Genomic DNA, 72089 nt, shown 5'->3' with positions numbered 1-72089 from the left:
AAGGGAAACTTCCATTTTTGCCCCTTTATCAGTCTTGAAGAAGAAATTGAAACATATCTAAAACTTTTCAAAAGAAAATTCATCCTGGGTTCAGAATGATAATACAGTAAGCAGGGTACCAACCTGGTTCTTAACCCTGAGTCCACAAGAAGTGATATCTGAACACAGAGACTGGAGTAAGTCCAGAGCACCGCTGAGTCAGACCAAAAATAGGAAAGAAGGAAGGCACCAAGGCAGGAAGGAAGGCAGGAAAGAAGGCAGGAAGGAAGGCAGGAAGAAAGGCAGGCAGGCAGGCAGGAAGGAAGGAAGGAAGGAAGGAAGGAAGGAAGGAAGGAAGGAAGGAAGGAAAGAAGGAAGGATGGAAGGAAGGAAGAAAGGAAGGAAGGAGAGAAGGAAGGAAAGAGAGAAGGAAGGAAAGAAAGAGCGGAAAGAGAACATTCATCCTTCTAATTATAAGCAATGTATATTCATTCTACTGAAGAGTTGGTAAAGGATAAAACTTATAAAAACAAGGGAGGTTTTATAAATCATAGGCTTTAGCACACAACTTTATTAATGTAAAACCATACCCACCCATCCCCACCTCCACCTCCAACAATTTGTCTTTTTGTTGTTGTTGTTGTTGTTCCATAGGGGGAGGGGCAACGACAGAGTCAAAATTCCCCCTCAGATGACCAACGCGTAGCTCCTCCACCCTGCACTATTATTCCTAGCCTCGTTGTTCTTTACTTCAATAGCCCTGACCTGGGACTGAGTGTGCTGTTCAATCAGTATGAAAGATTGACGATTCTAAAATTAATGAACTAGAAATGGCAGAGTTGAAAAAATATAAGAGAATGAATTCTTAAATGAAGACAAGGAACTATCAGCTTAAAACACAGTTGAATTTAAGAATATTTGGGGATTTATTATAGCATGAAGAACTAGGAGACAAGGAGAAGCAGAAAGGAAATAGGGGGAAAACCAACTTTCTGATTTTTTTTGACCATGACTTCAGATTTTTTTTGACCATGACAAAGATTTTTGGCACCATTCAGAGTGAAATGTTGGAGCTTTTGAGAAGTTTTGAGTTGAGAAGTAACATGAGCCCAGATGTTAAGAGGATCACTGGCTGCCAGAGTAAGGAAATACTGCCTGGGGACAAAAATAGAGCCTGGCTTTGGGAGGAAGAATCTTTCAGGGGAAAGAAATTTTGCCTTTGATCCTGGTGGTGGCAACAGAGGCAGGAAGGAGAGATTCTAGATACAGTTTGCAGTTGAAGAGAAGGAAAGGAGCTCCCAGTTTGGGGGCTGCACAAGCAAGAGAGAAGTGATGGTGCAATGGCCTGGTTTACAACATGTGTGCAAGTGTGTGCATACATCATATACATGAGAAATACATATACAGTGATAGTCAGGTGATTGAAATGCATTTATTTATTTATTTATTTATTTTGGGTGGTTTTGGCCACACCGACTGATGCTCAGGGTTCCTCTTGGCTCTGCACTCATAAATTCCTCCTGACAGTGCTCGGGGGACCCTATGGGATGTTGAGGATTGAACCCAGATCAGCTGCATGTAAGGCGAACGCCCTCCATGCCGTACTATTGCTCCAGCCCCAATGGATTTATTTTATGTGGTCTTTATGCGAGCCTAAAATTTTGACTCTCAACTCCCCAAAATATTGGGATCCCTAAGTGTCCTATTAAAGATATCTCTTTTTCTGTTAATACCATTAACAGTAGGAAAATACCTGAGGTTGGGTAGGGGAGGGTAAATACGGATTGCCAGGGAAACCAACAAGACTAAAGGACAAACAGATTGGATCAATTACCAATCAGGTGATCAATAAGGTGGTCAATCGTGTCTGCATAATGAAGCCTGAGCAGTCCAGCTGTGGTCCAAACCCTTCCTTCTCCCCGCATCCACCCAAATAAAAAACAATTCCAAAAGGAAATATATTGGGGGAGCTTCTGGATTGGTGAAAAATTGATGATTTATGGAGAAATGATTCACTCAGAGAGGGCAGAGCCTTCTCTTCACCAGGCTGTTTTTCCATCCAACTGCTTCTCAGGTGGTAACACTGTAGCACTGTCTTCCCGTTGTTCATTGATTTGCTCAAGTGGGCACCAGTAACGTCTCCATTGTGAGACTTATTGTTACTGTTTTTGGCATATCAAATACATCACAGGGAGCTTGCCAGCCTCTGCTGTGCGGGTGGGATACTCTCGGTAGCTTGCCGGGCTCTCCGAGAGGGATGGAGGAATTGAACCTGGGTCGACCGCGTGCGAGGCAAATGCCCTATTCGCTGTGCTTCGCTCCAGCACTCTGAGCTGGTATCCTCTGTAATCAACCCGTAACCTAGTGGGGAAAGGGTTTCCTGAGTTCTGTGGGCTGTTCTAGCAAAATGAATTAAACATGGAAACCTCTGATCTCTAGGCACTTGCTTAGAAGCGCAGGTGAAAAACCTGGGATAAAGTCAGTCATTTGAGGTCTAAGGAGTGGCATTGTGGGGACCAGGTATCTGTGTCCTGTTTTTCAGAGGAAAGGTGACCACCTGGGGCTTCTGCCCAGTGCTGCAGTGGAAGGCTGTCTTTTGAGATTGAGCCTAACCTCCAGGGAGATAGTATCAGAATCGAGCAGCGTTGTCTAGGAACTGCCTGTGAGTGTAGAATGCATGCCTACCTACACATACTCATGTTAGAATTGGGTCCGGAAACCCTACACAAATTGACCGCGGTTACCAAAAATGCAATGCTACTACAGAACAAAGAGTTGCATTTGCTATGATATCATTTGGAATCTAATAGCAGCTGCCTTCCTATAATCATCTCGTTTACTGAAAGCTGCTTTTTCACAGCTCAGTATTTAAGTTTGAGTGAACTCCAGTAGATAGCCTACTGCTTCCCGTAGTACTTGTTTCACTCTTCTCACGGTGCAGAAGAAAACGGCTTTCTCCAGCCTCAGACATGTAATCCTTTCAGGCAATTTCAAAAATTGAAATAGTAGATGTTTTAGTTGTTCGTGTTCAAATAATACTAGGAACAGCTAACATTTAACACTTATTATTCACTATGGCACATGCTAAATTGTTTCACATACATTGGCCTTGCAGCACTCCTCTGAGACGAGTATTAGTTTTCCATTTTAGACACGAGGAGGTTTATGAAATGTTGAAATATTTTGCCTGGGTTGCTAAGTAGCAGAGTCCGGACTCAAATCTGAGCCAGCCTATCTGCAGGACTTTCAAACCTGGACACAGTTTCTCCATTTGACTGCTGAGTAGAGGGGGTTCAAGGAAGCAACGTGGGGTCCCAGTGCCTAAACTTTCTGGTCCCTCAGAATTATTGAAGTTCTGGATGTTTTTCTGATTTAGTCCAGTCTGGCTGCTAAAACAAACAGTGGACTGGAAAATATAAAAGCAACAAATATTGGGGGGAGGGAGCAGAGAGATAGTACAGGGGTTAAGGCACTGGTCTTACATCCTGCTGAGCCAGGCTTGAATCCCCAACACACATGTGGTTCCTAAGAACTGCAAGGGCCACACCCAGAGCATGAGCCAGGAATTGCCATTGAATGCCTCAGGGTGTGGCCAACGATTCTTTTTTCACCCCCATCTGCAAAAAAGAAAAAAAAAGCAAGAAATATTTATTTCTTATAGATCTGGAAGGGCTGGAGCAATAGCATAGCTGGTAGGACGTTTGCCTTGCACGCGGCCGACCTGGGTTTGATTGCTCCACCCTTCTTGGAGAGCCCAGCAAGCTACCAAGAGTATTCTGTCCACACAGCAAAGCCTGGCAAGCTCCCCGTGGTGTATTCAATATGCCAAAAACAGTAACAGCAAGTCTCATAATGGAGAAGTTACTGGTGCCCACTTGAGCAAATTGGTGAACAACGGGAGGACGGGACGACAGTGCTACAATGCTACAGTAATATAGATCTGGAGATGGGACATCCCATGCCTGGTGTCTGGCAAGAGCCCAGTTTGATTTATAGTCATGCTCTCACCGTGATGTCACAGGGTGGAAAGGTATGTAATTTCTGTGATTATTTTTTTTAAATAAATGCACTGATTCCATTGGTAAATTTTTATGGATTTTTGGGCCACACCTGGCAATGCTCAGGCTTACTCTTGGCTCTGCGCTCAGGAGTTACTACTGGTGGTGCTCAGGGGACCCTAAGGGATGCCGGAGATTGAACCTGGGTAGGCCACATGCAAGGAAAGGGCCCTACCCACTATACTATTGCTCCGGTCCCCATCCTAACAGCATCACATTAGGCGTTAGGTGTCAACAATTAAATCCTGAAGGAAAACAAATGTTTCATCTGCACTAGCTTTTTCTGCAAGCATATGTTATGAATTTAGGTATGGTTTTGCTTTAATGCAGTTTAATTGCTCTCATTTAAAAACGTAGTTTCTCCATCTTCAAGTTGAGAGAAGGGATCGAAGTTGGTGGCTTCCAGCCTTTAGGGCATAACCCATCACTCACAGGAATTCACTGGAGTCAAAACTCTGACTGAGGTAGAAAGAAGCAGAGGCACGCCCAGAGGAGAGCTTCACAGTCTGGCCCTGAAGACACTCAGAATGTTTTTCTTCATTCTGTTGGACCCAGGACTTTCAAACAGTGTCCCTGGAAGATCATGTGATGGAAATACCCAAGCTTTTGCACCCCTTCTCAGTGTTTCAGCAGCTACCCATGTTCAAGCAGACCAGTCCCACTTAGATTTGTTTTATACAGTTGAGATCCACTGTAGAGTTTCTTTGAAGAAAAGAACATTGTAACTGTTGCTCTATAAATGACCTGGAAGCTACTGCTCTAGTAAGAACCTCCTGTACTTCAACAAGCATCTGATTCACCTGCAGGAGTTACAGTCAGTCCACTGGGACCGGAGACTCTGCATTTTCTCTGGTGATGGCAGTGCTGCTGAGGGTGTCCAGACCACTTTCAGTAGCAAGGACTAGATCATCTCTAAAGTTCCTAAACTTTTGGGGGAGGACATGGGGAGGAGTGGGGCCTGGGTTGGGTCACACCCAGTGATGTTCAGGAGTTTCTCCTAGCTCTGTGGTTGCTCCTGGAAGGACTTGGGGCACCAGATCAGATGCTAGGAATCAAACCAATGCTAGGTCGGCCACGAGCAAGGCAAACACCCTACCCGCTGTACTACTGCTCCGGCCCCTAGTTAACTAAACATTTTTCCTACTCACCAAAATGAGTGCTTGTGACTTTCCCAATGAGCTTGTGTTTAGTAAAATGATAGGTTCTATATCTCGTCTTCTGAGCTTCTCGTCTCTTTGCCTGTCTTCCCATCTGTTCCTTTCGGTGCCTCTTCTCCCTTTGGAACTAAATAATACTTAACTTTCTAGACATATATTTAAAAATCTTTCTATGTACAGTGAATAATGTGTATCGGCCTGTTTATCTCAGTAAGATCTAACTATAGAGGGCCTGGGAAGTTTGCTGTAGGTGAATTACTTAACGATAGGTAGAGTGGCTTGCTCTCCTAAATTAATACTTAATGAGCTTCTACAGATTAAGGCATAACTGTGTTGTACTGTCCTACTGTTGGTGTAAGAAAATTAATACTATACTTGAGACAGTTTATTATATTTCCTTCAGTGGATCCTGCCAACAGTTCCTTTCTTAAAATATATCCTTAATTGCTTTCCCCCAACATTATTCTTTTTCTGCCAAAAAGGGCAGGTGATGTCCACTCTCAGAGTTTCCATTAATGAAGCTGACACTTCTTAGCCTTCATAGCATTATATCTCCATATTCAACTGTCTACAGCAGGAAGTAAGTGGCAAACTTTTGCTGTAAAGGTCTAGAAATAGACCTTAATATGTGCAACTTTGAAGTTCTTTGGTTCTATGCCACAACTACTTAGCTCTGTCTTGTAATGCCAATGCAGCCATAAGCAATATGTGAATTAGTCTGTATGAGTGTGTTCTATTAAAACTTTATTTATAAATCCCAAGCTCAATAGACTTAGGGCTTGTTTTACATAGCAAGGCCAAGGTATGATTGCTGGCACTGCATGGTCCCCCAGGCACCATCTGAAGGGACCCCTGTGCCCTGAGCCAGGAGCAGCTCCTACATACCTTGTTGTGGCCTGGCCTGACTCTTGCCCTCAAAATGCTAAAAGAGTCCGCATTTGCTTCTTCCTCCCTCCCTTCATCTCCCCTACCAGGTTGCATTGACCTCTGATCTAGTCAAACTGGATTCTATCTTCTGGGAATTTGGAATTGGGGTCCTGAGATGGAATTAAGCAACAAACGTGGGGTGTAAGCGAGAAGTTGAGCAAACTAGATGAAGGATGAGGTGGAGAGTCAGGGTCACAGTTTGGGACAGCAGCTGTAGGCAACAGGCAAGCAGGTCCATGAGCAGAGAAGTTGGACTGCAGAAAGAGTGAAGCAGGCAAAGGAAAGAAAGCAGATAAGACACCAGAAGAAATCAGCAAAAGGAGGGAAGTTCTTGCAATGTTCCTGTGCTTCGCACTGTTATGTCTCACATAATCCCTGACTATTTTTGTATTTGTTCTCCTTTACTGTAGCCAGCTGGCAAGAGTTCCTGTTTTTTTGCAACCAGATAACACCTACCTCAAGTGACCTTTTATACTCAAGACATTCCAAGTGACGCAGTTCTCTGGCTGAAGCAAGCCTGCTTTCACACAACCAGTGGGGTTTTGCTCTGTGAGGTTCCGTGCCCCACCCCCACACTGCCACTTCTGTTCTGTGTTCTTTTCTTTCTCTGGATTTTCCTCAGACATTATCTCCTCTGGCAGAGTTTGAATTCGGTCCTCATCAATCCTTCATGTAAAAGTTGACCACTGGCCTTAAACTGGTGCTTTCTGATTTGCTTGTCTGTCATTTTAATTGTAGCTTTCCTCTTTGTGCTAAGGACAGGCCTTGCTACACAGTAGGAACTTAGAATATTTATTTGATACGTGAGTAAAGGACACAAAGTTCAATATCACTATAAAAATAGGCATAAATTCCCACTGGTCTGATAGCTCAGGAGCTTTGGATATACCGTTCAGCCTCTGGAGACAAAACAAAAATATGAACTGATGAGTGTGTTCATATGTAAAGGATGACAGAAATGAATTCAGTGTGCCTTTCAGATCCTAATATTATGATTTAGTTCAAATCACATTTTGCTAATACTTTGTAAAGTAAGTAAGTAAAGGCCCTCCCGTTGATCATCGATTTGCTCGAGCGGGTCCAGTAACGTCTCCATTGGAGACTTTGTTGTTACTGTGTCTGGCATATCGAATACTCTCGGTAGCTTGCCGGGCTCTCCAAGAGGGGCGGAGGAATCGAACTCGGGTCGGCCATGTGGGCTGCGTGCAAGGCAGATGCCCTACCCGCTGTACTATATATTCTTTTAACAATTATTACGGTTACAATGGTTTAAGGAGTGTGTTTGTATTTTAGATGCACAGTGTTAACCATACCACACCACCACTAAAGTATCAATACTCCTCTATTTCTATTCATACAAACACATTTTTTTGGCTTATTGGGTCACCCCCGGCGATGCTCAGAGGTTACTTCTGACTCTGCATTCAGAATTACTCCTGGTGGTGCTTGGAGAACCATATGGGATGCTGGATATCGAAGCCACATGTAAGGTAAACGTCTTACCCTCTGTACTATCACTCTGGACCCACAAACACATCCTTTTGTTAGATTTTGGTTGGAGTTTGGTGCTCCATCTGCCAGGGCTTGGGGATTCCTTGCATGCAGTTCATAGATGATGCAGTACTGGCCCAGGGCTCGCACATGCAAAACAAGCATGTTAGTCTTTCGTGCTAGCTTCCTGGGCCCACCAACCTATTCGTCCAATGAACGTTTTGCGTACCTATTTATTAGTAAATGAATATGATAACATCTGCCAGAATTTAATTGTAATTCCTCCTTATAGTTCTGCAATGTTCACTTTCTGCAATGTTTACTTTGAGGTTGCATTAATAGAGAAACGCACATTTAGATTTGCTTTTAATCTTTCTGGTAAACTAAATCTTTATCACAGAAACTATTTCCTTTACCTAAGCTTTTTGTCTCAGAATAAATATTAAATAGTTATTTCAGGTTTTTTTTGGTAAAATTGGTTTAAGTTTTCTCTAGGCTTTCAAACATTTTGAATTTCTGATGTTCTAGTTCTGGTATGTCTTTTGTAAACAGATTAAGTTGGGTTTTAATTTTCTTTGTCCAATCTGACCTATATACTAGTTGGTTATGTTGCCTGATAACCCCAGGTTTTAATACTTGTTAATATTTATGTCTTTATGTAATTCCTTCCCTTTGACTCCGGGATGACCCTAAATTTGTTTTATCTGATAGAATATGGCAGAAATGACATTATATGCTAGCCTTAAGTCTTGTCCTCTTGGGACCCCTAAACTTGTGTTTAAAGCCTGTAATCCTTGAGAAGCTATGTAGAGAAGCCGTTTGGAGAGGAAGAAATCCTGAGACTACTTGTACAAAAATCAAACCCAGGTCCTATGATAAGACCTTGATGTTAAGATGTTCCAGTTCACCGCCAGCTACTCAAGCCATTCTAGCTGAGGTTAATACAAAAGTTAAGAAGCTATTTGGAGAATCAAGAATGCGACTCAGAAGTAGAATATTTACCTTACATATGTGGGTCCTGGGTCTTATTCCTGACATTGCCAGAGTGTGTATATGTCTGTGTGTGTGTGAAATTTCCTAATTGGTGGTACTCAGGAGACCTAGATTAATTATTTTTAATTACTCTGTTTCCCTTTTTTACCACATTAGATGAGAAACTGAATAGCAAAATGGTTAATTTTATATCAAGCTATACACATGCCCAGATTCAAACATTATTCTAGGTGTTTCTATAAGGATGATTTTGTTTTGTTTTGTTCGAAGGGTCACACCCAGTGGTACTCCTGGTGGTGCTCAGGGGACCTTATGTGGTGCTGGGGATCTAGTACCACACTGTCCTGTCTCTCTGTGTTGAGTGGGTTTGTGGTTTTTGTTTGTATTGTTTTATGAGGTCAACATTTGAATTTGTCAACTTTGAGTAAAGCAAATTACCCTTCATAATGTGTGTGGGCCTGGTCCATCATGTACACACAAATCCATCCTGTGCATTGTTCTCTGGATAATAAACATGACCTTTAACTACTAGTGATTATTATGGAGATTACAAGATGCTTTCTTGACTAAACAGTCTACTAGTAGTTCAACTTTTTCTATTCTTTTCTTCGACGATGCTCAAATTTAGAGATTTTACCATTAACCCTCTTGATTTATATGCCATTTTCATGTTTTAAAATATAAAAGGCATTACTATTACTGTCACATGTAGTCAATATTAATATTCATTTAATTTATCTACATATGTATTATATTAATTTGTATTTATTTCTTCATGTACTTTAGTTGGGATCATTTTTCTTCTACATAAAGAAGGTGAATTTTCTGGTGACAAATATTCCATTTTGAGCAAAATTTCCTAATTTTACCTCTAGTCTTAAAATGTTTGCTCAGCCCTTTAAAGTTTTATTCCTTCGCTTTTTATGTTTTCAGATAGTTCTGTTAAAAGTCAGTTGTAAATTTGTTCGTTCTTGTGCCAGATAGTACAATGGGTAAGGCTCTTCTTGCCCCTGAATACTATGAAGAGTGATACCTGAGCACAGAGTCTAAGTAAGCTCTCAGCACAGGTGTGGCCACAAAATAAACACATGAAGGAGGAGAAGGAGGAGGAGGAGAAGGAGGAGGAGGAAGAGGAGGAGGAGGAGGAGGGGAAGGGGAAGAAGAAATAATTTTTTTCAAAAGTCAAAGTTGTTATTGTTCTCCTCCTCCTCCTCCTCCTCCTCCTTCTTCTCCTCCTTTTGTCCCATAATGTCTCTATATGCCAATTGTGGGAGTTTCCTTTTAGTTAGTTAGTAATTATTTTGTTGGGCTCCACCCAGCTGTGCTCAGGGTTATAGCTGGCTCTAAACTCAAGGATTATTCCTGGTGGTGCCCCACGGACCATACGCAAAGCTAGGGGTTCTACCTGGTCAGTTGTATACCAGGCCAGAGCCTTATTGGCTGTATTATCATCTCTACAGTCCTGGATTTTTCTTCCTCCCCTTTTTTTTCTTTCCATTTTTGTTTTTGGCCACACCTAGCATACTTGGAATTATTCCTGGCTCAGTGTTCAGGGGTCACTCCTGAAGGTGTTCGGGGGATCATATAGCTCTGGGGATCAAACCCAGGCCTCCAGCATGCAAGGCACACACTCCACCCTGGATCTATCTCCCTGGCCTAATTGTGTGTGTGTGTGTGTGTGTGTGTGTGTATTTTAAGGGAAAAGGTTTCTTGGTAGGGAGGTTAGTTAGCTCAAATGATATTATTTCTGCCTAATTTTATCTTTTGGTTCTTTCTGGGATTACATTTTTGTGCATAGCAAACTTCATTACTTCCCTGATCTCTATGTTTTCTAGCGTTTTCTTCTTTGTGTGTTTCATTTTGTATATTTTATTCTGATTTATATTCTAGTACACTAATTCTATTTTTTATCTATATTTCATATGCTGTTAGACCTACTATTGCATTCTTTTTTTTTTCTTTTTGGATCACACCTGGAGATGCGCAGGGGTTACTCCTGGCTCTGCACTCAGGAGTTACTCCTGGCAGTGTTCAGGGGACCATATGGAATGCTGGGAATCAAACCCAGGTCAGCCGTGTGCAAGGCAAACGCCCTACCCACTGTGCTATCTGTCCAGCCCCTACCATTGCATTCTTATTTTCTGTTGTTGAACTTTTATTTTGAGGTAAAATTGCTTTACTTAGGAACTATGGGCTGGAGCGATAGCACAGCGGGTAGGGCGTTCGCCTTACAAGCGGCCAACATGGCCAACCCGAGTTCGATTCCTCCGCCCCTCTCGGAGAGCCCGGCAAGCTCCCCGTGATGTATTCGATATGCCAGACACAGTAACAACAAAGTCTCCAATGGAGACGTTACTGGGCCCGCTAGAGCAAATCGACGATCAACGGGAGGGCCTTTACCTTTACCTTTTTACTTAGGAACTATGAGGAGAGAGAAAGAGGGAGGGAGAGGGGGAGAGAGAGAGAGAGAGAGAGAGAGAGAGAGAGAGAGAGAGAGAATAACATGTTCAAGAGAGAACATGAGTTTCTCTATAGGGGAGATATGAGAGTAAAAGAGAGGAATTACACATCCTAAGTTGATATGCAGCCAAGCCTAGAATAGAAATGCATAGAAATGCATAGAAATGCATAGAAATAACTTTTTCTAATTTTTAAAAATCTGATAATTTCTCAAGACTCTAATTTATCTGCCTAAATTTTTACTTAAAAATTTTTTTCAGATAAAAATATAAAGGCCTGGGGCTGGAGAGTTAGTACAGGAATTAAGGCATTTGCCTTGCAAGTGGCTGACCCCAATTTGCTCCATGGCATTGCATAGGGTCCCCTGAGCACTGCCAGGAGGGACCCCTGAAGCACAGAGCCAGGAGTAAGACCTGAGCACGGCCAAGTGTGGACCAATCCCTTCCCCTTCAACAATTATAAAGTATAAAGATCTTGAGGCTGGGAGATCGAACAGCAGTTAGGGCATATGCCTAGCACACACCTAACCTGGGTTTGATAACCAGCACTACATAGTCCCCTGAACATCTCAGGGTGAAGCCCTGGAGGTCTCCATGCACCAATGGGGTGGCCCAGGTTATCCCAGCACTTCGCGCTTGCAGCATCTCATCCTCAGTGCCTTGTGTTTAGCTATCAGGCTGGTTGGCTGAGAACTGGGATGAAGCCCCTGGGTCTGAGCTCTACTTGGAAGGCTCAAAATTATAGTGTGTGTGTGTGTGTGTGTGTGTGTGTGTGTGTCTAACACTTTTTCTTATACACCTCCTCCATCCTCTTTTGTCTCCCCACTTTCTCTTATCAGGTAACATTAATTCTACTGTCAATGTTTACTATTTAATATTTTTTGTTCCGTCCATCCATCAGTTTTATTTCTTTAGTATATATGGATGAAATAATCCAGTGCATGTTATTTCTTTTTGACTTATTTCACTTCACATAATCCCCTTGAGTGCCTTCCCTTTAGTTGTAGATGGAAGAATTGATTTTGTTTTGGGACCATATCCAAGCAGTGCACAGGGGGCTATGCCTGACTTGGTGCTCAAATGTTGCTCCTGCTGGTGCTCAGGGGACCACACGATACTAGGGATTGAAGTCATGCCTTCGACATGTAAAGCATGTTTTCAGCTTGTTAAGCTATCACTCTGGCCCCCAAACTGATAACTTTTTTTTTTTTTTTTTGCTTTTTGGGTCACACCCGGCGATGCACAGGGGTTACTCCTGGCTCTGCACTCAGAAATCACTCCTGGTGGTGCTCAGGGGACCATATGGGATGCTGGGAATCGAACCTGGGTCGGCTGCGTGCAAGGCAAATGCCCTACCGGCTGTGCTATCTCTCCAGCCCCACTGATAACTTTTTAATAGCTGAGTTGTTTCCTATTTTATTTGTCCATATCGGTAGTCTTTATTTTTTTCATTATGGTCACTTTTGTTTTTCCCATCTTCTCATTGTAAATCGATTTTTTTCGATTTACAATGAGAAGATGGGAAAAACAAAGCACAGCGGGTAGGGCGTTCGCCTTACAAGCGGCCAACATAGCCGACCCGAGTTCGATTCCTCCGCCCCTCTCGGAGAGCCCGGCAAGCTACCGAGAGTATTCGATATGCCAGACACAGTAACAACAAAGTCTCCAATGGAGACGTTATTGGGCCCGCTCGAGCAAATCGACGATCAACGGGAGGGCCTTTACCTTTACCTTACCTTTACCTCATTGTAAATAATTCTGCAATAAATTTTGGAACAGATAGAACTTTTGTGTTAATATTTTGTATTTTTCAGACAGCTACACCAAAGTAGGATTGCTAGATCGTATGGGAGGTCTATTTTCAGCTACATGAAGAAGCTTCAGACGTACTCATTGACTGCACCAATTACATTACTATATCTGCACAAAATTTCTGTTTTTTTTTATGTATAGTAAGTGTGGCTATTTTTAACTGTCTGAGAGTTTCGCTGTCTGACTCCTTTTAGGGTTTATTTTATTCTCTATTGTTTCTGTTATAATCTTCCCATTCCTTGGGTGACTGGTTATTTGTATGTATGTACTGGACAGGTTTTGAAAATTTTAGAAATTATTTCATGCTTAGAACATATTATTTTATATATGCTGTTATACGATCTGATAAAGAAAACCCTTTAGTTGCTTATGTTAAGTGTTTTGGAGAAGTAGGTAAAGAAATCATCCTGAGCTCACCCAAGCTCAGAGTTGAGATGACTTGAAACTGAGATGGGGAAGTCATCTAGAACAAAGCAACTTGGGTTTCTAGTCCAAAGCAAGGAGACTAACACAGTGACCCTCCGTACCCCTCTTCTCACCCTAAATTAAAACCGATGATCATTTATGGACTGGACAAATAGACCTCTGAGACTTCATGATTCCTCAGATAATAGGTTGGTAAATGCTATCTTGTAATCTCTTTGGCCTTCTGATATTTTTAATATTTTGTTGATTTTCTAGTTTGGCAATAAAAAGACTGATTTAAATTACTTTTGATACCAAGATTTATAGAAATATAGATACTGTACAAATAGGTCATTGATTTTAGTAAGTACCTTGAAGAATATCTAAGAGAAAAATTAGATTTTTATACACAATTCTAGCTTTAATTCTAAATTCCTAAATACACCACTATGTAGGAATATTGTATCCTAGTTCTGATAGTATGTACTTTGAGGAAAATTACTTACTTTTGTTGGCATTATTAAATATCAACTCTTTTCAAAAGCTGTCCTAAGAAACTAGATTGTAAAGCTGAAAAAGACTGAAAGGGGCTTGAAATCTGTATTTCTTCTTAGTTAACTGATTATTTTTGGAATCAATTCAAGATCAAAAAGACATTTGTTAAGTATATGTAGTCCAATAATAAATACATTTAAAATATAAAAATGTATATTGGAGTTCCTGTTATTTTTCTGCCCAAACTGGAGGGCATTTTAAGTAACAGATATGCTAGTGCACTTGTCTTCCGGTGAAGTTTATTGTTGAAAATTTATTTATTTATTTATTTAAGGATTTGAAAAGGGCTAAAAGAAAACTAGAATGTAGAGTGCCTGCCAGCTAAAACAAGGCCCTGTGGTCATCTCTATCACTTCCTGTCTGGTTCCTGCTAGCAACGCAGGTGTAGGCCTGCTGGTGCCCCGCCTCAACACAACTGGGCGTGGCCCCGGGAATCCCAGTGTTCCCGGAGTACAGCTGGATGTGGCTTTAACGACCCTGAGCACTGATTGGTTGAGCATTGCAGGAAGTGACCCTTATTTTTTTTTTTTAACAACTTTTTAATGTTTTAGAGAAAGAGGTTGCTTTCTCGTTTTTTCTTTTTGGGAGAGACGCATCAGTTTCACATGGGATCTTAAATACCAGGTTTCTCTTTCTCCTCAATTAAGCTCCAGTTTCATATCCTTTTTACTCTTAGAAACTGGGAAAAGCCATTTTTCCTCCCCAAGCTGCTATTTTTTATTTAATTTTGTTGATGTTTGGGGGCTACATTTGGCAGTGCTAAGGGATTAAACCAGGATTGGCTACATGCAAGGCAAATGCCTTAACCATCTCTCTCATCCAATAATCTTTTTTTAAAATTTTTGAGTCACACCCAGCGATGCACAGGGGTTACTCCTGGCTCTGCATTCAGGAATTACTCCTGGCGGTGCTCACGGGACCATAAGGGATGCTGGGAATCGAACCCAGGACAGCCACGTGCAAGGCAAATGCCCTACCTGCTGTGCTATTGCTCCAGCCCCTCAATAATCATTTTATCAGAGCTTTTAAAACTAATATTCAAAGTTCACTAACTTAGCCTTTAAGAATTCTATGTAAGAATAGAAGGATTCAAGAATGCTATATAAATATACCAGGATACAAGTTTGACACATTTCCTAGCCACAGTATGAGCCATACCCACAGAGATTACTGAAACATGCCCAATCTGTGGTGAAGCAGTCAACGGAGAAGACATAAGGAAGATAGCCCGACAGAACTCAGTGGATGCAGTGGAGACATTTGCATTTTCATGTAGAAGTTACATAACTTAGGATTTTTTTTCTTGTGCATGATAGACTGTGCTCATAGTGGACATGTCTCTAAAGAATACATCACTCCAGACTTCAAATTCTGTGATTCTCCTCAAGTTGAGCAGGACCATTTGAATATGAGTTTAAAATACGTTAGAAAAAATAGAAACAAAAGTTTGATATATCAAGAAAGTAGCACTGTAGCACTGTCCTCCCGTTGTTCATCAATTTGCTTGAGTGGGCACCAGTAATGTATCCATTGTGAGACTTGTTGTTACTGTTTTTGACATATCAAATATGCCATGGGGAGCTTGCCAGGCTCTGCCGTGCGGGCAGGATACTCTCGGTAGCTTGCTGGGCTCTTTGAGAGGGACGGAGGAATCAAACCCGGGTTGGCCTCGTCCAAGGCAAATGAGGGCACCCGCTGTGCTATTAAGAAAGTACCAACTGTAAAGGGATGAAGGTTTATTTTAGCAGCCCCCATGACAATGGCCAGTAGACATAACAAGATGGGTCTGAGAAGGTTGTGGAACTCCAGAGACTACTTTCTATCAACCTTTTTCTCCTTTCCCATCCTCTCTTTTCACTACACTCCTCCAGGACCTTTCTTCAAATTGTTCAGACAAGGGACAATATTGGTGGCTTTGAAGGGAGAAAATGAAGCAACTTTTGCTTCAGCTTAAACCAGTGTACGTGGTGCCTTATGCAAAATGTAGCTGAGGGTCTCCACTATGGTGCAATGAAAAACAGATGAAACTCAGAAGATTTTGGACAAATGATACAAATGCAACATTTTTATCAGTGGAAGGAGAAAATGTGAACACTTCAATGTTTTCACATATTCTGATGCTTATAATTCTGTATCTCTGTGATCTCTGAAGCTTGACTAGTTTGTGAGTAGGTAGCCTGTTTCAAACTTAGTTCACATTACACTCCGAGCTGTCATATACCCAGTGACATATATCATTATACTATACTGTCACATCCACATCATAGACTGTCATATGCATAGATAGAAAACTATCATAAAATTCAGTTAACACCCTTTGTTCAGGAGGCAACTGAACTTCAATTAGTACCTACTATGCATGCATCAGTCATTTTTAAGGACTCTTTCATGTATTATTTCTTCTTTTTAATCTTTTTTAAATTACCCTGATTCAAAACATCTTTTTATCTAGTTCTTACTCTGGAGAACCTGGCAGGCTACCGAAAGTATCCTGCCCGCATGGCAGAGTCTGGCAAACTCCCCGTTGCGTATTCAATACCAATAACAATGATGGGTCTCGTTCTCCTGAACCTGAAAGAGCCTCGAATGTGGCACTTTCTAAAATCTCAGGGTTAAGACGAAGGAGCCGTTACAGGTGCCTGCTTGAGGAAATCGATGAACAACAGAATGACAGTGACTGTGACAGGGAATTTTTTTAATCACCCTGATTCAGTAAGTTGTTCACGACTGGGTTTTAGTCATGCAATATTCCAACACCCATCCCTTCACCAGCATACACTTCTCACTACCAATGTCATTTTAGTTCATTCCACACACATTTGAAGCAGATGAAAACACATTTGAAAACGACTCGAGTGTTTGTAGGTGCGGATACAGATATTAAGACACTTATTTATCAGGATCAAATTAAGAGAAAAAGGAAGATTTACAGCTGCCACTTACATCTGACTTTATTTTTTCCCCTCTGAAACCTGTTTCCTTCTGTGTAACGTGGTAATTCGTTAAGAGTCAGCATAGTCAGATTTTCAGACTTGGTAATAAGACGAACCACAAGAGACATCTCAAACAGAGCATTCTTATGTTTTAAAGTCCAGCTCCCTAAAACTCAGATTGAACTGGCCACCTTCAAGGCCACACTCCCTTAGCATCTGCGTCGTGCCAATGCATGTCCAAGATTTCAGGCAGCCCCTGGTACTCAAGGGCCCAGGAAACGCTCTGCTTACTACAGTTTGGTGTTGGATGCCCAAATCCTTCCCCCCTGCCCCGGAGCCTAGGGGTTTCCGGGGCACAATTTCAGTCCAGCGAGTGGAACTCAGCATCGCTCTAGCTTTCCCCCCGGCCAGACAATGGTGGGAAACGCTCCGGGGACGCCCACAAAACCCAGGGCTGGCCGGGTCGGGCCCAGACGGCCGGGGGCGGCGCCCCGCCCCTGCGGCGCCTGGGCCACTCAGCGGCCGCGCCGCGCCTCGCCGCGCTCCCATTGGTCCCTCTCGGCCGGGCGAGGCCTTTCCATTTTCCCGCCTTCCCCGGCCGTCGGGAGCCGAGTCCCGCCGCGGCCCACGTCGGCTCCGCCCGCCTTCCGCGAGCGCCCCACCCTTCCGGACGCCGCGCTCCCCCCGCCCCCGCGGCCCGGCCAGGGGTGGGCGGGCCCAGGGCGGGCCGGGCGCGGGCTGACTCGCCGGAGCCGCGGGGGGCGGGGCCGCGGGGCGGGGCCACGCGCCCGGGCGCCGCGTTGCCATGGCAGCGGGGGGCGGCGGGGGGGAGGAGGAAGCGGGGGGGGGGGGGATGAGGCGCTGCCGCGGCCGCCGGCGCAGCTGCCGCCGCCTGCTCGTTGCCGCGTCGGCCCGGAGGCGGCTGCCGGGCGCCGCGGGGAACAGCTGCGGCGCGGCTCTGCCATATTGCGTCTTCCCGGGGCCGGCCTCGCCTCGGCGCCGCGGCGGCCGAGCTGACGGTGAGTGCGGGCCGGGGCGGCGGCGCGTGCGGCCCGGGACCGAGGTGGCGGGGAGGGTTCGGCGCGGCCGCGGCGCGGGAGGCGGCGGCGCGCGGCGGCGGGGCCGAGCCGGGGAGCGCGGCCGGGACGGCGGGGGCGCGGGTGGGCGCGGGGCGGGCCCCGGATGTGGGGGCCGCGCCCGGCCGCCGCGTCCGCCCCGCGGCCGAGGCGCTTCCTGTTCCCCGACGGGGCGCGGCGCCGCTCGTCCTCGCCGCGCGGCTCGGGGGCTCCGGTCCCGGGTCCCGGCGGCGCCGGCGTCCTCCGCAGCTGGGTGACAGCCACGTGGCCGCCCTCGGCCGCCCGCGAACTTGGCCCGACCGGCCGGGGTCCCCGCACCGCCAGCGGCCGAGGCTGACAGCGGCGCCCGCCGCTCCGGGGGACGGTTCGCGCGACCCCAGCCCCTGGGCGCGGTCAGTGCGGTCAGCCTGAGCCGCACGAGCCGCGCGCGGACCGGACCGGACCGCAGCGCACCGGACCGCGCCCGTCGTGGGTTCCCGAACCCGGGCGCGGTGCGAGCTGCGGGGAAAGCGCCTGTGAATCTCCAAGCCTCGAGACAAAATCTGGTTCTGCCTTTTTTTCCTGGAGGATTTCTTGGGGGTCGTTTTGTAAAAGTCATTTACACTGAAAAGTCATCCTGATCTTTTTCATACACATTGGCGTCTGGTCAGATAGATCTTCGCGGAAATCGCCCGCTCGGGCACGCGGCGACTCCTTTGTGTGAACTCCCTTCAAGTTTCCTGGGGGAGAAGTTCACCCGGTGTCAGCCCGAGCAGCTTTCACCACAATTTTTACGAAAAATTGTTGACGAAGATTTTACGGAGTTGATTGCTTCGGATATTTAAAAGTAAAACCAGAGTGGAAGATAGAATACACATGAACTTTTGGGGGAGTCTGGAAATGCTTAGAAGTACAGTTCCAGTACAAACTCCTTGAGTTTTTTTCTGTAGCTTTTTTTTTTTTAAATTGAGTTTTACTTGAAGAGTGCTAAAAACCACAAGAAACGTTTAGGACGTGTAGAGAATTGTGTAGAGACGTTGTGGGGCACAGTTTATTAGAAGTTGAATTACACCACAGTGATGGTACTCCAATCTGTGATGACAGTGAGTAAAGATTGGCGAGGCTTCAGATCAGGAAAGGGAAAGCAGCCGATCTGAGTTTGCTGACCATTGAGATGCTTGGTTAAGAAAACTCGAGGAGTTGATGAAATACAAGTAAAGCCGGAAGCAGTGAAAATGTGGAAGGATGAAGTTAATTAGATTATCATCAGATGGAACTTTAAAAGTGCGAGTCAAGCAAATTGTAAGGCAGATTATTGTTTAGCCAGTCATTGTGTGTGTTGCTTTTCTTTTTTTTTTTTTATTACTTTTTATTTAGTTTTGCTTTTGTGGGCTGAAGCGATAGCACAGTGGGTAGGGCGTTTGCCTCGCGCACAGCCAGCGCGATTCCTCAGCCCCTCTCGGAGAGCCCGGCAAGCTCCCCGTGACGTATTCAAATTGCCAAAAACAGTAACAGCAAGTCTCACAATTTGTTGTGAGATGTTACTAGTGCCCGCTGGAGCAAATCGATGAACAATGGGAGGACAGTGCTACAGTTTGCTTTTGTGGTTATTGTGATTGAACCCAGGGCCTCGGAGGTGCAAATGCAATGGGCCACAGAGTTTGATCCCCAACCTGTGTGTTGCTTTTGGATTGCTGTCACGTTAGCAGTTGGGTTCTGCATCAATGCAAAAAGCCCTCCAAAAATAAAGCTTTGAGAACATAATCTTTTGTTGGGGGAAAAAAAAGGACTTGAAAAATAAAAGCGTTACAGCATGAGAGAGTGTAATTAAGAGTTAAATTGAATGATGCAGACAGGTGCTGTAAGAGTAAGAGATTTTAATAGATATGCTTCTTGAAAAAGGCTCTTTCTAAGATCTAACCTCCTGACAATTTGATTAGATTACTTTTCCTGAAGATCTCACTCTAATGATACCAAATTTCATCTCAGAACTTTTCAAACACACTTCTCCCATCTTCCTGGGATCTAACCCAGAGCAAGCAACGGCCCCAGCTAACCCTCCCATCTTACCCTCTACTAGCCTACAAGAACTGTGTTTAATCCCAGCTTGATAGTGGTAGAGCAGTTTTATTTTCTTATTTATACGTTTTTATTTCTCGCTTTTAACATTTTCCTGTTAGATATTCACTTGGACTCATATCCTTAAACCTACCAAAGATCTGCTTAAACTTGAGACTTAGCTTGAAATCTTGGTTGTCCTGGGAACTCAAGAATCATAGACCTTGTCTGACCCTTCAAATTGCATGTAATAATTGCATATGCTCTTTTCTAACAGTATATAATAATTTTGAACAGTGGCATTCTGTACTAACTTATTTTCATATACTGCTTTTTGAGCAACTATTCAGGCTCTGTTGTAGGAGTTGAGCATACCACATTGAATAAGACAAATTCCCATATTCTTTGTTTCTCTCAGGTTTTATAATCCTAGAGATGATAAGTCTTTGATCACACAGAGAAATGTTATAGTCTCAGACGTACACTGTATGCACAGAGAATATGTGATTATTTTCTAAATAAAAGGCAGTACTTAATGGTAGAAGCTAGAGACTTGGCTGGAAAGGTTTTTTGTTTGCCTTTTTTTTTTTTAAACATGAAAAGGGAACAAAAGAGAATAACTGGATTATAGACCTGAAAACATCACTACTGAATTTAAATTCCTTTAAACTTCATCAAAAATAAAAATTACGTTTGAGGCTGACAAACACATTAACATCCTTACTCAAAGACTTATTTCACTCCTGTGTACTTAGACTAATTATTAACTCTAAGAATGGAGAGAAATAGGAGAATGATCTGTTGAAAAGAATTAACTGAGGAGATTTGGTTGTAGAGTATCGAGAAGATTCATTAGTTGAGTGTAAAGTGAATAGGAACTATCACAGTGAATATGACCATGAATGATTGGAAAGTAGAATTGTGGGGTAATTCACAACTAACGTATAATTTTTAAAATTTCGGCTATACTAAATATAAATATACATAATTGATAGTAGCAGTATTATAGATTGATAGTAGCAGTATTATAGATTAAGAATGATGCCTTAGGAAGCAGGAATTCAAGGGGCACTTGCTGTGATCTGTGTGACTTTATAATTAAAACTATAGACTCATGCAATGTCCTTTTTATTTCTTTTTATTTTGGGACCACACCCAGCGGTGGGTGCTCAGGGCTTATTCCTGGCTCTGCACTCAGGGATTACTCTTGGCAGGCTGGAGGTACATTATAGGGTACTGGGGATTGTAAGCACATTGGCCTCACGGGAGTCAAGTGCCTATCACTATACTATCTCTCTGGCCCCCTACTGGCCCCCTGCAGTGTCTTAATAACTTTGCAACTATGTTGGTACTCATTCTTTGTCTTACCAAGAGAAATCAAAAGAATGTTTATCTTCATTAACTTCTAAAGTATTTGGATTCATGTATTCTGTATTTTCCTTACCCAATTTTTATTAAACTATATTTTCACTAATATTTCTAGAAAAATTCTAGAGTTCTGACTATACCTCTAGGTTTACCTATAAGTTTACCTATAGTTAAAACTTCTTGTTACAATTTATCGCATCTCAGGAAACAAAATTGCCTCCATCCTATCATTGAACTCTGTACTTTATTATTCACAACTCACCCTGAGCCGATAATGTCCTATTCAAGAATTCCAGTTTCTCAGACTTATTCTCTTTGATAACTATGACAATTTAAGGAATACTGGTCAGAAATTTTTACAGATTTCCTCCATTGAAATTACTCTCATATTTTCCTCATGATTAGAGGGTTAATGGTTTCTGAAGACAGCTGAAGCCAAGTGCCGTTCTCTTATTATTCCAAGGGTGCGTGGTAACAGTATAATGAATTTGGTGAAGTTAACCTTGATTAAGTGCTTGACATGTTTGCTTGGTTGATCCTCTCCCATTCCTACTCCACACACCCTTTTCTACTATTGTTTTGTTTTGTTTTTGGCTACACCCAGCAGTGCTCAGGGCTTACCCTGGCTCTGCTCTCCCAGGTCACTCCTAGCTGCCTTGGGGGACCATATGGATGTGGTACTGGGGATCAAACCCAGGTGAGCCGCGTCCAGGGCGAGAGCCTTGCCTACTGTATGCTCTCTGAACTCTGTTCATAGAGAACTCTTTGTAAGCAAATACTGAGCACAGTCTACACTCAAGAACGAGAACCTAATTTTCATTCAAGTATACTTACCTCTGTTCACCCAATTTTCTTTTCCACAAAGAAAAACAATTAAATCTTGGACATACATTATTATTTTTTTTATTTTGCTTTTTCCCTCTCCGAGAGCCCGGCAAGCTACCGAGAGGATCTCGCCCGCACGGCAGAGCCTGGCAAGCTACCCGTGACATATTCGATATGCCAGACACAGTAACAACAAAGTCTCCAATGGAGACGTTACTGGGCCCGCTCGAACAAATCCATGAACAACGGGAGGACATTTACCTTACCTTATTTTGCTTTTTGGGTCACACCTGGCAATGCACAGGGGTTACTCCTGGCTCTGCACTCAGGAGTTACTCCTGGTGGTGCTCAGGGGACCATGTGGGATGGTGGAATTGAACCCGGGTCCGCTGCATGCAAGGCAAATACCCTACCTGCTGTACTATCACTCCAGCCCCAAGGGCATACATTATTGAGTTTTCTTTTTGTTTGTTTTGTTTTGGGGCCACAACAGTGTGCACATCTCATTCCTGTCTCTGCTTCAGGGATCACTGCAACCTGAGGTCTGGGAACTGTGTGTGGTGAGGGGAATCAAACCCAGGTCTGTCATGTTGAGTGCAGAGCAAGCACCTTACCTGCTGTACTGTCTCTCCCACTAAGTGCTAGGAATATAGTGGTGAGAAAGACGTCATTTCTACTCTTCTAGAAACTGCTGATGTAAACGTAAAATAGAATTTATCTCCTCACCTACTAAGGTCTGTAAGTTCTAAAAGGCAAATAAATCTCTTAACCATTTAGAAGATAATTTAAAATATTAAATATCTTAAAAATAAACTTGTTTTGCTAACAGCATAGATCATGAAAAATTATTTTGGTATTTATACTATACGTATGTAATATATATGCTTGGAAACAATAGACACACATGTTAAATTCCCAGGAAACTTTAGTTGCTGTTAGTTATTTTCCTATCATAACATTTATTTCAGACTATAAGAATTTTTACTTTTTTTAAATTGTGTTTGTGTAGGTTTTTGCTATTTTTGCCATGTAAAAACTTTAACTTTTGAGAAATAATTTTGAAACTTGTAAAGAACAGACCCTGAGCTCTTTCCTTTTTAAGAAGCTGTGAATATGGGAAAGAAAATGAAGTTGAGGAACACAGAGCATTAATGAATGTCCTGAACATTATGATAAACCTTTTTTTGAGGGAAGTTTGTTTCTGTATTTTGGTTTGGGGGCTGTGACTGACTCTGCTCTTTGGCTCTTTGCTCATGGATCACACCGGGTGGTGCTTGGGGGACATGTGCTGGGTTGGCCACACGTCAGGTGATCTTCCATCTGTCTGCCCAAGGGAAGTTAGAAATGAAAGTAAGGGTGATACCATCTAATACTGGGAATACTCCTAGGGAATTTTATTAAGTATCAGTCTTTCCGGAGAACAGATTTTATTAATGGAGTGAGGAGTCTTGTTGAGTGAGGATTTCCTAAGTGTTTTTTAGGTTATCTAGATTAACTTTATATAAATGTTATATAACTTTATGTAAACCACAGCTCCAGTGATCTCATTAGATTTTTTTCTAAAATATGTTTGAAAAGGGATATTGGCTTGATGATATGCTTGCTCCTTTTTATGTTCCCAGAAAGAATAAGTGATGAATATAAGATTGAGAAAAGAAATTAATATTTATAAAAGTCTATTCTATTGCAGAAATGCTACTCATTGTTACAGTGAGTTCAGTAAATGGGTTACTCAAAGAGGTCTAATCATTTGTGAAGAATTGCAGAAATAAATTGGTGGTTGATGAGTCTGCTTGACTCAAAACTATATTCATTTGTTTAAATATTTGCGTATTGAATGTTAGGGTGCACTGGAGCATAAAAATGAATGTTTTGCTTACAAAGCTTTGTTTTGATGCACGATTTCTTAAACGATGGTAGAAATGCTGTAGTATAATGTGGTCAGCATTTCTTTGTTAAAAAGTACAGTTGATGGGACCAGAGAGCTAGTATACTGATTAAGAAGCTTGTCTTGCATGCATCTGACCTGGGTTCAATCCCTAGCACCTCAAATGGTACCCTGAGCACAGCCAGGTACGACCCCTCCCTTCCATAAAGTACAACCCAAACCCCCCAAATAAAAATTTCCCTATTTTTTATGTGATAAAGGTGTTGTTACTGTTTTGTTTCAGTTTTACATATGCATATCGTGTATCTCTTATTATTTTAACCACTTGTAACTAATTCTGCCCTTCAGTATTATTCTCTCCCCAGTTTTATACCGCAAAATATTTGGCTGCTTTTGGGACCACGCTACTCCTGACATAGTACTTTTCTTCTCTCTTGTAGCAGAGTTGGGTAGAGGTTGCTCCTGGTGGTCCTCAGGGACCGTGTGCTGCTTGGGACCTAATCTGAAGTTTCTCTGTGCAGGCATGTGCTCTTGCTCATTGAGCCTCCTCTCTGAAGCTCAAGATGCATTTCTTCTTGTCGAATAATATATAGTCTGGAGGCAGTGATGGAAAGATCAGCAAATGGTTATGAATAGTCATAAGCAGCAAATAAATTCCGTAGTAGGACTCTATGTATGGTGCTAAAGAATTAACGTAATAGAAAAAATAATTCGAACAAGGCTTTGAGAGGTAACTTCTGACTGTTCTTGAAAACATCTAAAAACATTAAAGAGTAAAAAAGTATATTCAGGAACCTTGGAGTGATGTGAAATTCTTTTGGAATTTTAAGATCACCATACCAAGAATTTAAAATTTTACTTGGCTTCAGGGTTTTTTAGAACCTCATGCTGGAGGTAAGTATATGTTATATCTTATTCAGTGTAGGATCAATATGAAGAATTTAAAATTTGACTAACATGTATGCAACATAAAATAGTGACAGAACAGTAGCAGACCAGAAAAGGTTAAACAGTATTGAGATGACTGTCAGTGTTACTTTTTGTCTCTTTCTTGCTCATCCTTTGCTTTTCATGTTGCTACTGCTGCTGCTGCTGCTGCTGCTGCTGCTGCTGCTGCTGCTGCTGCTATAATGACCTTCATTTTTGTGACAACTGAATGACACACTTGGTTTTGGTGCTGCCTTGGTGATGGTGCTGGTAGAATGGTTGAGGTGCTTTGCAGTTACAATGCTTGCTTCTATCTATGCTCACAGGTGTCAACCTCCTTTACCAGGGGTGCTGCTCTTCCATATTCTGGTGTGGTGCAAACTTGGGATCTCTGGTGCTCACACACATTCTCATCAGGAGTCCACTATGAACCTCAGTCCACTGTGAAACTCAGTGCATCTTTTGACTGTGGTACTCAAGACACTTGTGTGGGGGTGGGGTGGGGGAATGGGGGGACAGAATTAGGGGGCCTTACTCCTGGCTCTGCTTATGGATCAGACTTGATGGGCTTGGAGGACCATATCCTGTGCCGGGGACCAAACCCTGGGTAGACACATAAAATGCAAATGCCCTACAAGCTAGACTCACACTCCAGCCCCATCACACTCTTAATTGTAATGCTGGGGGCCCAGAGTTTTGAGAAGACTAAGAAAAGAAGTTGTTTACTTTTCCTCTTATTGGGAAGACAAATGTCACTTTTGAGGACACTTAGGGGCCAGCTATTAGAATATTTGTGAGAACTATTTCTGTAATAGTTCTGTAGATGCTAGCTTTTACAAACGTTATGTAGAGTTGTGTATTTAAGTAATCGTACATTTTATTGTACATTGAGTCAATATTTAAATAATTGTACATTTTGTTTGAAAATTTAGAATTCTGTTGTGTCAGAAAATTAAATACCATGGAAGCACTGCTTTCCTGTAATTCTTGGTGGTACTTGACTGAAACTACAAGTAGCTGTGCTCTTTCTGGCAAACTCCTTTATTCTCTGTTATCTTACACCAGCCTCACTACTCATTTGTTATACACTGGACTTGTAAGAGATTTGAATGGTTGGCCTTGTTTTATACATTGTGAAAGATTTAAAAAGAGGGGTTTTGGTCATTGAAAGATAATTCTGCTAGTATTGGTAGGTATGGATCGAAGGCCCATGAGAACAGTCTGGTTAGAGTTGAGTGCAGTAGTGCATATGAGATTCCCTTTCCTTCCAAGCCCACGGTGCTTTGTTCCTTTCTTGAAGCATCTAGCTTTCTGCTACAGTTGTATGTGTTACTTACTGTGAATTGCTCATACATAATGTATGCTGGAAACATTGGAGGGGCGTGGAGGGCGGGCTGGGAGAGGGATTGAACCCAGGCCTCACATGCAAAGCAAGTACTTGACCACAGAGCTCCATACCTAGCTTGGAAAAGTCTGTAAAAGTCTGGGCCACACAGTGGTGTGCAAAGTTTACTTCTGGCTCTGCTCAAGGTTCACTCGAGGGGCAGGGGACCATATACGATGCCAGGGATTAACTGATTTGCAAGGCAACCCTACCTGCTCAGGCCCCAGGCTTGGAAAATTAATGAATTTAATCATATTATTTGGGCTTCTGGCGGCACCGGGTAATACTCAGAGATCACTCCTGAGGTCCTTATGCTGTGTCAGGGTTTTACTGGGTGTCATGCAAGGCATGCCTTAACCCCTGCACTATCTCTTCAGTACCTGATTATGTTTCCTTTCAAGACCACCATGCTTGTTGGTCATAAAGATGAGTCTTTGCAGTTTTAGAATAATAAGGAACCTACATTTTTTATTTAGTTTTAACTTGTTCTGTCTAAGTACTTATAAGGTATGTGTTAATTGTGAAAAAATATAGAAGAATTTTTTCAGCCACCCTAGAAGCCACATGCTCTTCCCAATTATTAACACTCTACCTTCAAAAAAGAAGTGCTACTCTGGTGTTTTGAAACAACCTATTAAAACCTCATCCAAAAGCAAAAAGATGAACAGAAACTTCCTTAAAGAAAACCTTAAAAAGAACAGTTGAGCACTTAACTTGTGGTCAGTAGGGCACTTATCTTGTACGTGACTGACTGGGGTTTGATCCCTGGCACTAAATATGGTCTCGGAGCCCCATCAGGGCACCAGAGCAGAGAACCGGAAGACGCCTGAGCATCACCAGATGTGGCCCATAAACAAAAAAAATTGAAGGTGACCTGCAGATGGCCAGTGGGTATATGAAAAAATGCTGTCCATCACCTATCAGGAAAATGCAAACCAAAACAACACAGTGAGTCTGGTCCACATCAAAAACAAACAAACCCCAACTAAAACAATTAGCTGATGTGGATGAGCAAAAACCAAACAGAAACCCCCTCATCCGTTATTGATAGGAATGTTGACTGTTTCAAACTCTTTGGAAAAAATTATGAGTACTTCTCAAAAAACTAAGAACCGAGCTTCCATATGACCCAGCAGTTCCACTATTAGGCATCTATACCAGTGTCAAAAAATCTCATTTTGGAAAGACGTTTGTATACCAGTATTCATTACAGCACTTAATAACCAAAATACGGAAACTACAATAGAATACTGTTGGCTTATAGAAAGACTAAATTGGGGCTAGAGAGGTAGGATAGCTGATGAGGCGCTTGCCTTACATGTGGCAGACGCAGGTTTGATCATTGGCACTACATATGATCCCCCACCCCTGAACACAGAAACCAAGAGTAAGACCTGAGCATAGCTGGGTGTGGCCCAAAAATCAACTTAAAAAAAAAGATAAAATGTCCTCTAAATGGATGGAGCTATAGGGCATCTGGCTGAGTGAAGTTAGTCAAAGGTGAGAGATAGATACAGGATGAGATCGATACGGGATGATGTCATTTGGGGTATACATCAAAACATTTTAAGGGAAGAGCAGATGTTCCAAGGCACCAGAACCTGAATGGGAGAGGGGAGGGGTGTGGGTGGGGCAACAAGTAGAAGGAAAAAAGTTCAGTTTCATAGTTTTTTATTTTTGAACATTATTTTGAGGCAAGGAATGGTGACTTTCTGAGATCGCCTGGCTCTGTTCTGCTTGCATCTGTGCTTTCATTTTCCTTTGTCTAACTTCGCAGTTTATTCCTTGTGTTTGTATTCCCAGCATTTTTTTGATCTCTCATAGAAGCAGTTTCAAGAGCGGCAAGGAAAAAAGATGGCTGTGGGGCTTTAGCCTTACTTGGAGACCCCTTGAACTTAATAACTTGGAGTAGCTTTAGTTTCTGTTGGCATGGTTTCTCTTCCTGCTTTTCATTGATTATCAGTTAGCTCCTTGTTCCTTATGTTCTCTCTGGAACCGAGCTGCTTGACACTGATAGGAACAAGTTTCAGCCCTTTGTATTTGGGGTTTATGTAAAGACTTGGTTGGTTTCCAGTGTAAGTGTTTTTCTATTGGTTTTAGAGCTCGGTTTCTATGTGAAGATTCATGAGGAATCAAAATGTTGCTGTTGTCTTCCTATAATCTTTTGGTGGTAGGGGGCTATGGTTGTGCCACACCCAGCTCTGCTCAGGAGTGACCTCTGACTTCCTGGGCTGTCCACATGAAAGGCAAATACCCGTATTATCTATTCATAGCCCCCAAATCTTCTTACTGATCATTTAATTTTGGGGAATAGTCATATTACACGGGGTTTTGTATACCATATTAAGAACTTTGGACTTCACCTAATTGCATTTTGTAACATCACTCTGGATTAACACATTAAGAGGATGTGGCATAGAGAGGCACAGGGTGTCCCTTTAGGAAGGTATTGTCAGAGTTGTGTATGATCATGCAGAACACAATTTTAAGTGGTTACATTTGTGTAGTTTACCACTGAAGTGGTCTAGAATCTACATGAGAAATGATGTTGCCGTGATTAGACAGTAGTTGTGAGAGTAAAGAGAAAGAGGGGTGATCGGATTTCAGAAACACTTCAGGTTTAACTACTGTAAAATTGATCTGTAAACGAAACCTCACAAGCTTTAGGTGGTCTGTATCCCAAGTGGCCGTTCTAATTGGATGTTATCTCACCAGCACATTCAATTCGATTAGATTAAAACGTTTAAAAATGGCCATTTTTCTTTATCAGAGAAAGAGAAATTTTACTCAATTTAAATCTTCCACAGTACTGTTTTGAAATTCAGAATTTCTCTCTAAAAGGCAGACTGAATGGTAGAACTTGTATTTGGCATGTTTAGCAAGAAGAGAAGTATTTGCTATCTATACTGAAAATAATCATGTTTGTTTAGTGGACAGAGGCAAATATGGTTTGTTTTATAGTATATACAACAATAAAAACAAAATAATTGTATACAGATCATAGTTTTTAACCCCCATTGGCTGTTTCTTTATGAGGCAGATCTTTAATCCTTCTGTATTCTTCCCCACCCCCACTTTTTTCCTTGACTAGAAAATGCAGTTGCACACATTTTGTTTATTTGCTTAGAAATAATGGATCGCATGCTGTACCACCTAAATCTGTGACTAAATGGTAGTTTCATCCCTCAGGGACCGTAATGCTTCAGTTGTCCTGGATACATAATATCATGTAGCATTATAATCAAGTATAAAACTTGTGCTGTAAGTTTAGGATTTGAATCGGCCTGCTAATCTCTGATTAGATTTTATGGGATGGACAGTATTTATAATGGAGAATCTTAATAAAAATAATGTTTCTTCAATAGAACAGATTGTTTCTTCCTTATTTTATTATGTCAGGATTGCTGAAGTTTTCAGGTGTTTTAGTTAATAAAATAGCTTTAAAATTTTAATCTTAGGTTTCTTACAAGTTGCCTTTCATATAATGTATGCTCAGTAAAATTCTACACTTTATTTTGGCTGCTCATGTATAAGTTAACAAGAAATAGAAATTTAAGTGTGGGACTTAAGCTTTAGAAAGTACTCACTATCTGTAAAGTGCTAAAATGTTATATGTTACACTTAACTACAATAAGGCCACTATTTTGTTTGATAAATTTAGGAAATAGGGTGCCATGCCTTCTAGTCTTGAGAAATGGTATCTTGCTAAATTAATGAAAATGGTTCACTTTTGGATCAGGAAATATAGCTCAGCAGTCAGTGCTTGCCTTGCATTTAGAGGACTTGGAACTTATCTCGAGCATGGGAAGAAGTAAAAGGAAATAACTTGGGGCCAGAGTGATAGTACAGCAGATAAGCCTTGTGTGCAACCAACCTGGTTCCCAGCCTAGATCATCCATCTACACCCACCCTTTCCTGAGCCTGTCAGGAGTGATCCATGAGCACCACCAGGCGTGGCCCAAAAAAGTTGGAAGAAAGAAACTCAGGCCTGCACTGCACGGGCCAAATATCATGGGAAGTTTTATAATAATAATAATATAATAATAATAATAGTACAAAATAGGCTGGAAAGCTAGTATAGCAGGTAGGACACTGGAACCCAGGTTCGATCTTTGACATCCCATGTAGTCCCCAGACATTGCCAGGAGTAACTCCTGAGCATTTGCCAGGTATGCCCTTCCCCATCCCCCACCAAAGAAAAAGAAAAAACATTGTTGATTTAAGTTAATGGCTTCTTTAAATTTCATATATCTCAAAGAAGTTTTTAGTGGTGACTTTCTGGCGTGTTCTCTGGTTCCTTTTTTTTTGCGGGATGTGGTGGAGATGGAGTGGTGGTTGACATTGATGGTGCTCAGAGGACATTGTGGTGCCAGGGATTGAACCTGGGGCTCCTGTTTCGGCCCTTTGAACAATCTCACCAGTGCTGGTTGCTCTTTTGACATTTGTAAGTAAGATTACATAACTTACCGATTACATTAAGGTTTGAGTGTGGAATAAAAGGGCAAGTCAGCAAGAATGAAATTTCTAAATGTTTCAAGATCAAGTTTGAAAAGATAATTATAAATGGGTTAAGTACGGCTCAAAAGTTGTGTTATCTGCTTGAGGAATTCAGGTATTGAAATGTTTATGAGGCTTGTTTTAAATAGAACTAGATTAGTAAGGTGAAAATGGTAAGAAACAGCTTTATTAGTAAGCAGGTCAGATGCTGCCCTATATACATATAGTTCAAGGTTAATCTAATTTTTTTATATACGCATAGGCTTTTCTGTTCATCTTCAGAGCCCCTGCGTGCAGTTCAAGTGTTGGCCCAGGTTCTCACACATACAAGGCAAGCATGCTTCCACAGAGCCACAATTTGAGGTCCTAATATTGTTTGATCTGAGTCCTTTATTGCTGCTTGCTGGAGTGATAGCACAGCAGGTAGGGTGTCTGCCTTGCACCTGGCCGACTCGGGTTTGATTCCTCCGCCCCTCTTGGAGAGCCCGGAAAGCTACCGAGAGTATCTCGCCCGCACGGCAGAGCCTGGCAAGCTCCCCGTGACGTATTCGATATGCCAGACACAGTAACAAGAAGTCTCACAATCTGTTGAGACGTTACTGGTGCCCACTCGAGGGAATTGATGAACAATGGGAGGACAGTGACAGTGACTAGCTAACAATTTCGAATACGCCCACACGGCAGAGCCTGGCAAGCTCCCCCTGGTGTATTCTCACAATGGAGACATTACTGGTGCCTGCTTGAGCAAATCGATGAACAATGGGAGGACAGTGCAGTGCTACTAGCTAACAGTTTATATCACTAACGGATACACTAAAAAGCATTCATGTGAATTGTTAAACTGAGTCTAACTGGGGAACTGTTGTTACACTTTGTCTTTATGAACCCCTATTTTAAAGGTACTGGGCTGGAATTTCCAATATGAGTGATACCTTGAAAGTAGAGAAGTTGTTATTTCAATGTGACTAAATTCTGTAATAGCATAGTAGGTTCCGATTTGGTCAAACACGAATGTAATCATAAGTAGATGTTTATATTCCTATTGTATTTTGATTTTATTTGCCACTACTTTTTTTTTTTAATTTCAAAGAAGTGAACTCTTTTGGTTTTGGGGCCACACCCAACAGTTCTCAGGGGTTACACCCAGCTCTGCTTGGGCGTTACTCCCCAGGTGGGTGAGAATCATGCCATGGGAAAGATGGAGTCCCATGCCTCATGCGTTTTGAGCTCTCTTGCTCTCTCCGACCCCTGTTTAATTTTTACACATTCTTTGTACATGTGAGTTGGTCATCAAGTATGTATGTTAATAAAGAAATTTAGACCATGGGGTGGGTTGAGGGTGGGTTGTCATTAATAGCAGGTATTTAAAAGTTTGAAAGTCTATGTAAGTTCCTTCAGCTTATTAAAACTATAAAGATTAAAGGCAGGTTCTGTCTTGTAGCATGATTAGCAACAATTGACATGGAAACCATACGGAAGTGAAATAACATGATAAAATGGTGAAACTGCTCTTGCAGCATTTTTCTCAGAAGTCCTAATTTCACTTAGTGCCTGGCATGTGGAAGTCATGGGTCATAAGGGGGAACCTATACTTAGTATTCATAAACTTTTTAATAGTGTAGCTGGAGGTGGTCCTGGTGCCCTTGAGCAGTGCTCAAGGGCTTCCACCCCCCCGCCCCCCAAGGAAAAAACTAGTAAGTTTTAACAAATTAATAGCAGGAGTAATGATTGATGCTAGATTGATGCTAAACAATTTGGTGTCATTGTCTTCTTAGCTTCTGTCTTTGTTTTATTCTCATTTAGTTTATTAACAATTTTATTAAAGTAGGTACTAATAGAATTCTAAATTGCTAGTTCTTACAGTCTCTTGAGTGACACACAGTTTGAACTAACAGATACATCTCTTCATAGCTCATTGTCTCAAACTGCAGCTGAACTGTTTGAATCTTAATTTTATGATTTTCATATGGAATGAAATCGCTTTTTCAGCTCAAAATAGACCAGACTTATGTTTCTGTTCTTGGCATGTATTAATATATCAATATGTACTCAGGGAAGAAGCTTTTCACTTTAATTGTATACAATAGCACCGTAGACTCTTAACAACTGTGACAACAGAAGTGTGAATAGAATAGGAAACCCAAAGTCTCTCTTAAGTTTCTTAGTAAAGAACCAGGGTAGGTTATTCTGAATGGTATCTCTTTTATACTTCTTCCTCTCTCTTTTCTCTGTATTGCTGTACTCACAAGTATTCGTAATCCAGTGTAGGTAACTCATTAGCTTTGAGATGCATTTTAAATTCCTATATCCATTTAGATATTCTTTGATACTTTTGGATACTTCTTACATATTTAGATACTTCTTGTATATTAGAATTAATAATATGTGTATTGCTTATTAGAAAATGATTTTGCATCCTCACTAGTAAACCATAAAAGACAAAGAAGGGAGTCTCTTGGGTATCTGGGGGAAATGTTTATGCATTAAATCTATATATTTTAGATGAGCCATTTTCAGATCTTACTGTGATATGTGAAATTTAATAAATTATCTGGCTTTCCAATTTAGCAAATTAGAAATCCAAAATAGTTTGGAAACCACCAATTCTCTTGGCTCATTTAGTGATAAAACATGACCTAAGTTCTATCAGTAGTCTTCACCGAACCCTCTTAAGTCCTCTTAGTGGAGTGCACTTGCTGAAGAAACCTGTTTATTATAGAGATCTTCCTCAGATCTCTGATACAGCCTTTTATCTCCTTTATAAATTCTATCCCCTTTATAAATTTCAGATCTTCTGAATTCCAAATAATACCCGGCAAGCTACCGAGAGTATCTCGCCTGCACGGCAGAGCCTGGCAAGCTCCCCGTGACGTATTCAACATGCCAAACACAGTAACAACAAGTCTCACGGTGGAGACGTTACTGGGCCCGCTCGAGAAAATCGATGAACAACGGGAGGACAGTGACAGTGACAGTGATTCTGAAATACTTGACATGATGTTTACATTGTGTTCTGCCACTTTTATTCACCCATCCCCCTTCCCTTCATTGGTGCTGGTGCTGGTGCTCTGGCCAGAGATTGCACACAAGCCGGGCTCTGGTGCTTGCTGGTGCTTGCACTTCGGGTGCTGGCCCTTGCACGCTTGGCTGAGGTGCTCGCTCTGCCTTGCATTCCTTTAGTTGTGCGGGCACACATGTGGCTCATTCTTGGTTGAGGCACTCCACTTACATTGTTCCTGCGGCTTAGACAGTGCTTAGGTTATGTGTTTACCTTAGGTATGTGTCATGCTTGCTGGCTCTGGTGCTCATACATGTTCTTTTGTGGTGCTTATCTACTGCAGTGTGACTGCAAATCGCTCGCAGCTTCAAGGATCACAGCTGAGCTTGGTGCATGTGGGTCTTGGGATTTGAACTTGTGCCTGTACACTTGCAGGGCAGGTATTCTAAGCTGCTGTGCTTTTCCTCAAGAAGAGCATCATGCGACCTTGAAACGTGGAGCAGTAACTTGAATGATTGACTATCCCACTACCAGTGGGTGAAAGTTCAGTTCTTTACCACATCCCTACTCGTTCTGGGTTTTTCTAGCCTTTTTGGTATAGATGATTTGCACTGGAGCGAGGTGATAGTTCGTGGTCGTTTTGATTTGTTTCCCTAATAATTATTAATGATAAGCACTTTTTTAAATGAAATTTTTGTTTTTTAAAATGCTTTTCATGAACTTTTTTTATTGAATCACCGTGAAATAGTTAAAAAGCTTTCATGTTTGAGTTTCAGTCATAAAATGATCGAACACCCATCCCTCCACCAATGCACATTTTCTACCACCGATGTCCCCAGTATTCCCCCCCACACCCATCCCGTCCCTTCCCCTGCCTCTGTGGCAGATAATTTCCCCAATATTCTCTTCACTTTGGGTCATTATGGTTTACAATGCAGATACGGAGAGGCTATCATGTTTGGTCCTATTTTCAGCACACATCTTCCATCCCAAACAATCCCTCCTTCATTGACTTAGTGATCCCTTCTCTATTCCAGCTGCCTTCTCTCCCAGTTCATGAGGCAGGCTTCCAACCATGGAGCAATCTTCCTTGTGTCTAATGTCCCTGGGTGTCAGTCTCATATTATTTCATATTGCACAAATGAGTGCAGTCATTCTATGTCTGTCCTTCACTTTCTGGCTCATTTCACTCAGCATGATACTTTCCATGACCATCCACTTATAAGCATATTTCATGACTTCATCTTTCCTAATAGCTGCGTAGTATTCCATTGCGTAGATGTACCAGTTTCTTTAACCACTTGTCTGTTTTGTTTTGTTTTTTATGTGTAATTCTCTTCTTACCTCTCCCTTCCATGTTGTTGATGCTGTTGCAGTGACCAGAGATTATACACATGCCTGGCTGTGGTGCACCATATTTAGACTAATGCGGTACTCGCAAGGAATTTTGCACATAAGACATCGAGCTTGCATACAAGCTGCAGTGCTCACTGAAAGTTAAATTTTAGTTACTCTGGCACACAAGTCATGTTTGTGCTTCTGCAGGGCTTTGATGGGTGCTCACATGTGCTGCCCAGGAGTCACACTTCTCAGCTGTGGTCCTCCACATTGCTTAGTTCCCATTCTTTTTGTGTTGCTTACACAACCTGACTGCTGCCGCTGAAAGTTGCTCATGGTGCCAGGAATCAGACAGCCAAACTGCCAGAATCACTCTCGATGCATGTGGGTCACCAGGGCTTTGAAATTGCGACACACACTGCAAGGCAGACTTCACAAACCCTTTTTTTTTTTAATGCCTATTAGCAATCCATATGGTTTTTTTTTTGTTTTTTTTTTTGTTTTTTTTTTTTTTTTGCTTTTTGGGGTCATACCTGGCAATGCTCAAGGGTTACTCCTGGCTTTGCACTCAGGAATCACTCATGGCAGTGCTCGGGGGACCATATGGGATGCTGGGAATTTAACCCAGGTTGGCTGCATGCAAAGCAAACGCCCTACCCGCTGCACTATCGCTCTAGCACCCCTCCATGTTTTTTCTTTTCTTTTTGGGTCACACCCGGCGATGCACAGGAGTTACTCCTTGTTCATGCACTCAGGACTTAACTCCTGGCGGTGCTCAGGGGACCATGTGGGATGCTGGGAATCGAACCTAGGTCGGCTGCGCGCAAGGCAAACACCCTACCCACTGTGCTATTGCTCCAGCCCCCTTCCATGTTTTCTTGAGGAAGTGTCTGTTTAGCTCTTCTCCCCATTTTTCTGATGAAGTTTTCTAAGTGCTATTTCTTAACTATTAGCTCTTTATCATGGTATGCATATATTTCTCATCTGGTATTTTTATTTTCCAGCCAGTTTCTTTCACAGTGCAGCGTTTTAGTTTGATGTAGTCCCATTTGTTTTCTTTTTTTGCTTTCTCTTTGTGTAGTTGAATCATTGAGGATCCCTGTGAAGACTTTATTATGGAGAATTCTTCCTGTTTTTCCATGGTATATTTTATGAATTCAGGTCTATAATCCATTTTGAGTTCACTTTTGTGTATGGTATTTGGTGTTGATCCAAATTTTATTTTCTTTTTGCAAGTGATTAACCAGTTTTTTCAAGCACCGTTTGTTGAAGAGGTTTTCCTTCCTCCACTTTATGCTCTTGCCTTTGTTGTCATAAATTTGCTCCCATTTGTCTTGGTCGTAAATTAACTGTCAGTATATGAGGATTTACTTCTAGTTTTTCATTTGTTTCATTTGTCTCATAGTTTGCTTTTAGTCCAGTACCACTCTGTTTTGATTTACTATAGCTTTAATCTTATTTTTCTTACACCAGAAATCAAATGTTTATTTTGATAGACATCACACTCACTTTTCAAAAAGTAGAAATGTTTCATGTTATGAACACATAGACACTATGGAGTTTAAAATACTACTAAGAAAGGGACAATATCTTTCATAACCCTTGTCAGGGATTAAGACCTAAAGCTAATTAGAATCTGGAAAAAACCTGAATGCCCAAGAACAGATGACTGGTTAAAGAAACTTTGGTACATCTATACAGTGGAGTATTATGTAGCTGTTAGAAAAGATGAAGTCATGAAATTTATATACAAGTGGCACTACATGGAAAGTATGCTAAGCGAAATGAGTCAGAAAGAGAGGGACAGACATAGAAAGATAGCATTCATGTGGGAAACATAAAGTAACAAAATAGGAGACTAACACCCAAGAATAGCTGAGATGAGTACCAGGAGGTTTACTCCATGGCTTGGAGGCCAGCCACACATGCTAGGGGAAAAGGCAGCTCAGATAAGAAGGGAACACCAAATAAAGGTGTTGGGAAGATCCTCCCAGGATGGGACAAGCGTGCTGAAAGTAGACTATAGACCAAACATGATTGTCATCCGTTGCCTCTTTTGCAAACCACAACATCCAATAAGAGAGAACAAAAGGGAATGCCCTCCACAGAGGCAGGGTGGGACGGGGCGGTCGGGGGAGGGGGGGAGTGGGGAGGGGGATACTGGGATCCGTGGTGGTGGAGAATGGGCACTGGTGAAGGGATGGGTATTCAATCAATGTATAACTGAAACCCAAGCACAAAAATTTGTAAATCTACAACTGTACCTCATGGTGTTTCACTAATAAAAATCTAAAAAAAAAAAAACCTAGAGCTAATACTTGTTGCATCAGTCAACCTCGTCCCTCTCCCTTCAGTTTAAGACTGTCACTGTAGCACTGTCCTCCTGTCGTTCATCCATTTGCTCGAGTGGGCACCAGTAAAGTATCACAACAAATTGTGAGACTTGTTACTGTTTTTGGCATATCTGAAAATTTAGCTTTGTTGTGTGTCAGGGAGATGTGCTGTAATTTTTCTGGTGTGTGTGTGTTTATGTGTTGGGAAAGACACGGTTTGAGGAGTGCAGAGGGGTGGGAGAAGTTGTAGGGCCTGGAGCCTAATGCCTTTATTTTTCTTGGTTTTGGGGTCATACCTGGTGATACTCAGCGTTTATTCCTGGCTTTGCGCTCAGGAATTAGCCCTGGCTGTGCTTGGGGGACCATTTAGGGTGCTGGGGATTGAATCCAGGTCAGCCATATGCAAGGCAGACACCCTCCCCTCTGTACCATCATTTTGGCTTCACCTAGTCTCTTTTGGTGGGGGGAGAGAAAGCCACCTGAATAATCCACAGAAAAGCGGGCAGGCCAGTGACTTACATGAACGGAGATCGCCGAGTGCAGGCCCTATGAGGCAAGAATGGAAGGATGGGAAATACTATCAAAACAGAGTGGTACTGGACTATGTTTGGTCTATACTACCACTGCAGGATCGTAGGCCCTCGCCTGAATCTAAGTCCACGCCTCTTTGTGCCTAAGTGCCAAAGTAATGATTATTATTGTTTTTACTATGATTATTTTCCCCACTTTTAGTTTACAAAGTTGTTTGTGATTACGTTTGGTACAGGCATTCAATATTCCAACATCAGTCCCACCACCACTGTCACATTCCTTCACCATTGTCTCCATTTTCCCAGCCTCTCCCTTCGCCTGTCCCTGTAGCAGGCCCAAAATAATTTATTTTATATTGCCTCTTACTACTAAATGGCTACCAAAATATACTACAGTAAAAAAAAACAGTTTTGTGAAAATTGTTGTATGTCACCATGGGGGCATTAAATCCTGCATGAGGTTTTACTAAGCTGTCGTTGCTCGTTGAACCTTCCACATACAACTGTTTTTGTGTATTGAACTTAGCTTTTACCGTACATTCCCACTCAATATGGTGTGGTATGACTGAGATACTAGTATTGTAGAATTTGGAGTGGCAGTCATAGCTAAGTGGGCAGTGAGCTTACATGCAGCGGTGTGGGATGTGGGTGTGCCACTGGGGCTTCCAGAAGTACGGGGGGGGGGGGGTGTCACCTGCCCCAAATCTGAGATGGCCTGGAGTTTACAGCCTCTTACGTACTTGAAATTTTTGGCAATTTGGCATCTCTGGAGCTCAGTTGTGAGTTGGTTGAGTCCAGCTGTGGGCATGGTGGCAGCTCTTGGGGTGTGAGTGTGGCTGCAGGGGTTTTGACAGGGTGGGAACTTGACCTCCTGAGATCACCCCAGAGGTCACAGCCTGGGACCTGTGTATCTGAGAAATGTTTGCAGCTAGTTGACCTCTTTCAAGATCTAATTAGGAGTCTCTGGAGCAGGGCTGGTAGATCAGCTTCCATGGTGGCGGCGGCAGGCTGTAGGTGTCTGATTATTTTGGTTTGGGGACTTACCCACTGGTGCTCCTGGAGCTGGCTGTGCTCAGGGACCATCAGTTCCACGGCCTCCCCAGTTCTCTCCCTCCTCTCCCCGCTCACCTCCTCCCTCTCTCCTTCCCTTCATCTTTCCCTCTGAACTTTAACCAGGACTGGGCTCTCCTGCAGAAAACTACTGTTACCTTGAGAAATAGCCCACAGACCTCCTGGTCTCTGGACATACAGCCTGGTCTGAGGGTAGTTTGTCTGACAGGCGGACTGTAACAGCCAGGGCTCCCAAATAAATATGAAAAGGAGGGCTTGGCCGAGCTCCCTCCCGGCCTTGAGGATAAGATCCAGGTGTGACGTGCACCAAGCCTGTTGGGACGCTCAGCAAGAAACCATTCATTCCCCTTTCAGAGCAAGGCAGAAGTGCAGGCAGGGGCCACAAAGTAAGGGCCTCAAGAGCCGCCAGACTTATGCCCCAGGACTCAGGTGCAAGAGACAGAATCGTATCTGGGCCTTCTGCTCTTCCTTCAGCTCAGACAAGGATAAGGGTGGAAATTTGGGTAGGAGAGGGAGGGATCTCGCAGTGACAGTGTCAGACGTATAACCTGAGTCACGTCTCCTTCTGAATCCAAAACCTTCAGGAACTGAAAGAAAGAAAGGAATTTTGAGATGGGGATTATGCGTTCACCATGTAACAAAGACCGGACAGAGGTAACAGTTCTTTCCCATTAGGCTATCGGTCACTTCGCAGGCTGTGTCCCCTTCACTCTCCTCCTCCCGTTTCTCAGTCCGCTCTTGTCTTTGCTCAGAGGCACGCGGCTGCATTCAGTGCCTCCGCTCCTGCTCGGACAAGCGGCCTTCCCAGATGGGGTTGAAGGTTGCTCTCTGCTGCGTGTCCGGCTTCCTGCTGCTTGCAGTGGCTGTGCAGCCGTGGCTGCATGACGGGAGACTCGGATGGGGGGCCGCTGAGGTTCCAGGCATCGCCACTCGTGCGTTCTGCTTCAGGTTGTGGTCCAAGGCAAGTTTCTCCACCTCTGCGCAAAGATCCCAGGGCCCCTGCAGGCCCAGAGTTACTCACAGGACATCCACACATTCTTCCAGTTGATTCCGTTCATCGTGTGCCGTCAGGTAGAGTGGAGGCGCTTGTTTCGGTAGTGCTCCAGACTGGCGATCTTCTCTGTCACTTGGATGGTGTGGTCAGCTGCTTTCCCACGGGTGCCGTCTTCTGCTGTAGAACAGGATCCATTTCTTTCTCGTCTGCCTTTAGGTGCCTCTCCTGACTCCAGTGTCTTGGTCTTCACTTACACAGTCTTGGATCAGATCTTTTTAAAACTCACATCTGCCGTGCTTCTCACTCTTAATTTTCAAAGGAACAAACACACAACCCCAGGGATACAATAGGCTACACACAGGTATCTCTGTACGGTCTCTCCATACAGCTTCACAGTTCAGTCAGGAAACACAGCCTCCCATCTTTTATTATCAGAATTGCTTTGACTATACGGGGAATTTTATGGTTCCGTATAAAATTTAGCAGCATTTATTCTATGCCTTTTAAAAATCACGAATCACGACCATCCTGTTATTCGTCGAGCAGGCCCCAGTAACGTCTCCTTCATCCTAGCCCTGAGATTTTTAAGAAAGTGCTACATTCAAGGCTCTTTAGGAGAATGAGACCCATCATTGTTACTGGTATTTGGCATATTGGGTACGACACAGGGAGTTTGCCAGACTCTGCCGTGTGGGTAGCCTGCCAGTTTGTCCAAAGCAGGAATGAGATAATAAGATGTCATAATAAGATGGTCTCAGCATGGTGGTCGCTGGTCCTGGAGGTCTTTGGGATTTTGATAAAAATAGGTTTAATATTTTGGGTGGGATGATCATTTTAACAGTATTAATTCTTCCAATCCATGAGCATGGCATATTTTCCCATTTTTATGTCTCGTTTCTTTTAATGGTGACAGCATTTTTGATAGGAATTTCACTGGAAGGAATCTTTAACCTCCTTTGCTGATTTTTAGATATTACTTGAATTATTTTTAAACAATTTTGAATCGTGTTTAAGATATTTCTTATATCTCATACACACCATGGGGGCCAGACAGTAGCGTAGCAGGTAGGGCACTTTCCTTGCACATGGCGACTCAGGCTTGATCCCTCGGCACACCGTATGGTTCCCAAAGCCCTGCCAGGAGTAATTTCTGATTGCAGAGCCAGGAGTAGTGAGAATTCTGGGTTTGGCCGAAAAAACAAATTAAAACTTTTAAATGATATGTTTTTGTATATTGGTTATTTTGGCTGGCATTTTGCTGTCTAGGTCTGTTTCTAAATGTTTTGTTAGGGCTTGAATATAGTCAAGACATTATATATATACATGTATATTGTCTGCATATCAATTTAAGTTAGAAATCAATAAGAAAAAATCATATTTAATAGCTCCCAAATGAAAGGGAAAAGATGGTCATAGAACTTGGGCTGTTCTTTGTCTGGGAGGAAATAATAATCTCTCAAATTATACTGTAGCCAGTGTGACTCTCAAAAGGTAAAGGCCTTCCAGTCTTGGCATGCTTGATAAGAATGTGTTCTAAGGGCCAGTGACGGATGGATTGACACACAGGAAGGATGATTTCAGTAAATGATACTGAGTTAATTATATATTGAAATGAAACTAAATTTTAAAGTACTTGTTTTTAAGAATTGTAGACTTTTGCATGTGAAAGGTAAGAACTATAAAACATTATAGATACATATGGGATAAAAGTTTTATAAATTTAGTATAGGGAAGAAATTCCTTAATGAGAAGCAAACTACAGACCATAAGGAAAGGGTTAACAAATTCTACCATATTAAAATGAACCTTTTCATTTACAGACAACTAATAAACACCAACAAGACAAGCCATCTACTAAAGATATTTGAATCACATATAAAGATTAGCATCCAAACAGTACAAATGTCTTCAACTGACACTAGAAGAGGAAAATTAAATTGAACCACAGGGAGATACAATACAAGGAGATACAAATGACTAAATACTCATCAGGTTGGAAAACTTTTTAATAAGTACATAGAGTAATATAGCTGGTAGCAATTTATTGTTATCAATTAAAAATTTTAAAAATATGTGATTTAATAATTCTGCTTTTTGTGTGTATTCTGCTTTTGGATGCTTATTCCGTGCATCAGTTTTGGCAGTTGTACTGCAGAGAATATGAACAAAGATATCTGTAATAGTACTAATATTTATAGCCCAAAGATAAGCAGTCCTTAAGAATACAGCAAACGATGATATATTCATAAAATGAAATATCAATTATCTGTGAAAATGAATTGCTGTTAGAGTAATGTAAACAAATTTGGGGATAAGAAATTCATAGACTATACTCAGTGTCATAGAATATACTCAGTGTAGTTTGGTTTTCTGTGATTAAAAGTTGTGAAATGCTTAATATATTAATTAGTCCTAGAATACGTGGTTTTAATCAGATTTTTTGGTGATGGTGGTGAAGGGATGAGGATAACGCAGTACAGCACCTCTGCGACTCTAATGAAACATGCTGTGTTTGTGATAATACTGAAAATCCTGTGCTGTAGTGTTCCTTTCCATATTTAGTTGCGAACATTTCCTCTGAGACCAGCATTTTTATGGACCTCTGCAAAAGTATGCTGGTCTTTTTGGAATATGATCTGAGAACTCCAGTATTTTATTTTTCTTGTCCTAGAGTAGTTCTCTCTTTAACAAGCATGAGCATCATATACTGTTTTATAGATCTATGTTAACGTAGTTTTGAAAATCAATGAACAGCACAGCTAAGAAAAAAATGGATACCTTTTTTTTTTTTTTTTTTTTTTTTTGGTCACAGCCAGCGATGCACAGGGGCTACTCCTGGCTCTGCACTCAGAAATTCCTCTTGGTGCTCATATACTGCCATGGTCATGATCTACATTATCTAAAAATAGTAGCTACTTCTAAAAAATGTCTTCTTTGAGGAAGTATCTGTTCAGTTCCTCTCCTTACTTTTAAAAAAGTTTTACTCTTTTATTGAATCACCATGATACAGTTACAAAGCTTTCATGATCGAGTTTCACTCATACAATGACCAACATCTATCCTGCCACCAATGCGCATTTCCCACCACAAGTGTTCCCAGTATCCCTTCCGCCACCCCCACCACATCCCACCCCACCTCCTACCTCTCCAGCAGGCACCTTCCTTCTTACTCTCTACTTTTGGGCATCACGGTTTGCAATACAGATATTGAGAGCTATCATGTTTGGTCCTCTTTCTGCTTTCAGCACACATCGCTCATACCAAGCAATCCTTCCACCATCTTTGACTTAGTGATCCCTTCTCCATCCCAACTGCCTTCTACCCCAGAACATGACTTCCAGACTGCAGAGCAATCCTCCTGATACTTGCCTCTACTCTCTGTGGGTGTTAAGTCTCATATGATGTTATTTTATTTGCCGTAAATGAGTGCAGTCATTCTATGTGTGTCCCTCTCTTTCAGACTCATTTCGCTCAGCATGATACTATGTCCATCACTTACAAACAAATTTCATGACTTCATCCTTCCTAATAGCTGCATAGTATTCCATTGTGTAGATGTACCAAAGTTTCTTTAACCAGTCATCTATTCTCGGCCACTCAGGTTGTTTCCAGATTCTGGCTACTGTGAACAGTGCTGCAGTGAACACACAAGTACAAATGTCATTTCTACCGTTCTTTTTTGCATCCCCAGGATATATTCCCAAAAGTGGTATTGTTGGGTCTGATGGAAGCTCAGTTTCTAGTTTTTGGAGGAAAAATTTTAGAATAAGGTTGGCTTGTTAGTATTCATAAGTGATGTTTATATTCTGTTCTCAGCTTACCATAGTGGGTAGAATCTTGGTTCTGAAGTCATTTTGTGTGGGTTTAATACCTGGTGTTTCCAGTAACTAGCTAGATAATCTCAAATAGATACTTAGCCTCTCTGAATCATTTCCCTTATCTATAAAATCAGCTTGATAATGATGCCTACTTTGTGGCTTAATTGATAGTTAGCTGAGATACAGTACGTAATATTTAGCACAAATGGCTACCCTCTGATACACCCAGATATTAGATAATACTACTGATAATTGATCACTCTGAGACTACATTTAATAATGACTACCAGAATCTAGATAGACTCTTATGTGTTTAAAATTAATCAGTTTTCATAATTCTGTTTTGGAGAAGGGGGTGCTTGGTTTGGGGCCACACTGAACAGTACTCAGAACTTAATCCTGTATCAGGGGTCATCCTGATGGTGCCAGGGGGACCATAGACAGTATCATCTGCAGGACTCCTGAGCAAAGGAGTCCGTCTCATGCAAAGCAAGAGCCTTAATCCCTCGATTGTCTCCTTGGTTCTTTCCTTAATTCTTGAGTAACCCACAAGATAGGTCTCAGTGAAATAAAATTCTGGTAGTACTTCTGTTTGTCTTTTGGGCCACACCTGGTGTTGCTCAAGGGACTGTATATGGTGCTGTGGATCAAACCCAGGTGAGCTGTGTGTGCAAGCAAACACCCTACTCACTGTACTGTCACTCCAGTCCAAGTAGCATTTCTCTTGTTTTGGTTATATGAACATAAGCAGGCTGAGGACTTTCACTTAGTTTAGAAATTAGATCTTTAGTGAGGCGTTAAAGAAGAATCGCAAATCAGTTACCACTTTAATTTTGGTGAGTTGTCCCCCCTAATAAGTTTCACGAATTGAAGTGTATTTAAACAGCAAAAGTTCTTTGAGAAAATAGAGTTTCAAATAGCAGGATTGTTTAGAAAATGTTTTGCCCCTTAATCTTGAAAATATAGTGACACTTCAGACCAAGAGAATGTTGGCCTGTCAGTGTCGGCACTTGATAAGATGATGCAAAATGTTGAGTTGCAATACCTCTATTGCGAACCACAACACCGTAAAGGAAAGAGAGCCAAAGAGGCGGGATGGGGTGGGGGAGTGGGAGGGTTAATGGGATCGTTGGTGGTGGAGAATGGGTGTAACTGAAACCTAAGCACAGATGCTTGTAAATCGACATCGGTACCTCATGGTATCTCACTAATAAAAATTAAATTAAAGAAATGTTGAGTTAAAAAGACTGAAGTTGTAAAGAATTATTAGTAGTACTTAATATTAGTCAATAGTAATTATGAATCATCACATTAATATTACTGTGAGAAATATTTAAAAAGTCCAGGTGGACCAGGGAGATAGTATGGGAGGTAGGGTGCTCGCCTTCCATCCTGCTGGCCCTTCACTTTCCCAGCAAAACATGCAGTGCCAGCAGTGATCCCTGAGCACAGAGCTAGCAGTAAGTAAGCCCTGAGAACTTTTTTTTTAAATAAATAGATTTTATTTGGAGAGTTTTTAAAGTGTGGAGGGGGGCAGAGAGTGAGAGAGAGAGTAATGTACTCAAGAGAGAACGCGGGCTTCTCAAGGACAGAGAGAGCCCCTACACGCATTCCAGCATTACACACGAAAGCATGCAAGTGCACATCTCAAGAGGGGAGATGCGGGCGACACACGTGCTCAGCCGCCACATGTGCTTGGCCGAGTGGGCGCAAGCAGCACACGGGCTAAGCTCTGAGAACTGTCTGACATAACCCATAGGCTAAAAAGTGAAATTTTAAAAATTAAATATTTTAAACAGCACTAAGCTACATGTGTGACTACTCTAGCAAAATTAGGTCCTTAAAATGCCGTTTATAGTTTTATAATTTTAAGAAATAGTAGATTTTTAATATTTTTTAATAATGGCAATTACTGGGGAGTTACCAAGGGCTAATATTCAAAACATTTCTTGTTAACGTTTTTTGTTAACAATTTTGTTAATGTTACCTATATTATGGTTTTTATACTTTTATGGTTGTACTTACTTTACCACCATTTCTTCAAATAATGTAAGTTCTATCCCTTATTATAACTTTTAATGTCTTTGTTACACAAATATTACCCATAAAATATAAAATGGTTGCAAAATTCCTCTGGTTTAGAGATAATTAAGTACATATTTTCTTTTTCATGAGCTTAATGAATATCTCATTAATAATTGTTTCTTTTGTTACAGAACTGTAAGAGTAAATGGGTCCAGTAATTGGAATGACTCCAGAAAAGAGAGCTGAAACTCCAGGAGCTGAAAAAGTTGCGGGATTAAGCCAGGTTTACAAAATAGGAAGCTTGCCTAAAGCTGTTGATGCTGCCAGACCAAAGGCCACTCTAGTGGACAGTGAGTCAGCAGACGATGAACTCACAAACTTGAACTGGCTTCATGAAAGTACTAATCTCCTAACAAACTTCAGCTTTGGCAGTAAAGGCCTTCCGATCGTTAGTCCATTGTACGACATAGAAGGAGATGATGTGCCACCCTTTGGACCGTCTTGCTACCAAAATCCAGAGAAAAAGTCAGCAACTTCAAAGCCCCCATACTCCTTTAGTCTTCTCATTTATATGGCTATCGAACACTCGCCAAATAAGTGTTTACCTGTCAAAGAAATTTATAGCTGGATTTTGGACCGCTTCCCATATTTTGCTACTGCACCAACAGGCTGGAAGAATTCTGTTCGACATAATCTTTCCCTGAATAAATGTTTTCAGAAAGTGGAAAGAAGCCATGGCAAGGTCAGTACTTGTGGACATTGTTGTGTTTGGAGAGAATTAATACGGAGATTTTAAAATACAGGGAAATCGAACGAAGACAAAATATAATCATGTCACTACTTAAACTTAAATTCAATTACATTTATTGACTTTTCGATTTTTCCCCGTTTGGTCTGTTTTTGTGATGACTTAGCTTAAACACTTGGCTGCAGTGCCTAAATATTTCACTTGTCCTGGATGAGGATAAAGACAGCACACTTGTTTGTAGGACATTGCTCTCGGCATGTGAAGTGGTTCCAGGGATCAGACATGGACTGCATGCCTGCTAAGCCAGCCTTCTACCGCTCCACTATCCTCAGGCTCCCTAAATTTCAAAACATTCATATAAGTCAAACAATTATGTTAAATCTACTATAGGTACATTATTTTATTTACTTATTTTGTTTGTTTGTTGGCTTGTTTGTTTTGAGGCCACACTTGGCTCTTAGTTCAGAAATTACTTCTGGTGGTGCTTATGGGACCAAATGGGATGCCAGGATTCAAACGCAGGTTTGGTACTGTGCAAGGCAAATGCCTTAGCCACTGTACTATCGGTCCACCTAGAATTTACTTTTCAGTGCCTCAGTTTTCTAGCCTTTGTTTCCATATTTATTATTATATCAATATAAATTCAGTCTGGCGGTCTCTGCCTTATCATTGGAATGTAGAGTCCTTTCCAATACTAAATACGACTGACTTGTAAGTACAAAAGGCTGTCGTAGAAACTATTTGGGCCTAAAGATATTATGGCATCCATCTTGGGCTCTTGGATAAATACATCTCCCTGAACATCAGCTCCCACATCATGGACACTATAGCTGCTCTGTGAGGAGATTATGTGACAAGAAAACGAAGCCCCAGCTAACAGCAATATGAGGAAGTCATCTTGGAAACAGATTCCCTTAACCCAAGTCAAACTTTACTTTCAAATGACTAGAAGTTTTGGGATTTTTTTTTTAATCTGTCCTTTTTAATACAGAGTTTTAGTCTTTTAGTGTTTAGATATAAGGTGAGACAAGGGAAGGGTAGTGTCTACTAGGTGTTTAGAAACATGACACAGGAATAGAGGTGTTGCAGTGGGTATAAAGCATTAAGTTTAGAAGAAACCAACGTGCGTTTTGAATGGAGCTATCTAGGGAAAGTGGAATGGAAGCCAAGGAGAGTGAGATTAAATGTAAAAAAACAACAGTGTAGAGTACCACAGAGAGGTGAAAATGACAAAAGCTCTCAACACAAGCAACAACCAAAGGATTAGGATCCAAAATACATAAGCAGCTATATGTTGATAAATTTTTAACAATTGGATGGGGAGAGGATATACATTTTTACAGAATTTCATGGTATAAATATTTTTGTCATGGCTGTTTTTAAGGTTGTATCATTAGCTGTATACTTGAAGAGGTGTTTACAATCAGAAGCATGCCACTGTCAGAAACTTCTATAGGGGCTGCCCCATTACTACAGCAGGTTGGGCACATGCCTTGCATGCAGCCAACCCAGGTATCTGTTTTGGTCCCTAAGCCCATCCTGGAGTAATTCCTGAGTGAACAGACAAGACTAAGCCCTTAGTCTTGTCTAAGCTGGATGTGCTTCAGAAACCAAAAGAAAGAAAAGACAAGAAAGGGGGCGGGGGGGGGGGGGGGGGAAGAAAAGAAACTTGTACGATTTAATGTGAGATGAAAACCTAAAAGAAAAATGGACAAGAATTTGAATAGGCAGTTCATGGAGGAGGAAATCAGCATGACCAGTACATGTGTAGTACATACCAGTATATACAACATATTTCTCCTCATTAGTAATAATGGACTAACATAAGAACAAACCCATTAAAATACAAAATGTTTAAATGGTTGATCACATTAAATTAATTGGATGAGGACACAGGAGAATCATATCAATAGCTTATAGCAATGACAGGACTGTTAAGTTAGTTTCACCATTCTTGAGGCCAACTTGGCAGCAGATATTAAAATTAGAAATACGCGATTCTTTGATCTAGTGAATCATAGTCTGCTTTTCCCTCTAAAGTAGTCTTCATACTTGCATGCAAGTATAAGAATAATACCGTGTATAAGAATAATCACTAAGTATTGCTTATAATGAAAGTTGCAGGACGCTATGTCCAGTGTGCCATTTGTGATAGTGATCAAAAGGGACTTGTTCTTGTCCACAGTTTTTAAATGTGTGATTAACCTGAGTGGTTTTGGATGCTCAGAGAAAGAAAAGAATCAAGAAAGTAAGAGCTAATGAAGGGAAAAGTATACAGTCCTGAGTACAAGGAGAGTTTGATAAAAAGAAAGAAATCATCTTATGAGATAATGAAGAATGTGAGTATAAATATGCAATTGTAGTACTTATGTTATATTGAGACAAGTTAGCAAGCTAAGCTATCACCACAGACCCAGATAGAAGGAAAAGAAATAGATATATAATGATCATCACAACAATCATTAAACCTCTTTAGTTTAAACGTCTGTAATTTGAACAGAAAGTGAGATATGTTCAAGTAGAATTGAGAATGGCTTGAATTTTTTGTTTCTTAAATACGAAATACTTGAGGTGGTGTCCCAAAATAACCGTTTCTCTCCCAATTTACAGAAGGAAAGTAAGTAACTTCTTCCATTGTATGTTGGAGTTTTAATTTTGCACTTCAGCAACACTTTTTTTGCTAAATAGTATTATGCAGAAATGATGTTCTCTAAAAGAAGGCAAGGTCAGAAGGTTCAGGTCAAACTACAAAGTGGTGTTAGTAATCAGGTGTGTGTGTGTGTGTGTGTGTGTGTGTGTAAAATATGCTTTGGGATTTTAAAGTTGTGCAAGGTGGGCCATGGCGTTTGTTTTGTTTTTATTTATTCAAGTCATATCTACTTTTAAAAAATGTTTAAAGATAACTAAAACTTTACACTGAGATTTTAGTTGGGAAACAAGGATTAGCTTAGAACTTTGGCCTGGTTAAAATGTTAGCCTGTGTATTTACATAGTGATACATTGTTTCAATAAAAACAGAAAAGAAGTCTTGCTATTATAAAAGATTTTGCTACAAAAGCTTACAGGTGTCATCTTTAGTTATTTTAATTTGCTATTTCTTTAAAAAAAACTGAAATAATGTAAGGTAAAGGTAAAAAGGTAAAGGCCCTCCCGTTGATCATCGATTTGCTCGAGCGGGCCCAGTAACGTCTCCATTGGAGACTTTGTTGTTACTGTGTCTGGCATATCTAATACTCTCGGTAGCTTGCCGGGCTCTCTGAGAGGGGCAGAGGAATCGAACTCGGGTCGGCCATGTTGGCCGCTTGTAAGGCGAACGCCCTACCCGCTATGCTATCGCTCCAGCCCATCAAGGAAAAATTATTAGTAAAATATATCCGGTAAATACAAACATTTCAGGAATGGTGATTATTGCATCTTCTCCCAAGTTCAACTTCAGTTAAGATAAATCCTTTGAGAGTATATTGTAACTCACATGTTTCTTCATTTCTTTTGTTTTGTTTTTGTTTGGGGACCTCATCTGCCAGTGCTTGGGCTACTCTCAGGTACTAGGTAGCCATGTGATGCTGGAGATCTACACTGGGTTTCTCCAACCAATTGGATTATCTCTGGCCGCATTTTTCATTTCTTGAAAATCTTGAGTGGTTCTCTGCCAAGTAATTTGAGAAGTCTTGGGGTAAAATAGTAAATGTAATTTACTGTTTGTCTTAACATAAAATAGTGAGAGAGAAACCACATTTCCTATTTCCACTGCAGAAGATTTATCTTTTTTTTTTTCCTTATTTGTTGATTTGGGGCCACACTTAGAGGTGCCCAGGGCTTACTCCTGGCTCTGCTCAAAGGGATCACTGCTGGCAGGCTCGGAGGATCATATGGGATGCCAGGGTTGGGACCTGAGTTGGTCGCCTTCAGGGCAAACATCCTGCCTGCTGTACTATCTCTCTAACCCTGAGATTTATCTTTTTGAAGGCAAACTTAGTTTAAAGTAATACTTCCAAAATTGGTTGTATTCTGTCTTCTGAGGGCTGGAGCGATAGCACAGCGGGTAGGGTGTTTGCCTTGCATGCGGCCGACCCGGGTTTGATTCCTCTGTCTCTCTCCGAGAGCCCGGCAAGCTACCAAGAGTATCCCGCCCACATGGCAGAGCCTGGCAGGCTCCCCGTGGCGTATTCAATATGCCAAACACAGTAAGAAGTCTCACAATGGAGACATTACTGGTGCCTGCTCGAGCAGATCGATGAAAATGGGAGGACAGTGGGAGGACAGTGCAGACTTCTGAGCACAAAAATAGAAGCAGACATAGAAGCAAACTTTTTTTTTTTTTTTAGTGGGGGCAGATTTGGGTCACATCTGGTGTGCTCAGGGACTGAGTGTCCTGGCTCTGCTTAGTGGGGAACTGCGAGAGATGCTGGGGGACCATGCTGGGCAGGGGTGCCTCCTGCAAGGCACATCCACATCCCACAGAGCTGTCTTTCCGTCCCCAAAGGAAGAGTTAAAAATAAGTTCCCTTTTGCTATAAGCTCTTAAAACATTTGAAAATACACGATTTTGTCTCTTGTTTCTGTTAGTTTGTGAATAGACAGTGGACAGGAAGTGCTGTTCTGGTAACAAACCAGACTGTTATTTGGAGACATTACTTGAAACACTTTATTGCCCTGCAACTGCACAATTTCAGTACCGGTTCTTCCAATTTGCTCTTTCAAGGGAGTAGCAATTCTACTTGGATTTTTTTTTAATTCGATTTTCTTGCAATAGGTTTTTTAAAGTAGACAGCTTCTAGACTTGTAATCTCTGGAATACCAAGACAGCATGGCTAGAATTAATTAAAACTATTATCTTAGTCAATATATGGAAAATCATTCCTGTATTTCTTTTCTGTATACAACCTGAAGGAGAAAGGATGTTGTAGGTGCTAGCATTTTTAAGTTTTATTTTCCTATCAATACATGTACTGTTTGAATAAAGTGACTAAACAAAAATGTATCAAGTTCCTTTGTAAGAATAAAAAACTTTGAAGTTCTTGTCGTTGTAATCCATGTGATCTTTTGCTTCTAAAGACAAAAAAGAGTTTTACTGATGTATGTTGTCTCTGTTACACTGTGATACGGAAACTTCGGAATAATCCCTTACTGCTCACTTCCTTTGTAGCTCTGTCACTTGCACATGCTTAGTGAACTGGCCTAGTTTTTGAGGATAAAATGTCAACGAAAGGACTGAATTTTAGAGACTAATTGATTTTTCAGTGTCATATAGCCAATCAGTAATTATATAGTGTTTATTATATGTATAGTATTCATTGCACTGCTTTGCTCCATGATTAGATACGATGTACAGAGGTAAAAGAACCTCGGTAATAGTGCTGTTATTAACATCGAAGAACATTGCTAATAACATGGTAAACAAAACACTGTCCTGTTCATCGATGTGCTCCAGCGGGCCCAGTAACGTCTCTGTTTTGAGACTCGTTGTTACTGTGTTTGGCATATTGAATATGTCAAGGGTAGCTTGCCAGGCTTTGCCATGCGGATGAGATACTCTCGGTAGCTTGCTGGGCTCTCCGAGAGGGGTGGAGGAATGGAACCTGGCTTGGCAGGGCTCGCTGTGCACAAGAGAAACTCCCTACCCGCTGTGCTATCACTCCAGCCCATACTAATAACATGAAATTACTATAAACATTAAATTATTTGCTTTTTAACTTTAAATAGGAACTACAACATTTTACACATTAACAATCCCATTGGGCTGGAGCAATAACACAGCGGTAGGGCGTTTGCCTTGCTCGCAGCCAACATGGCCAACCCGAGTTCGATTCCTCCGCCCTCTCGGAGAGCCCGGGAAGCTACGGAGAGCATCTCGCCCACACAGCAGAGCCTGGCAAGCTCCCCGTGACGTATTCGATATGGCAAACACAGTAACAACAAGTCTCACGATGGAGTTGTTACTGGGCCCGCTGGAGCAAATCGATGAACAACGGGAGGACAGTGACAGTGAACAATCCCATTAACTAGTTTGTTACTGTCTGTACCTTACAAATAAGGGCATAATGACTCAGACCAGAGAGGGGGCGGGTAGGGAAGGAGAGAGAGAGAGAGATGGCGGGGGGTGGGAGGGAGAGAGGGTGGGAGGTGAGTTAGTTTTCCTAAGGTCTCCCAACACATAGATCGAAGAGCTGCGGACTGGAACCAGGCAGCCTTCCTCCAGGGCTTTTTATCAAGCACCGCATGAGTAACAAGCCTACTTCAACATTTGCATTGTACTCAGTATTACGGGGTTTTTATTTTTCCCTAACACATTTATTTAAACTTTTCAGATACCATTTATGTCTTCAAGTTCCAGGTTATTAATCTTTGCATATTTTATTCTAGGTTAATGGAAAAGGTTCCTTATGGTGCGTTGATCCAGAATATAAACCCAGTCTTATGCAGGCCCTGAAGAAGCAGTCCTTTTCCTCGCCATTTAACACCCCTCCTGCATCTCCACAAAGGTAGAGGATCTTTATATAAGTGTCATGGTCATTCATTTCACTGTGTGAGGTGGAGGACCTTGCTAACAAAGTTAATAAGCTTTTGGGTCTTTTGTTTGTATTTTTTACTATATAGAGAAATATTTGTGAGTAGGACATTAGCCGAAGCATTTTTATTTCATCTAACTTGTGTTGTTAGAAAACAAGAAATATGTGAGAAATTGAATTCTGGAAAATGTACACAATCTTGACTATAACAAAACTCAAATAAAATTATAGTACAATTTCAGGTACAAAAATGTTAACTCCTTTTAATTGATTCCAAAACATAAAGTTAAGTTTATTCCTGAACATCATCTTTTTTTTCCCCCCCGGGGGGGCAGAGGGGACCCTTCCCCCCGGGGGGCACAGGGTCCCACCACGCAGTGCTCCTGAAGGAAATCAAGTTCAGGGCCTTGAGCGTCCCTCACTTCGAGCATTCTTCTTGGCCGCATGCAACATTTTTATATGCATATTTGTTTTTTCTAAATTTGTGTTTTATTTCACAGGATTTTTAGTATTTGAAAAATTCATTCAACTCTCAAATTTTTACTTGTTTGACGAGTAAAATAATGTTTGAGTTTTTATTTTATTTTTGCTGCGAGTTTTTCTAGTAAATTTTTCATGAAAAATATTCTAACTGGGGTGGGGGTGATCATGGGAGAGAACCTGGGGACACTGGTGCTGGGAAATGTACACTGGTGGAGGGATGGGTGTTGGAATACTGTGTGACTGAAATCCAATCTCGAAAAGCTTTGTAATGGTCTATCTCACAGTGATTCAGTAAAGGTTTTTTTTTTTAAATGTATTCTAACTTATTAAAAACTGCTGTTTTACTTTTACGAATAGATATAAAGTTTGACTTGATTTTGTGTGCGGGGGTGCCTGTGGGCATGTGTGTGTGTTTGTGTGTGTTTATGAAACTAGGAACTTGGAGCTGGAGAGCTAGTACAGCAGGTAGAGTGCTTGCCTTGCAGGCAGCCAGCCTGGGGTTGAGCCCCAGCATCCCAGATGGTCGTCTGTCCCACCCCCACCGCCAAAAAATAAAAATAACCAACCAGCAGAACAATTCTTGATTTATAATCGTATAAGCCTCCTAAAATCATCTTTTACTAAATGCTTTCTACTATGGTAATGCCTATATTAACATATCAAACTTTAGCATCCAATACAAAAGCAAATAGTATTCTGTTATTGTTACAGACATTCAAAGTGCTCTCTTATTTTTGTTTGAATTTTGGACCACTGCCAGGGGTTCTCGGGGCTTAACTCCTGGCGGTGCCTAGGAGACCATATGCAGTTCCAGGGTTTGAACAAGGTTGGCTTCATGCTAGGCAAACACCTACATTTACGTCTATACTTTGTATTATTTCATCAGCCCTAACTTGCTCTATTCTTACTTTAATGCTATGTGAGATACTGATTATTCCTATTTTACAGATGAAAGAATTAAAAGATGAATTATTTTTACCTAAGAAAATTCAAACGTTATGGTGTAATTTTATATGTTTTGTTTTTGCTTGAACAAAGAAATCTAGGTGAAATGGGTTTTTTTTTAAATTTATTTATTTTTAATAGTGAGACATCATGAGGTACAGTTGCAGACTTACATATTTTTGTGCTTGGGTTTCAATTATACAATGATCAAACACCCTTCCCACCACCACGGATCCCAGTATCCCTTCCACCCCCCAGCCCCCCCCTCCCCCGCCTCTGTGTCAGGGCATTTCCCTCTCTCTCCTTTTGAGTGCTGTGGTTTGCAAAAGAGGCATTGAGTGGCAATCATGTTTGGTCAATAGTCTACTGAAATGGGTTTTTTAATTCACAAATTGTTTTTGTTTCTTAGATCTGTAAAAAGTGAAATAAATTTTTCAGTAAGTAGTTACATTTATCTTATTTTGAAATAAAATTATCTCCTTATTTTTCAGTGGCTCTTTCTCACCTCACTACTTGGGCTCTATACTCAAGCCAAACCAGGTGCAAACTCTCAAAGGTATGTATAAGACCAGTATTTTATATCATTAAAAACTCAGATCTAAAGTTATGATTTTAATTACAAGTATTTTGTTTTAGAAGATTGGGAAAATGACTATTCTGTTGTTGACAGTTTAATAGAATTGCTGTGGCCCATTTCATGAATGCGTGACTAGACATAATTTCATGCATGGACACATAATTACTTTTTCTCCAAATACTGGGCTTATATTGTATATACTGCTTTATATTGCCTCTTAGTTTCCTTTTATGTATATATTTCTTGAAAATAAGAAAATACTCTGTCAGTAGAGGTTTCTCAAGTCCATACTAGACTATCATGTAGCTTGTTGAATAGTCCCATGGACGGTGTTTCTCCTGTAATTGTTTCTGTGTGCCCTGTGAATTAGGGTTTCTTTTGGATTTGTAAATGGTTATAAAAGAGAAGAACAGTATCCTTAGACCTATGAACTTGGTTATAACAGTTGAGTTAAATGGCTGCAGCAGAGAACTCAGTATTGTATCTGATCCACAAAGCCAAAAATACTTATTTTAGTTTTCTTTATTATGTTTCAAGAATAAAATAGTTGCATTCTCTGTTGCCCACATCACACCCTGTGATATGAATCTTTTCTCTCTACGGTCATGGTTCTCCCGTTGTTTATCGATTTGCTTGAGCGGGCCCGGTAACGTCTCTATCGTGAGACTAGTTGTTACTGTGTTTGGCATATCGAATACATCACGGGTGGCTTGCCGGGCTCTGCAGTGCGGGCGAGATACACTCCGTAGCTTGCCGGGCTCTCCGAGAGGGGCGGAGGAATCGAACTCGGGTCGACCATGTTGGCTGCGTGCAAGGCAAACGCCCTACCCACTGTGCTATCGCTCCAGCCTCTACTTTCTCTCAACATTTTACTGAAACTATTTTACTTCAAACACACAAAGAATAAAGCATACTTTATTCTGTGAAGTATTTTATTTTATTCTTAGAAAAATTTGCTGACCCCTGGATTATAATATAGTTCAGAATATTTTGTTGGTTATATAAGTGTAAAGAAGGTAGCAAAATATTAACTTGTAGGAATCTGTAGTATATTTTTGAATCAGTGAGTTTCCCCCCTTTCTCATTGTTAATATAAATTAGTAGTACATTAACTTTTTTTGACCATTATTTGGAGCCTAGAGATGTATTTCTAAAATGTCCTTTACAATAGAAATTCTCAGACTCAAAGACTTTCTGTATATCCAGGACCCTTATCAAAGCTCAGTTTGTATACACTATTCGAGAACATTATCATTGCAGATTTATTTGGAATCTTTTCCTGCTCTTTTTTTTTTCTTTTTTTTTTTTTTTCATTTAAATTCTGATCCTTCTATGGAAACAGATACTTCCACAATTTTCTGTTGTTCATCTTGGGCCCCACTTGTTCGTGACTAGAACATCTATCCTTCTCCATCCAGTGACGACACGTGACAGGCGTTCTCTCTCCACGCTGCAGACCGCTCACTTCCCTTTATCTGTGTGTTCAGGCCTATTCAAGTAGCCGACTTGTCGGTGGAAAGTAGTTAGTTTCCTTGGTTAAATGGATGCAGTCTTTCCTGGAATGGATTTTTTTAATTCCTTTGGGTTTTAAGGCAGTGCGTATAGGTCTCCAAAACATGAAGATTTACATTGGAATCATATTGTGTTTGGGTGTTTTTTGAAACTCCTAAGGACATTTGATTTTTTCTCTATTATTTCTGGGGGAAGTTTGCTTAAGCCACAAAATGGCTTAAACATTCAACTATTCTACAAGTATTTGTTGAGTTCCTACATAGTGCCAGGTACTGTTAATAGGATAAGCAGAGCTGAAGGAGACCTCTGCTCTCAGAATATTTACAGATTACTGAAGAAGGTTGATTAGTTATACAGAGTTTACCGGGGAATAAGGAAGTGGACAAGTTAAGCTTGGAAAAACTTCAAAAAAATGTATTCTGGAGCAGGACGTGTGATACTTGCTCTGGACCCCAAAAGCTGGAAGGTTACTTAACTTTCAAGGGTAGATATAAGTTTCATGGCGGGCGTTTGCTGAAAATAAATGTGTAACCATCCTCATCACCTGCTGATGAGTATGGTTAAAGCCTGGGAGTATAAAAGGCCAGGAAGCCTTGGTTAGGTCGCTGTAAATGTGATCATTCAGTAGGGGCTGGAGCGATAGCACAGCGGGTAGGGCGTCTGCCTTGCACGCAGCCTACATGGCCGACCCGAGTTCGATTCCTCCGCCCCTCTCAGAGAGCCCGGCAAGCTACCGAGAGTATTCGATATGCCAGACACAGTAACACCAAAGTCTCCAATGGAGACGTTACTGGGCCTGCTCGAGCAAATCGATGATCAACGGGAGGGCCTTTACTTTACTTTACTTTACAGTATGGGCTAGGCAGATGAAGACTTCTAAGAAGGTTTTTGCCAAATCAAGGGGGGCTAATACTTAACATAAAGAGTTTCTTTTTCCTCCTATGACATGAACAATACTAGTGGCTCACACTTGGATATGGCTTAATTAACACAAATTGCAGTTCTGGTGTCACTGTGTTAATTAGCATCAGATGAGTTTTTTCTGTGATGTTTTGCATACGTTATCTTGTTTCAAAACAGTTCTTTGAGATATTTTATCTTCTTTAGAAAATAAACTAAAGTTTGGAGGGATTAACTTTTTATCAAAGCGCACAACTGGTAAATAAATTATGTAGAAGAAACTCTGAATTCACAGTCTGCTTTCCTTCCAGTTTAAAGGGAGCTGCTTGGGCCTTAAAGAATAAGGCAGCGTCATCAGTTTTATGTTATGGAAAAATTACTTTTTCATTGTTGGGGTTTAGTAATTTAACTGGGTATCAAATCCATCTACCACTTTTTAGAATCATTTTTGTTGATTGGGCTGGAGCACAGAGGTAGGACGTTTTTGTTGATTGGGCTGGAGCACAGAGGTAGGACGTTTGCCTGGGCACGCAGCCAGCCCGGCCGAGCCAGGTTCGATACCTCTACCCCTCTTGGAAAGCCCGGCAAGCTTCTGAGAGTCTCTTGCCCACACGGCAAAGCCTGGCAAGCTACCGGTGACGTATTCAATATGCCAAACAGTAACAACAAGTCTCAGAATGGAGAAACTTCTGGGCCCACTCGAGCAAATCGATGAACAACGGGAGGATAGTGTTTGTTTGTTTTGTTTACTATAGTAGAGCTATTTTAGATTAATAATAGAAGTTAGGCTTAGAACTTCGGAGTAGAAGGTGGAATAGTTAAAGTACAGTCTTGTTACCTCATAATGTTCTGTTTTTATGTATTAATATCAGTGTTATATAGTATTGTAAGGTAGCAGAAGATAGCGATAATAATATGAAAATGAGCCAGAGAGTAGTACAGTAGGTAGCATTCTTGCTTCGCACATGGCCATTCCAGGTTTGATCCCCAGCACCTTCTGTAGTCCCCCAGGCTCACCAGGAGTAATCCCCGAGGACAGACCCGCCAGGAGTAGCTCCGAGCATCTCTGGGTATGGCCCTAGAACAGACAAAAATAATGATGATACAAAAACATTTGTTGAGTGCACTTCCGGGCTAGGCACTGTGCTAGATACCAACCGTAATACATCAGTGAACAAAACAAAAATGAAACTCAAATTCTAGCTTAGAAAATGTTAGTATTTACATTTAACCTAGCCAGACTACAAATGTAAAATTTAAACAATGATGTTGTAGATTAAGTGCGAACTTAAGATTTTTCATTTGCATAATATTGAAGTGAAAATAAAGTGATCCAGGAAGTTTAAGGTATTAATAATTAATTGAAAATGTTCTCCTTTATTAAAGGACAAAAATGGATGGGGGAGATAACTTAGAGGGCTCAGGCTTTGCATGCAGGAGACTGGGGTTTGGTTCCCGGCACTACTGTTCCCCCAGGCACCTCTGGGAGCTTGCCCCCCGAACAGCATAGCCACTGACACACTTAGCCACATAGTGTGGCCCACGATCACGATCATTCTGTTGTTCATTGACTGCCTCGAGCAGGCCCCAGTAACGTCTCCTTCGTCCTAGCCCTGAGTTTTTTGGGGTTACTTTGCTTTTTTTGGGTCACACCCAACGATGCACAGGGGTTACTCCTGGCTCTGCACTCAGAAATCACTCCTAGCGGTGCTCAGGGGACCATATGGGATGCTGGGAATCGAACCTGGGTCGGCTGAGTGCAAGGCAAACGCCCTATCCGCTGTGCTATCTCTCCAGCCCCTAGCCCTGAGATTCTTAAAAGTGCCATATTCAAGGCTCTGTCGGGGTTAGAAGAATGAGACCCATCATTGTTACTGGTATTTGGCATATTGGGTACGCCACAGGGAGTTTGCCAGACTCTGCCGTGTGGGCAGGTTACATTCGGTAGCCTTCCAGGTTGTCCAAAGTAAGAACGAGATAATAAGATGGAGCTGGGTTTTATAGTCTCTGAGTCTTGGCCGTTGATGGGATTATACAGCGCCAGGGGGTCAGTTGGTGGGTGTGACCCCTGCCTACTGGGAGATGGAGGATCTGGGTGGAGGATGCTCAGCCCCAATCCGAGCAGGCTTGGAGATCTCAGCCCCGGGACCCGCATGCCTTTGTTCCTCTGCCGGTACCATCATGCGTGTGGAGAGTGGTCTCAGCATGGTTGTGGCTGGTTCTGGAGGTCTTTGGCTGCCGGAGCTCTGCTCGGGGCAGGGAGGGAAACTCAACCCGCCCCACTGCAAGGGCCCCCGGCGAGGACAGCTAGGTGCGGGGGCAGTGTGGCCCAAAAACTGAAAAAGGGAAGAAGCATAAGTCAGCCTCTTCATGTGGTTGCTTTGTGAAAATGTTTGTTTTGATAGAGGCTGATCCTCATATTAATTCCTGAATTTGCACAGTAAACTCTTTAAAAGCAAAACTTATTTGGTATGATTTGACAGGTTGTTTTAGGGTTTGAACATTAAAATGTTACCATATTAATGATAATAATGTCCCTAGTACCCATCCCCACCCCCAGTAATTCTACCAAATCATGACAAGTAGGATCCTTATACTTCCACATTTTGAAAAACTGTAACCACTTGAATTCTACTTCTCAGGTTCTTATATTCCTAATTCTCTAAATAAGTGGGAATTAAGTAACCGAAACTTGTTGGTTTGTCTTACAGCCCTCAACTTCACAGGGCTAAAAGTCATGTCTTTTAATTTTTTTCTCAGTAGTTTTCTAATCTTAGCCATAGGGAATATAGTTAACAATTTCAACAGGAATTTCATTAACCCTTATCAGCGGCATGATTTGAACTCCAGTCAGAACTAAGAAGGATGGCCCTCCCGTTGATCGTTGATTTGCTCGAGTGGGCCCAGTAACGTCTCCATTGGAGACTTTGTTGTTACTGTGTCTGGCATATCGAATACTCTCGGTAGCTTGGCGGGCTCTCCGAGAGGGGCGGAGGAATCGAACTCGGGTCGGCCATGTTGGCCGCTTGTAAGGCGAACGCCCTACCGCTGTGCTATCGCTCCAGAAAAAGGAAATAATATGACTTTCAACTAAGTGGGGTTTTGGGGGGAAGGGGGCTGGCAGCTGCGGTCCATATCCAGCAGTACTCAGGTATTACTCCTGGCTCTCTGCTCAGACATCAAAGACAAATGACTTTTACTTGGGAATGATTATTTGTTAAGTTTAGAAGTGGCAGGAAAAGCATAGGAAGACTGTAAGAAACAAATTTCATCCTTTATTAACAATACATTCGACAACATAGCTGATCACATTTTTCTCCCTTCATGTTTTATTTGATCCCCTGGCAGTGCTGGAGATCAAATTCAAGATTTAATGCCTGCAAGACAAATGCTCAGCCTACCACCGAGTTAGGACTCCAGGGTGAACCCAGAGCCTCACACATGCATACACCCATTATACCTCTAAACTGCATTGCCAGATCTCATAGAGTTTTAAAAACACGGTCATTTTAGCTGGGGATATAGCTCAGTGTTAGAGCAGTTTGCTTTGCATGTGTGAGACCCTGATACCAAAATAAGAAAAAAAAAAAAAAACCCCACCATTAAAGTATCTGTTATTGAAAAAAATATTATGTATTATTTTCAGTTGTGATGGTAAACGACTATGACTTCTCATTTTAATAGAAAAAAATAAGCACAATAAGTTAAAATTGTAAACTTGACCGTTTCTATTTTGTTTTTATAACTTCATTATACCTTAGATAGATCACTGATAATCTGGTGTTCTTGATTAACCACGTGTTTTGGATTAATTTACACTTTTTTTTCTAGAATTAATTGGCAGAGCTTTGAAAGTTTTATCTTTCATAAAATTAAGTTTATGGCAAGAGTCGAGTTTGCTCTAATTAATTATCTATTACTGTAAGTAGAAAAATTAGACTAGTAAAATACTTGCCTTGTATGTATAAAGCCATGAGTTAATTCCAGCACCACAACAACAAAAAAGTGTAATCAAGTTAGTACTCTACATTGTTTTTCTTTCGTAGTAAGATGTGTGTTGATAACATACATGCAGAGAAAATAGTTTGTTTACAGTTTTGAGGTGTATTATGTGGATTTTTACAAGTTTCTTTTATTTCCTCAGCAGTACATTCTCGAGAGCCTTACCCTTTTTTACATCTTATTTTTTCTACATCTAAATCTTTCTATGTACCATTTTATTTCATTTTCTTTTTTTCTAATAAACTGTATCATTGGCTTCTATTATAAATGTTTGAGCATATCACTTCATACCTCTGTTTGCATATAAATCTTACCATACTTTCTCTAGCCACATGGTTGGCTAGAGAGTCTTAGAGGAAACTAATACTAAGTATTAGAAAACAAACTGCAGACCTGCATTCTACAGCTAGACTGCTGTGGTACGGGTTACACGTGTGACTGGAGACCTCTCACCTGCAGACGCAGATGCTGAAGTCCTCACATTGTACAGTTGGGAGAATTAAATGAGTTTATAATACTTGGACCATGTCAAATCGCTTCAAAGTATACTACATGTTAGTTGGAGATAATTATAATCTTAGGCAAGGAGGACACAGACATACTAGACTTAATTCACTTATCATTTATTAAGATTCCCTCAGCCATGCTCAGGTGTCCGTGGGCCATTTCTAGTGATAGCTCTAATCAGTTCTCTGCAAGTAAAAAAGTCAGGCTGGGTCACCGTTAAAGAGTCAAACAGTCAGCGGTTCTGAGGGTGCCGAAACCGCTCATTGTGTGACAGAGCTAAAATAGGGCCTCCAGCATACAAGGCATCGGCTTGGCCCTTTTTACTATCACATATTCCTGAGTCTGGAGCGATAGCGCAGTGGTAGGGCATTTGCCTTGCGCGCAGCCAGCCCAGCTGGGCCAGGTTCGATTCCTCCGCCCCTCTCGGAGAGCCCAGCAAGCTACTGAGAGTGTCTCGCCCACGAGGCAAAGCCTGGCAAGCTAACCGTGACGTATTCAAATGTGCCAAACACAGTAATAACAAGTCTCAAAATGGAGATATTACTGGGTCCGCTCGAGCAAATCCATGAGCGACGGGAGGACAGTGACAGTGATTTTGCACTTAACCCTCGTAATTTATTCCTAACTTTCTTCAGCACTTAGATTATGCTTTCAATTTTATCCTCTTAAAGTTTTTCAGATTAACAGATTACTAAATTGCAGTGTAAAAGTACGTAAGAGAACATAATTGCCAAATTTGAAGTAGTCAGTCCTTCTGACTACTTATCTTTATCAGCCTTTAAACCCCATTTTCTTCATGGACTATTAAAATTGTGTAACTTCCTGAATTTTATATAAGTCTGTAGTATTTACAGCTCATAAATAATTATTACTGGTTTGCTCCTGTGACTGGGTTCAGTCCCCAGCATTCCATATGGTCCCCCGAGCCCGCCAGAACTGATTCCTGAGCTCAAAGCCAGGAGTAACCCCTGAGCATCTCTGGGTGTGGCCCCCAAATCAAAACAAACAAAAAATAATACAACTAAAGAAACTGCTTATTTTTTTGTGTTGGTAGTATTTATTTATTTATTTATTGCTTTTTGGGTCACACCTGGCGATGCACAGGGGTTACTCCTGGCTCTGCACTCAGGAATCACCCCTGGCAGTGCTCAGGGGACCAAATGGGATGCTGGGAATCGAACCCGGGTCAGGTCGGCCGCGTGCAAGACAAACACCTTACCCGCTGTGCTGTTGCTCCAGCCCCGTGTGGTAGTATTTAGCATTTAGAAATGTACTTGATCTAAATTGACCAATTACATTTTTACCTCTCATAACAATGCCTCATATCATAACTGCAGGTACAGGAATTTTTTTAAATGCTAAAAAGTAATTCCTTTTAGCTAATTTACTCAAAGGGCAAACCTTCTTGAGCTCAGTTCAGGTTTTCATTTTTATTCTAAATAATTAGAGAAATTATCTCAGTTCCTCTTAGCTCTTCTTTACACACTCTTGTTCATAGTACTTCATAATTCCAGGTGAACAAAGCAGATCGTAAAATCTGTTGCTTGTTTTTTATTTTATAAATATATTTGCGGGTTTGTTTTGTTTTTTAAGTAGAAGTATATAAACTAAAACCTTAAATGTTACAGGCCCTGGAAGATAACTTGGTGGCTTGAAGTGCCAGGACAAGCCTCAAGCCTGGGGCCCCGGGCTTAATCCTTCACATGAACCTACCTTGCCCTGCTGTCCCCACTGTATGATTCCCACCAAGGAGAAAAAAACTCACAGTTGCTTTTCTTTAAGTGCATTCAAATAGTTAATATTAGTATTTCATTTTAAGGAACCGTAACATTATCTTTTTTCTTTTTCAGAATCTGATATTGATGCTGCCACAGCAATGATGCTCTTAAATACTTCTATAAAACAAGGAATTTTAGAATGTAAGAAACCATGCTATTTCTTAAACGTTCCTGCAACTCCTTTTTAAATGTAATTTAGAATGGGCTGGAGCGATAGCACAGTGGTAGGGCATTTGCCTTGCTCATGGCCGGCCCCGGCCGAGCCCTGTTCGATTCGTCCGCCCCTGCCGGAGAGCCCGGCAAGCTACCAAGAGTATCTCGCCCGCACGGCAGAGCCTGGCAAGCTCCCCGTGACATATATTCAATATGCCAAACCCAATAACAATGTGTCTCACGATGGAGACGTTACTGGGCCCGCTCGAGGAACTGATGAACAACGGGAGGACAGTGCTACAGTGCTTAGAATGTGAAATATGTACATACTACAGGAAGAAAATTTTTATCTGAATTCTGTTTTTATCACTTAATTTGTTTTATTATATTACCTTTCATTTATGTGAGTAATTTAATTGAAATTGAAGTTAATTATATGATAGATCTTTTTTACATTGACCGAAAAATAAGACATTTAGATATTAAACTTGAATATTTAAGTTAAAATAAGAATTACAAGTAGATGCAGGAAAGTTTACCTCTACCTTTCCTAAAAATTGGGGAAACTTCTGTAAGGTACAGATTTCAAAATTCATAGAAGACAGGATAAGTAAATTTAAATGTCTAAATTGTATAACTCTGACAACAAAAACTGTCTATAAGAAAAGTAAAGCGTGATAGAACACTGGGGAACTTTTTATTTCTTTTGCTTTGTATAACAAATCAGGGTTTACTGTTGAGTTTGGTAGAAAACTCATGGTTTGGGAGAAAAGCCGGCAATACATGAGCAGGTGGGTCTTAGAGGACAAACTTGATGGACAACACAGATTTGCGAAGATACACAACTTCTCTGGACATCAGGAAGGTGCAAGATGAGACAATATTGAGACATCTTTTGTTTAGAGATTATGATACTAAGTAAATGATACTTAAAATGGCACTGGGTTTGGCAAGTCTGCATATTGTAAGCACCTCCTATATATAAGCTAGCATCGGCTTTTGGAAGACAAAATCAGAAGTACCACTATGATGTTTTGGGGGTGGGGGCTACACTTGGTGGTGCTCAGGGCTTCCTCGTGGCTCTGTACTTCGGGGTCACTCCCAGCAGCTCAGGGGGCAGTATGAGATGCTGGAGAACCCCGGTCACTCATTTGCAAGGCAGGTACACTACCCACTGTCCTATTTCTCTGGCGCCTAATTTTATTTTTTAATTTTTGTCTGTTTTTCCCTTCTTGCCCTCCTCCCTTTGTTGCTGACCCTGGCTATGATGTTGTAGGTGGGGTTTTTTTGGTTGGTTTTGTTTTGTTTGTTTTGTTAAGCTGGTGTTCACCCTGTTTGCATGTCAGGTTAGTGTTTGCACACTTGGCTGGACTACTCACCAACATTTTCACACCTTGTTGCAGCACTTCTACAACTTCTCGCCATGGTCACACTCTGAGTTGAGGCATAACCACAAGTGTGGCTGTGGTGCTATCAAGGCCACTGCACTGCTGACACAATGCTCACCATTTACCTCACTTCCTGGCCTCAGTGCCACACATCGTTAAAATTGTGTTGCTCACTGGGGCTTCCACACCTTCCTTCCTCTTCCCCTCCCCAACCCCGTGTGTGTGTGTGTGTGTGTGTGTGTGTGTGTGTGTGTGTGTGTGTGTGTGTTGCTTATACACTTGACTGCAATATAGATAGAAATGCATTGGTGTCGGGTGGACACCGGGGATTTGAACTCATGACCATACACACGTAAGGCAGGCACTGTAAGCTACTCCAGTCTCAGTTAGCATTTTACTATTTTTAAATTTTTTTCTATTTTATAAAGTAATTCATAATATTTGATTACATTTAATATTTGAACACCAATCCCACTCAGTTATTTTCAATGTGTGTATTCTTTTTGTTTATTTTGGGGATCACCCAGTGGTGCTCAAGGAGCTATTATATGGTGCCAGGGATGGAATCCAGACCTCCTACAAGCAAATTATTTTCTCCCACCCATCGAACTATGCCTGTGACACCAGTATTGAACTTTTTTCCTATTTATATATGATCCTGAATCTGTTTATTCTTTGACATTGAAATTCCATTTAATGGGATTGCTCTTAGAAAATATTTGCACATGTGGAAGAAATATATTTATAAAGATTTTAATTGCAGTATGAGTGAAAGGCCTGTGTCCTCTTGATGAAATTTCATTTTTCTCAGGTGAGAAGCCCGTTCCTCTTAAAACAGCACTGCAAACAAAGAGAAGTTACGGCAGTGCTTTTCACCATCCCGGTCCTGTGCGATTGCCAGAGAGGGACTCCTCGGCCACCAGCATCGACCCAAAGGAAGACCACAATTACAGTGCCAGCAGCATGGTGGCGCAGCGCTGCGCCTCCAGGGCCAGCGTGTCCTCCCTGTCGTCTGTGGATGAAGTGTATGAGTTTATCCCAAAGAGTGGCCGTGCGGGGAGTGACGGCAGCGAGGGGTTTCCTAGTGAAGAGGACACGGACGTGGATTGTGAAGACGACCCCCTTGGAGATAGTGGCTATGTGTCCCAGGCTTGTGTCGACCCCTCGGAGAAAGGGCAGCCAGGCAAAAAGCGGAGGCAGCAGCCGTGTCCAGAGATCGACGAGGAGCTCAAGGAGGCAGCCGGCTCTCTGCTCCACCTCGCGGGCATCCGCACGTGCCTGGGCTCCCTGATCAGTGCTGCAAAGACACAGAGCCAGAAGCAGCGGAAAAAGTAGAAATACTGATTAGTGTGGAATTCTTTGACAGTGTGGCAATACTCTTAATGTTCACAAGGGATAGCAAAGCCATAATGGACTTCTTTTCTTTCGGGGTGGGGAGGGGCGTGATGGGGCTTTTTTTATCTTTGCTGTCAGGATCATGCCCAACCATAAACACGAGGCGAAGTCCTAGATGCATGACTTTTGCGATAAGTGTCTCCGAATTTTGTAAATTTTTTGAAAAAAAGCAATTCTCCACTCTCTGTCTTAAACTTGTAGGGAAGATTTTTTTTTTAATATATCAAAATGGAAGAATTTGAAGCTGTCTAACTTTTCATTTTTTCAGTCTCTAAGTAACTATTGATCGATCTAAAAATGTGCTGATATTTTTCTCCCGTGCTCTCTTGACACATAATCCAGTACGATGACATTGGAAATTTTTGTCTTATTTTTGTTTTAATTTATTTTGTTTTAATTTGTTGAAGCATGAGCAAAGCAGTATGAATTAGAAAATATCACAGATGTGTAGAAAGTTCCTTTTGGTTGCATAGGCAGAGACTATGGCAAAGAATCCTAAGATTTAGAAAAGACAGTTTGTGGTATAATTTCATCTAAGAACACTCCGATTTCTATTACAGTATTTTCTTTGATTTTTTTTTCTTCTTCTTAGTTCCCTAATATTGTGTAGCATTTACGAGAGCCTCTGGTATTTCCCCAAGTGCTTTGCAACCAATCGTAAATCTTAGCTGCTAGCTGTTCCTGTTGACTGGAAACCACCCAGTGGGGGATAGAGCCATTTAGGGCAGTATGGAGCTCGCACCCATTTGGGCGCAACTTTGCAATAACAGTCTTTCATTTGCTTGTTCAGTGTGCTGCATTCTATGACTCTTGTAATAGAAATGGAGTGTAATCAAACTTAACTATTTAGAGTACTTATGTCATCACAAAGGTAGGTCATTGAGGAAAAACGAGGCTTATATGTGAATTAAATTAGTATGCATCCTTAATTAAATTCCAAAGGATTTAACAAAACTAAGGACAAAATATCTTCATGGATTTCAGTTTCATAAAAAGAACATACAGTATACCTTTTTGAGAAGGCAGGGTAATTCCTGTATGTGCCATTATTCCATGCTAAGAAATTTTCTATACCTGTTCCAAACCTGCATTGATTAAGGCATTTTAAATATCTGAACAAATCTGTTTGAATGAGACTTTTTTCTATTCATAACAAGGGATACTAATAAAACAATGTATTCATTATATTTTTTTACAGCAGTGGAATCACCTTTCCTGAAGGTTCTTCTTACTCATGCTTCACAAAGAGTGATTCGTTTTCATTTTTCTGGTAGTTTCATACTCAAACACACGTATCGTACATACACAATTATGATTTTGGTTTGTTACTTTTAGCTGTTTCTATGACTAAAGCATTTTCTTGGATTTTTTTTTAAGAGGCAAACTTTTTATTTTAACTCCTAAGTTTTATTTGGGCAAAACTCGAACGAGAAGCATATTGAAAATGTCTTTTTCAATTGGCAAGACTTTAAACCAGGGATATCTATTTCTATAATCTGTCCTGTTCTCTTAGTTTTAATTGATCTTGGATGCCACATTAATAAAATTGGTGCTGCTAAATACAATAATTTGCTGATAATGAAAAATTATCCTTAAGTTTACAGGGTGAGATATTTAGATTTTTTATATGCATATGACTTATCTACTACAGAAAATAGCGACACACGTTAATACCTTTTACGTGTAAGCATCGATAAAATACCGAAAAAGAAATGCTTCTACTACAGTCTTAATATAGAGGAAAAAATTATTGAAATGATCCCAGTAACATAATATCCTTAAGCAATTTATCACTGTCCTCTGGATACACTGTAGTAAGAGTATTTCAGTGATCTGGATCCAATTTAGGTTCTGCTGAAATCCTACATCACAGATGTTCTCTCTGGTTTCTGTCCATTTTCAGTTACTCTGTCTGAATTAAGGAAAACGGTCTAAGACACTTTCCCAAAGACTTTTTTTTTTTTTTTTTTTGCTTTTTGGGTCACACCTGAAAGTTAGCTGTGTCAGCCTCCTGTAGGGGATACTGGGTTAACTGAGGAGTGGTAGGGCGGGCCTTTCTATCTCTTTGCTTAAAGAAGATAGATTTTTCAGGAAAGTGTTGAGTGAATTGTTTTTGGGGTTCTTTTGTTTTTTTGAAAGAGGTCGCTAGGCCATATAATTTTGGGAACCTCATCTATGATGAGTGAATTATTCCCACTTAATAGGGATCTTCATAAATTATATTGTCTTCAGATAAATAATAGAAAAACTCTGTTAACTTTTTTACTCTTCTTGTACTCTAGCAAGAGTTACTTGCACCCAAAACTAACAAGAGGAAACAGTATTCTTCTGAATTCTTTTGCAGAATTCAGTGTATCACTTTCTATTTGCTGATAAATATACCAAGACATTTATAAAGAAGATCCTTTTTAATTTTGATCCCCCATTATTGCTTCCACAGACATGATCACATTCTTCAGGTGTGCTGAAATAAAAACAACTAGTAACCAATTTAGGGAAAGTTGAATTTCCAGTCTTGTGGACTGGAAATTATATTTCCAGCAATACTTTAATAACAGACTTTTATTGTAATAAAAACAACTTGGAAATCCTGAAGAGGTTATATATTTTCCATTGTATTTTAAAACTGACTTAAGGTTATAAATAATTTGCCTTACCAGCAAAATAAAATTTGTTTTAGCATCACTTTCAGTTTTGATTAGATTCCTAGTAAAAGTTTGACTTAACATGATTAATGTTCCTTATTCAGATCCCAAATAAAATCAGTGTTTCTTAAAAATGTATTTGAAAAATTTTGTGCAATATGTTACTAATTGAGTTAATATTTCCCTTTTTAAGTTCAGAGAAAGAAAATGTTACTTGTATTAATGGAAAAGCTAATTATTGGTGGATCTCTTTTTTTTTTCCACCTTTGAGCCTTTAAGTCTTTTCCTATTACCAGCATGATTTAACTTAGATTCCTTTGTATATATTAAAGTTAATTTTTTTTCTTTTCCTATTTTCTAAGGCATTATATTAAAAAGCTCATCATAAATGTTCAGTTAAATATATGTTAGCATGAGTTCAAAACTAGAACGAAGTGTTGAGGGAATATATGTGTCTTGGTAAACCAGGAAGGAGGCCTTTCCCAGCAATTTTAACAACTTATGTGAATATGTGACAAAGCTTAAATACTGTTGTCTTAAATTTTACAGTAACTAAACCTTTGGTGAAAACCATAGCAATTATGAAATCTTCAGGCTTTCTGGTTTATATATATTTTATGGATTTTTGTTAGTTTGAAGTATGTAAGCTTTGATTTAAACAAAGTTTACTTCAGTATGTTAATGATGTAGTCAAAGTATTTATTGAAAGACAAAGTAGAATATTTTAATGTCATACCTGCCTTTTTTTCTTGAAGCACATTCTTTGCATCTAACTGCCAGTGCCATTATCAAAACTTATTTTAAGATTGTTGTACATTTCTTATTAAACGAAGTGCTTAATTTTAAAGTATTATTTTGCCATCATAGTGTATAAAAATGTATGATTGCCAATTCATTTTAACTATTATTTATTTTTAAATGAAAGTATAAGAATGCTTTCTAATACAAGAAATTTGAATTATTAAACCATTTTCTTTCTAATGTAGCATAAAAATTGCCCTGAGTTTGAGTTACAGCTGCCACAGATGACCAGTCCAAGTGAACTACTTCTCAGTCGCCAGTCTCGGCTCATATTGAAAACAACTTAAAAAGTGTTTAGTTTTTGTATCTAATCTCTTGATTATTAAAACATTTATAAAATTTATTTTTACCAAAGAGATGCAGTTCGTTATGATAAAGTATTGCAAAATAAACTTTGTTTTATAGCATTTTTGTGATTTCTTGATTTTTGGGGGGGTAGTAAATGTAGTTGACTCATCCTCATTACACACACAAAAAGAGCATACACTTTCAGTTATGGTATTAGAAAGCTGAAAATACACACATTACAAAAATTAATAACTGTCTTTTTTCAAGTGTTTTTCCTGATATGCCATTCACTGAAAGCTAGATCATTGTTAATTTGTTCAGTTCCTAAAATTAAGCTGAAAATGTCTTCCAAAAATAATTTTTTTGCAGGGGGGTCACACTCAGCAGTACCCAGGGCCTATTCCTGGCTCTGCACTCAGGTATTACTCCTCATGGGGTACTCCTGGCAGGATTGGGGACCATTTGGGATGGCACGGATCAAAACTGGGTCAACCACAGGCAAGGCAAATGCCCTGCCTGCTGTGCTATTGCTCCAAACCCAGGAGTATTTGCAAGATTTTAGGCTCTACTCTGCAGTGCTCAGGCCCTGCTCCCAGCTCAGGGGTCTCTTTGGAGTCCCGAGGACTGAATCTTGGCCTCCTGTATGCAAAACATACACGTTAGTCTTTTGAAGTACTTCTCCAGCGCCAGTATGGAACTTCTTTTTCTATTAATAAACAACTGAGATTTCAAAATAAAATTTTGAAAAATTAAGTCACTGTCACTGTCTTCCCATTGTTCATTGATTTGCTCTAGCGGACCCAGTAACGTCTCCATTGTGACACTTGATACTGCGTTTGGCATATCAAATACGTCACAGGTAGCTTGCCAGGCTTTGCTGCGCAGGTGAGATTGTCTCTCTCGGTAGCTTGCTGGGCTCTCCAAGAGGGGCAGAGCAATCGAATCTGGGTCAGCCACATTCAAGGCAAATGCCCTACCCACTGTGCTATCACTTCAGAAAAATTAAGTAAAATAAGAAATTAAGACTAAAAATAAAGTAGTTTTACCTCAGATTTGCGGTCAGGAAGATAGATACCTGAAACAGGAAATTGAAAAATAAAACATTTTAAGAGTGATATATTTCTAGCCAGATTAAAAGGGAAATTGGCAAGAAGATCCAGAGTGCATAAAAATGACATATAGACAAAGCCAACAGACACTAAAAGTCTTATAAAATAGCATTAAGACTTTCACAATCCACTAGTGAGGTGTAGGAGCCAGAGTGATAGCAGTGGATAGGGTGCTTTCCTTGCACATGGCCCAGTCAGGTTCCATCCCTGCCTCCCATATGGTACCCAAGCACCACCAGGAGTGATCCTGGGGTGTGGCCTAGAAACAAAAAAGATGAAATTAATTGTGTGCACAGCACTAGGAATCAAAACGCAGGTTTTGTGCATCTAAGTTATGTGCTTTGCTGCTGAACCACATTCCTGGCCCAATAAATTTCTTAAAAAGATGTAAAATATATCTAAATCAGGAAGAAAACATCCAATAGTCTTGTATTAAATTTTGGTTGAATCAGTGATTCTTGGTAATTAAAAA

General features: G+C 41.1%; 1 protein-coding gene across 1 annotated transcript; it reads left to right on the top strand.

Annotated features, from left to right (window-relative positions):
* Positions 1-17659: 17659 nt before the first annotated feature.
* On the top strand, positions 17660-68082 carry FOXN2 (forkhead box N2). The gene is made up of 6 exons (XM_056117657.1): positions 17660-17788; positions 46070-46620; positions 52989-53107; positions 55054-55118; positions 63911-63979; positions 66191-68082. The coding sequence occupies exons 2-6, from the start codon at positions 46084-46086 to the stop codon at positions 66712-66714; spliced, it is 1314 nt and encodes a 437-aa protein (XP_055973632.1). The 5' UTR covers positions 17660-17788; positions 46070-46083; the 3' UTR covers positions 66715-68082.
* The last annotated feature ends 4007 nt before the right edge of the window (positions 68083-72089 follow it).

Source organism: Sorex fumeus, unplaced genomic scaffold, assembly GCF_029834395.1.
Source record: "Sorex fumeus unplaced genomic scaffold, SorFum_2.1 ptg000003l, whole genome shotgun sequence".
Lineage (NCBI taxonomy): Eukaryota > Metazoa > Chordata > Mammalia > Eulipotyphla > Soricidae > Sorex > Sorex fumeus.
This window is presented reverse-complemented; position numbering and strand designations above follow the sequence as displayed.

Coding starts and splice junctions, on each gene's coding strand:
- FOXN2 (XM_056117657.1), top strand. CDS start 46,084: ATGGGTCCAGTAATTGGAATGACTCCAGAAAAGAGAGCTGAAACTCCA. Junction 55,119..63,910: donor CCAGGTGCAAACTCTCAAAG/GTATGTATAAGA, acceptor TTTCTTTTTCAG/AATCTGATATTGATGCTGCC. Junction 63,980..66,190: donor AAAACAAGGAATTTTAGAAT/GTAAGAAACCAT, acceptor CATTTTTCTCAG/GTGAGAAGCCCGTTCCTCTT.